Here is a 72089-nt window from a genome sequence, read left to right as displayed (position 1 = left end):
TAATTCGTGGAATGCAATGACAATAAAGGTATTCTATTCTATTCTATTCTATTCTATTCTATTCTATTCTATTCTATTCTATTCTATTCTATTCTATTCTATTCTATTCTAATTGGATATATTATTTGTAGTGAAAAAGCTGTTAAGAAGAAGAGGAAAGATGCACCAATATTCTGTTTGTGTGTCTCTCTTTCTCTTTATCCTTTGAAAAGTAGAGAATGTGGCATTCAAATGAAGGAACAAACATGTGTCTACATGCTTTACAGTATTGATGCCCTCTAAATCAGGTCATAGATCAAAGTTAAATCAAAATAAATTGGGAGACCTTGTAATTTACATAAAATAAGTGCTGTAGAAGTTATACAACAAACAAAAACAACCTTCCGTCTCCCAGTTACTGCTGTTTGCATAAAACATCCAGGTAGGGGAGGGAGAAAGGTTGGATTTCCTTTGTGCTCCAATCACCATTAGTCCTTCAAATCAAAAATAAATCAGACCATCAGATCACCACCAGGCTTAGCATCTCTGGGTATGGAAATGTACTGAAGGGGGTGGACGAAGAAAATCATTTTGGGGTGGGGGGGGGGGAAGCTGCACATTTTTAGGAACTATAAGATAGAACAATACTAGATCTAAGTAATACTATCATGGATTATTGGGAATCTTTGAAATTCTATATACAAGATGTGTATAAGTCAAGAGAAACTCAGATATAAGATCTGGATTGGGAGTTATTAAGTTCACATTTGTCAGAAGGATGGCTAAGAGAATGTCAAAAAGGTACTCAAGAGCATGCAGTTGAAAGAGACTTTTTCTAGAAACACCTTGCTTTGCCAAACTTAACTCCCACATATGTTATCTTAATTAAAATTCTACAATCCTACAATCTTTTTTGAAAAAAAAATGTAATTTGGAAGGGAAGGGAAGAGATATTTCCAATGTTCCTTGCCAGATTCCCACAATGAAACTCAATGGGGGAAGTTGGCAAGAAGTTGGAAGTTTTTCTCCTGCTGCTTTTTTGCCCACCCTTGGTCACTCTGTTTCTCTGCAAGGAATTGTCTTTGAAACCCTCAATTGGATTTAGTAGATACAGATCTGTATATGCATGTAAACTACTGCTGACCCCAAAGGCATTGAAGATTGTCAGATGTTCTGCTTCTTTGATGTAATAAATGATTGTGACAATCAATATTGCTAAAGAAGAAGTAGAAAAAAAGTTAACATATACTAATATAAATGTATTCCTGCATTTCAGAAGTAGATATTGTAGATATATACACTACATGGAATACCTTTTGTCACTTGGGGAAGCCTATGAAGACTATTTGTGTTGGCTGGAGTCAGTTTTCAAGCAGCAGACTTCAAAGGCCCTATTCTTCTTTCTCGTGGTTCTTTAATCCAGACTTGCATTGGGTGGGCCCTCAAATAGAGGACACCTTCACACAGAGCTGTTTCTTAAAATAGGACTAGTGGATCCAGAGTCAAACTAGGCCATGATGCACACAAAATAATGTCATTCAGAAAACATCATTATTAAATAACAGATTCTATCCTTAACCTATAAACATTACCATTTGAAGAAAACACAAACTTAGTTAAAAACATCAAAATATTTTAATGAAATATTAGAATTATGTTTAATCCTTAGATTAAATTATGTTTAATAATTAGGATTCTTTACAAAAATGGAGATATCATTTTACTAACATGCAGTACAGGAATCCACTAATTCTGTATTTTAACAATGCTATAATTTTAGAGTAAAAATAGGTCTCTACCAGAATTAATTGGTTAAAGCCTGTAGCAGGCAATGGAGCTTGCTTTGTGATAAATAGACACTAAAGCTAAACCTTGGCAATCTCTTATATTATTTAAGGAAGCAATGATCAAAGGGAAGAGGATACAAAGAACTTGCAGCCTCGTATATTCTGCACTGATGCAGAGATATTGTCATCCATGGTGAATACAATTACTACCAAGGAATGCTGGACAGATGCTGTTGAAGCTGACATTTATAAATCTCCACTGAAGGTTAGAAACAGAGGAGTAAGAAGCCAAACAACAGCCAGGCTCCTGTGACTATTTATGGGGATATATAATTATATCACTTTTTTCTTCTCTAGCTTACTGATTCTTTCCACTATGCTTTATACTTGATGTAACCACTGAACATGAAGTCAATTCCCCTATAATTACACTGCCATTTTACAACATTAGGTGATGATTTTTGATGCAGTGTGTTCACTCTCCTGTTGTACAGAAAATACTCTATCTGTTCAGGGTATAATTTTCCAGTTTGTTTTTTCCTTTATGTGGGCAGAAAAAACCTCAGCTGCCCACCACTGTTACTGTGTTAATGGTTGTTTGGTGGTAATTTTTCCCCCTTTCCTTTTTACAGAACTGTATCTATGAGCTGGTAAGTAAGTAAGAACTCTGTATGATATTACTCAAGAGGTTCACATGGAGAAAAATATTATAAATGTAATTCCATTTCTTAGTATAGAGATGGAGAATTATCTTTGTCATTAAGGTGAATGGGGTTAAAACAAGCAATGGTGGAACCTGAACTAAAACATTCACTTTCTGAATGTGCCTTCTATGCATAACCCCTGGAACCAAATCAGAAAGATACCATGATCTTTCCACTGAGTCATTGAGTGATCAAGGAAACCAACAATGGATGCACTATCTCCATATAACAATTCCACAAGTCACTTATAAGTGTGACTAAGGGTGTATGGATATTAAATCTCAGCTTGAAACCCAACTGAAATGGATCTAAATAAACCATTTTCTCCACTGTCCTCATAATCTACCAGCCAATCTTCTTCTAAAAATAAAAGGTTAGACATAGGACAATACTTTTTAAAAACCATTAAGTCCAAAGATGACTTCTTGAGGAGGGGGTACATTTGGTCTCTCTCCTAACCTGGATGATGCCACAATATAGTATCAGTATAGTCTCAACTTCAGATAATCTCTCAGACTGTTTTTGTGATCAAGGAGAGACTGGGTCCAGTAATAGGTTTCTGAAAATACAGCACAGAAATACAACCCTATCCACTTTCTCAGCAATGGATCTAAGCAAGCTCATATACCACATAGCCTGATATTCCTCACAATGGTCTTGTAGATGATACTGGGGGCATTCCAGGGGTAGGATTCAGCCGGTTCAGGCCTGTTCAGGTGAACCAGATGTTAAATTTGCATCTGGTTCACCAAACTGGCAGTTGAAGTGACCGGCTGGTCCAGCCCAGCCCAGCTCACCCCTCTCAGGTGTCTCCACATGGCCCATTTTGGATGCAGGTAAGTCCAGGGTTTGCACAGAAGCTCTGGGAGGGCAAAAAATGGCCCGCCCAGAAGTTCCAGAAGTGTGAAAACGATTCTCTTTCTGGCTTTCAGAGGAAGCCTCCAGACTCTGAGGAAGGCAAAAAAGACCCTCCCAGTTCTGGGAGCCCCCCCCCACCATGCCCCCCCCCCCCAGCAACCGGGCAGAGAACTGGTTGTTGGGATTTTTGAATCCTACCCCTGGGTCATCCTAAACTTCACTGGCGGATGGTTATTGGTGAATGTAATAAGGGTCATGAAATGCCCATATTTCTCCATCCTTTCTGCTATGAAATAATTCCAAACCTGGGCTTGAGTTAATATGCTATGTGAAAAGAACTCAGTAGCAACTTCTCTAAGGATGCCAACTGCAGATTCCTGGCCTAATAGGAATGCTCTTTGATTTGCAATACTAAGTTACATTTTACACGGCATTGTTATTTTTTTTTTTATTTCAAGCATGTGTGTGTTTCTGTAGCAGCCCAATTCATGTGCTACCTTTTCAAGATGGGATACTAAGGTTTATGCACCACCTTACCTATGTAAGAAATCTCTGCACTTCCAACAATCATCAAATGAAGTTACTTTTGCTTTTTTTTTTTTACATATGGAACACATTTTTATCACCCAGCAGATGTGAGCAAGCTATTAAGGCAGGAAGTCTCACATCATCTTGAAACTCATTAGGCAAGCTTTGACAAGCCACAATTCTCTCATCTTTCAGCTCTCTCTGTCCTGCTGAACAATGCTGGCTTATTTATAATAATGAAATCTATGCATATTTGCCTATGAGCGAGACCAATTACAAATAGCAGGAATCTTGCATAAACAATCATATAACTGGACTCTTAGATTTCAGGCTCTTTGAAGCGAATGGAAAAAAGACTATAGAATTATAGAAGCAGTAGTAACCATACTATGTAGATCCGTACATTAGGAATGGGCACATTGTTTGCATTTTACTTGAATGAACTGTGATTTTTAACTGATAAAGGAGATAAATGATTCAGTAAGTAATCTGTGAATTCAAGATTCTGGCATCCTCAGGGAAAATTGGCTGCAGAACTAATTTTGGTCTAATTGAGCACTAATTCTTCTTCTTATAATAGACCCCAAAGTAAGAAATGTATCTGACTGATGTTCTCTGCATGTGATGTGTGTCTGCATTTGATAAGCATAAATTACATAGCCTACCATAAAATTATTTACTTTTATCAAATCCTACTTACCTCCCCAGGCAAGATAATTCTTACTTATTCTGCAAATCCAGAAACCTTTAAATGCAGCTTTTAGATTTATTTATGCTGAAATATTTTAATCACAATTAAAATCAAAAGCTAGGTTTTTCTGGGTGTAATTGGGTTGTGATGGATTATAACTGTTTATCTATTTTTAACTTCATTGAAATGCCTGTTAGTGGTCATTGATTCGGTTGAAGCATAAACTGGACATATTAAGGCCCCTTGGATAGAAATTAGAAGGTCAATTTCCCTTTACAGCTTTTAAATATATTAATTTGGGAGATGTAGACTACCAGAAGTATGATCTCATCAGAACTTATCATTTCTAAGATCTGTTGCATTCAGTGGAAGAATTGAGATATGTCCTTACAGGAATTTTACTGAAATAAATACATTTTTAAAAGGTTTAGCTTTGGCTCACCGTGTCACATACTGATAATCTTTGCTGAAGATTACCTTGAAATATTTAAGATAACTTAAATGTCATTGACATTTTCAGTAGAAGTAATGTGCAAAGCTGCACCTTCTTCCATTCCTAATTGAGACAAGATAATTCTCTACCATTGCCCTCGGGTATTGTGTGATTTTAAAAAATTTATTTACATTCAAAAATTCACCTACATGCAATCAAAGGTGTTCACAGAGAAAGCAAGGATGACAAAAATAATAGTGCCATTACAGATAGTTCTTGTTCAATGGCTAGCACCTTTCTGTTAAATGAAGTGATTGCTAAGTGAAATTGTGACTATGCTTATGCTCTGACTTCAGCTCTCCTTTTCTATATAGATCTGTGAAGATTGTAAATACAAAGCCTGGTCACAAAGTTACTTTTTCATCATTGTCATAACTTCAGTCACTAAACAAGGCAGCTGCTAAATGAGGACTACTTTCATTAACAAGCTGCAACTTGAGTCAAAAACTGAGATGCATGGACATAAATGTGAATCATAACATCACATTTTGTAATTTGGATGAATTTTTCCCCTTTATTATGGATCCCTACTTCTGCCATGAAGCAACTCTTATTTAACAAGTAATTTGAACAGTATCCATTTTTGTGAAAATGTGTTTATTATTGTCACTCGATTCTTTTATGAGCATTTGTTTTCTTTCTCTAAAACCTATAACTGAAAGAACACTGGGATCTATGATTTCAGAACAACAGCTTTCGAGATCTATATTCAATCTGTCTGATCTTCAGAATCCCAGCCATGGATACTATTCATGATCATGGTATCTTCTTGCCAGGTAAGTTTTGGATCCCATCATCCAGTTATGCTTGGGCATTGCATACATTATCTCATTAATATACTGTATGTAATACCTATTAATTCACATTACTGGCTTAAATTATAAGCAGATATAGGTACAACATTGAAATAATTCATCCATCTTCCATTCCATTTCTTTTTCTTTGTTTCACTCTATGCTTCTGGCTTTCTACAAATTCAGTTTTACTGCATACCACTATCCCAATGTTTATCTTTCTCTTCCCTACCCCCAAGATAAATCAAAGTTATATTTCATTTTAGTTTTATCAGTAAAAGTTTCTTCTCCTAAAATATGTTCTGAATTATCTATTTACTATTATCCTGGAATCTCAAGCTTCTAAAGTAAGCATTATTTGTTGCTTACTTTGATTCGATTTGCATGGCTGTCCATCTTAGAACATAGCTCTGAGTGGCTCACACCAATTCTATATTTTTTGATAAATGAGTTATTCTTTGAATATGAAGAATTCAGTCTCAAGCAAATCAATTCCCAGTTGAGTTAGGTAAATGATCAGCTAACTGCCATCTGACTGTAAAATCAGAATCTTAACATTATTCTCATATGATCAAAATTAGGAGAGTCTACTTAATGGTTTGGTTTTCAAGAACACTCACCAAGGATAACATAAACACAATCCATTCTTAAGAGCTGGTTTTGTATTAGGTAGTTTTTGACTTAATGGTTCACATGGTCATGGCCATTGTTTACAGTTCCCTAATACAGTACTTTAGCACAAAAATCAAATGCTAAATTACTCATGTGGAATCAGCTGTTCAATCTTAACACATTATTAAGAAGGAATCAATCCTTGGTTCCAAGTTCATAGGCCAGTAGTCTCATGGTGCAATCATCTGTATATTTGCTCAAAGAACTCTCCCATGAGTTTTAAGGAGATTTATTCCCAAACAAAATAGAATAGCAGTTTGATACTTTTTTTATAACTACTTGAGTTTTACTTCAAGAAAGCCTTATGAGACTTTATTTAAATATATCATATTTAAAGCAGAATGCCATTGCTTATCTTAAATGTGATGGTTTCTGTCATTTAGGATGTTTCTCTTAATGACGATTTCAAATTGTAGCAAAAGGAAAAGTGGATGTCAGATATACTCAGATTGACATGCTATTTCATGAGATGTAGAAAAATACAGTATTACCCCCGAAGCCCCAAGATAGGAAAGTAAAATTTAAGACTACCCAACTATTGTTACATCTATTTAGCATCTGGAAAAAGAAAAAAAAGTTGTTTTAACAGAAATTGTGTGCTTAAATGAATACCATAGCCAACCTTGGTTAAATTCCAAACCATGTTTTGTAGGAATTAAATAAAGGGTACCTGAATTGCTTAGTGAAGCCAGAAAAACTACCTTCAAGCTATACTTTCCCCCTAAAGATTAGTATTTTGATTTGAAATTAACTTCAAAATACAGGTGAATCACTTTGCAGATACTGCCTTCCACTGTATTTTTGCAGTTTTCTTTAAAAACATAACAGGGAAACATGAACAAGGAACGTGCACAATTGAAACTACTTAAGCAGTATTGATACATCGGATTTCAAAATTTGTACATGTTTGATTTAGAGAAAAAAACAAAGTGAGTGGGGGGGGGGAGTAAGGCATTACTAGATGTTACATATTAGCTGCATTGTTTCCTAACCAAAAGTTGGACACATTTTCCTCTATTGAAGTCATTAATGTTGATGCTTTAAACATGGGTTTAATAGATGATTAAAGGACATTTCCTTTATAATATTGGAAAAATTCAGATTAGCATGCCTGGTATTATGAATCTTATGCAAAATAGGCATTAAAGTTTCTATCTTTGGATAATTGATTATCAATTGAGCTATGCAAACATTCTCTAGCCACAAATCATAATGGGGCACTTTTATATCGGTATGAATTGGAGGTTATAATTGCACTCTGCAAACTGCATAAACCAGCATATCTTTTCCAAAATTGAAAACTTGAGCACAATGGTTGGAATGCTGAGACAATTTCACAGTGAAACAATTATGCAATGTACTGTGTGATAGAAATTATAAAATGATAGCAATTATTCTATATTACAAACTTGCAAATTCTGTAGTGCCTTGTAATTGATTATATATTTATAATCAATTACAAGACACTATATATATAATCAATTACAAGACACTACAGAATTTGCAAGCGTTGTAATATAGAAAAATTGCTATCATATATATGTGCGCGCGCACTTGCACACAAGCATATGTACAATTTATACAAAAATATATAGGTTATATGGGTGCCCATTTCAAAATCCTTCCCATCCCTCCTCTTCCTCTTAACTCCTCCTTTTCCTCCTTTAAAAAAAAAATCTTTGGTTGGGAATCTGTTCTTTTGTCATCCTTAACAAACTCTTTTATTTCATCCCACATTATGACTTCATTCATATTCAGATACTGTCAGATTTTTGCTATAATAACGCAATCCTTTTGATTTCTGTGTATTCTGTATACTGTGTACACCTGGAAACACCCATGTATATAAAGGGTCATTTTGTTTGTTTGAAGACAAGCAATGAAGAAGTTGATGTTATTGTCTTGTATCAGTTTGTTTTCCTAAGGCTTACATTTCAACTTCATTTTCATCCTTACTATAGCCAATTTTCTTATTCTAAGCCCCAAACCACATGTAACAGAATTTATTTGCCTATTTTGTCAGTTTCAATTTTTTCATAAAACTTATCAACGTCCTCTTCTATATCAGAGTTGGAGCATAAACTTGGATTGTTGTCATATTAAATGATTGTCTATGAAGCTTGATAGGCATTGATTTAGGTATTGATTCCATTGTACCTATTGTTCTGTTCTTGCTGTACCTTCCAAAGTATGAAGCAACTTTGTTCCTTCTTCATCTCTGTCTTCTTTATAGCTTGCTGCAAACAAGATAAGAAACACAACATCAGAAAGTGAAAATGGCAGGAGAGAGGTAGGAAGGAATGAGTTATCCTCGCTCACGTTTAGCTTTATTCCATTTCATGCTTTTCTTCAAGTCATCCATCATGAGGCCCCAACAGATGGATTTGAAAGAGTATTGTTTTTAATATGCCTGCTTTAAGTAATGAGGGAATACTGACACTGGAGAAAATATACTCTTCTGATTTAAATTTCCCCTTCATTATCTAAGGATCCTTTGCTTTGGCTTCTTATGTAAAAAAAATCAAGATCATAAGAAGAGCCAGGTTAAACTACTCCATTGACTCACATAGTCAGCATTCTAAATCACACAGTGGCTGGATAGATATACTTGGAAAACCCATGACTTTGGACTTACAAACTCAATACTGATTTCCATTCTCAGATTCCAACCTACCACTTTTAATTCAGGACTTAGTACACAACCATCAATAAATATCCATTAGTAGATTGAACCTCCATAAACTTACAGCTTTTAAAAAACTTTGGTTACCATTATCACATCGGCTAGCAGCAAATTTCACCATCTTTGCTTTGTTTGACATGTTTGTAAGAGTACATTGAGACATATGATTTGGGGTGTGGTCTAACGTAATCCACATCTCAATATACATATTTTATTTTTTTTAAAGCAAACTTTATTGATTATACAGCTAAAATAACAAACAAACACATACACAACATAAAGAAAAAAAAAGGAAAAGAAAAAGAAAACGGATAAAAATGAACAATTCCATTATCAACAGTCTGTGGTTCCTTATTTGTTATCATTATTGGTGTCATATTTACAAATAAGTCTTATTGCGAATGTGTAATTACTACCACTATTACAATTTAACAATATTTACTAAAATATTTTCTATTTTTGTTCTATGCAATCATACCAACATTGCCAGATTTTATAATATTCTGATGATTCTTTATCCTTAAGTGCTAGGGTTAATTTATCCATCTCTGCACAGGCTGTTATTTTCTGAATGATCATTTCCTCTGTTGGAATGTCAGCTTGTTTCCCACACTGTGCAAAGGCTAATCTGACTGCAGTAAGAATGTGCAATATTATATATTTAGCTTTTTTAGAAAGTTGTCTATTAAATATCCCTAATAGGAAGAATTCTGGTTTTAATTCAATTTTCTCCATTGTTATTTCCTCTAACCATTTTTTTTTTATCCTATGCCAGTATCTTTGGGTTTCAGTGCAAGACCACCACATATGAAAGAATGTTCCGTGTTTCTTTTTACATTTCCAGCAATTCGGATTCATGTTAGGAGACATCTTTGCTATTCTCGAAGGGGAGAGGTACCATCTATAAAACATTTTATAGGCACTTTCTTTATATGTTGCTGATTTTGTGATTTTATTATTCCTGATCCAAACCTTTTCCCATTCTGATAATGTGATGCTACGTCCTATATTTCTACTCCAAGCTATCATGTTGCCTTTGACTATTTTCTCTTCTAATTCTATCTCTAATAGATAATTATAGAATTTGGGTATATTTTTTTATCTGGACCCAGTAAGATTTTATCTAGTTGTTGTAGCTTACCATAAATTCCGAAATTTTTCTTATCCTGACTGTATCTATTTTGAATTTGCAGGTAAGCCCACTGGTCTACTCGTAGCCCTTGTTCTTGGAGATCCTGCCAAGATTTTAAACTTCCTTGCACATCCAGAAGGTCTTTCTATTTTATCATCTTGTTAAGATCCAATTTTGGGGGATGTATCATGACCTCCATCGTTGAGATCCAAATTGGAATTTTTAGATAATGTTTTTTTTTTTTATTATTCCAATTAGCCAATAAAGAGTCTCTAATTATATGTCTGTGGAAATAATTCTGTTTGGTTTTTCCGGTGTCCCATAAAAATCCATGCCACCCCCTCTGTAAGTCGTGGCCTTCTAGGAATAGGATTCTTTTATTCAACAAGTTTACCCACTCTTTCAACCAGAGTAAGGAGGCTGCGCTATAGTATAGTTCCCAATTTGGGAGTGCCATACCTCCCTGCCCTGCTCTTCATATCTTGCATTGCCTTTAGATTTATCTTCTGTTTTTTGCCTCACCAAATAAATTTGGTGGTTATCCTATTAAGTTCCACAAAATAATTTTTATGTATTTTTATTGGTATTGTTTGGAATAAGTAGATAAATTTAGGAAGAATGTTCATTTTAATAGTAGCAATCCTCCCTAATAGGGAGATTTGCAATTTAACCCATTGCTCTAAGTCTTTTTTGACTTGTTGTAATAATTTAGTATAATTATTTTCCATTAGGGTTTTGCAATGAGGTGTCAGCCAAATTCCTAAGTATTTAATTTTTTTTACCACTTGTAGTCCCATTATCCTTTCCAGTTTAATTTCTGTTTTTCTGTTAGATTTTTAGTTATTAATTTCATTTTTCCCCTATTAATTTTAAGTCCTGCAACTTTCCCAAATTGATCTAACTCTTTCAGTAGTTCTTGGCCTGTTTCAATTGGTTCCTCTATAAAAAAAAACCATATCATCCGCAAATGACTGCAGTTTATATTCTTCTTTCTTAATTTTTAGCCCCTTTATTCCTGGGTTCTGTCTAATTCATGTAAGCAGTGTTTCCAAAGATAATATGAAGAGCAGGGGAGATAATGGACACCCCTGCCTAACTCCTTTCTCTATTTTTATTGAGCATGTATACTCTCCGTTAATTATAATATTCTCCTTTTGTGAGTTGTAAATTGTAGTCACGATGTTTTTGAATTTAGTGCCTAAATTCATATTGTAAATTTGTTGAATTAGAAATTGCCAATTTAGGTTGTCAAAGGCCTTCTGTGTATCCAAGAATACAAGGGCTATTTGTTTTTCCGGATGGGCTTTGTAGTATTCCAAGACATTTAACACTATTTTAAAATTGTTCCTAATTTGTCTATTGGGAAGAAATCCGTTTTGATCTTTATGTATATATTCATTCAGTATTTTTTAAATCTATTTGCTATAATTGTAGTAAATATTTTATAATCAGTATTTAACAGAGAGATTGGTCTATAATTTTGTATGAGTCGTGAATCTGAGTCTTCTTTCGAGATCAATGAGATCAGTGTCTCCTTCCATGAATCTGGCATTCTAGCTGCAAGTAGAACCTCATTATATACTTCCACCATGAGAGGTCCTATTTGTTCTCCTATTTTCTTATATAGTTTCTCTGGAATCCCATCAGGTCCTGGGGTTTTATTGTTCTTTTGATTTTCTATTGGTATTTTTAGCCCAGGCCACATAATATCTCTAATTAACATTTCCTTCATCTCCTCCCCAATTATTTTATCTTTTGTTGCACCCAAATAGTTTCTTATCATATCCTCATTTGCCTCCTTCTTTTTATTAGAGGTCTTCAAAAAATTTACATGCAATTTTTTTTTCTGTTTTATTCCTTGTTGGGCATCTCCATTTTCATCTATTAATTGGTAAATCAATCTTTTCTGTCTCTGTTTTTTAAGTTTATAGGACAACCATCTTCCTGGTTTATTGGCCTGTTCAAAGTATATTTGTCTAGCTATATTCAACTTTGAAACCATTCCTTCCTGCTCAATTAAATTTAATTTGTGTTTAGTTATTATCATCTGGTTTTGCAATTTACAACCTTTTGGGGTGTTTTGTAGCTGGATTTCTAATTCTTTAATTCTTTGTTTTAATTTTTTTTGTTGGGCATATTTTTCTTTATTTCTCCTAGCAATGTATGATATCGTTGTGCCTCTTATTGTCTTCATTGTGTCCCAAATATTCTGTTTCGTAGTTGCCTCATTATTATTTTCTTTTAAGAAGTCGTCTAATTCCTCCTTAAGTTTATTCATAAATTCTTTCTCTTTAGTTAGCTGTGTATTTAGTTTCCACACTATCTGAATCGGATTATGATCTGCCCATTCGTTAGGTAAAATTTCAATCTCTTTTAACTCATTTGCTAGCTCACCATTCATCCACACCATATCAATTCGTGTCCATGACTGATGTGGATTGGAATAAAATGTAAATTGCTTTTTCTCTGGATTTAATTTCTTCCACATATCTATCAAATTTAGTTCAATCATCATTTCCTCATATGCTTTTGGTAATTCTCTCTTTTTCCTCTTCCCCCCCCCCCCCACTACTATGATCTTTCTGATGGTCCACAATGGCATTGAAGTCCCCCAAGATACAGATATTCCTTTTCTCTAGTTCCACTATTTTTCCTGTAGTTGTTTAAAAAACTCTTTTTGGTTGTTGTTAGGAGCATAAATGACTACTAGTAGAATTGGGATTGATTTAATCCAAATTTGTAACACCAGAATTCTTCCATTGGGATCTCTCCAAATTAGCTCTGCTTTCATATCCTCTTTCATGTATACTGCTATCCCTTTCTTTTTCCCGAGGTCTTCTGGTGACGTATACAAATTCCCTAGCTTGGGGCATTTTAGATATTTTTCATCTTCCTTCCTTTATATGAGTTTCTTGTAAGTATATTATATCTGCATTTTGTTTAATTAGTTTGGTTAGTATTCTTTCCCTTTTCATCCTAGAGTTCAAGCCGTTTATATTAATTGATAATATCTTCTTTTCCTCATCCATTATCTAATTAATTCTTACTCTTTGTCTTGTACTTACTCCTGTCTCTCTTTGTAGCTGATTATGTGTCTTTGGTTCTTCTCTCTTTTGTTGTTGTTGTATGTTTTTTGAGTCCCTAAAATTCCTATCTCTATTCTTTTGATAGTCTTGGTCATCTTGCGAATTGGATTCTAGTTCATCTTTACTACTCAATTCTTCGGGGCCTACCAATCGTTCATAGAATTCTTGGGCTTTTTCCACAGAATCTACTCTACTCTTCCCATGAAATTAACATCCCCTCTGGGATTAGCAATCTAAATATAATGCCTTTTCAGTTTAATTGGTTCACCAAGAATTTATAGTCTTGCCTTTGCTCTCTCACTCTTCTTAGGATTTGTTAGGATATGTAATTGTTTCTTCTCTAGATATTTTATATATAACATTCCGAATAGTATTTCAAACATTTACAAATCTAACTGAAGTTATATTAACCTTGCTATACAAGAGTTGATTATTTAATCTATGGTATTCACAATTAATCACAGTTAATTATTTAATCTAATACAATCAATGTCTATAGTCAAATATCAATACTTAAATAATTAATTAATTATCACCTCCTTTTTTTCTATGTATTAAACTCAAATATGAACTTCAATATTTACTAATATATCAATTAAATCATATATGAATCATGTTTACCACATTCGAAAAACAGTTGAGTTGATGTCCGGAAATAATTAATACAATCAGCAGGAGTTAAGGGCATAAAGTGTCTTGATATAGCTGTTCAATTCCTTGTCTCTAAATCAGAGAGTTCCTTCACCAAACACACCAGAAGCACAATCTTGCTGAGTAATGTCTCTGGTTTTACAGTCTCACCACACTCTCCACTATATCTGTTCCTCCTTTCATTTAAAAGTCTTGCAGGTCACTCTCTAAATTTCACATAGTCTTTTCATTTAATAGATCTGCTCCACTTATTACAGCTCCAAGCCAATAATCCAAAAAGAGTCCAGTAAGTTATTAGGTATCATTCAAGGAATGTTTAAAGTTATGATAAAATGGTTTATTTCCTCACTTCGGATCTCCCCCGGTCTCAGATTCGTCCTTCCAATCTTCCCAAAATCCACAAATCAAGTCTCTCACACTTCCCGAAAATTAAGCTTGTTGTTCTTTTTTTCCCCCAGTTATTGTCAGTCACTGAAATCTCTTCAATTTTCTTATCTTCTCTATCTGATCACTCGCGTCCTTACCCTCTTCCGTCTCATGAGCCATTTCGCTTTCACCACCACTTGTATCTACTTTGGCTGCTGCTTTCGAGCTTCACTCCGACTAATTTTCTCCAATACTCCACGCTCAATCAAGATCACAAATTCTTTCACTCACACTCCTCATTCACCACAGTCTGTCACTCATGTCACCTCTTGTATGTAATGATCCGGACTTCAGGACTACCATTACTAGAGGTCTCTTGATGTTGGTCTCTACAGGGTCTCTCTGCATCGCGATGAGAATCGTCTTCTCCGCACCACAACTCAAGTCTTCCCACACTGGCACGTCTTTCTACAGGATACGTGCACCCCTAAGGGTCACTCCAACAGCAAGAAAAGGTAACATAAAACTCAGAGCGAGCTTCAGCACCTCCATTCATCCATACCTCATCACCAGAAGTCTCAATATACATATTTTAAAATAAATTTATTGCAGTGTGAAGAAATAATTCTGTGTTTTTTTTTCCTTTGTCAAATATTTTTTCTTTATACAGACAAGTCTGTTTAGTATGTATACTTTTTTATTAATTTTAGTATAGTCTTCAAATGCTTATGCCTGTTTTTTAAGTTGTGAGCTGCCTCCATAAAGCTGCTGTGGAAAGTAAAAGGGAAAGCTTTTTTTCTCTCCTCGCTCTCCTTCCCTACGGAGACAGCAGATGGAAATCAGAAATACCCGCTTTGGCAGCAGAAGGTACTAACTTTGAAAATTAAAGCCAAGGGGACATTAGATTTCTAAACACTGACATTTAAAAATTAAAATCTTTTTGCTTTAAGTGGGAAGGAAGAGAGGTAAATGATTTATACCAACGTTTGTTGAAGGAGATTGCTTGGAGTTTTATAAGATCAGAGATTAAATTGCAATAAAACTTCCAAAAAATACCTTGGAATTGTGTAATTGAATTCTATCCCAGGAAGAGAAAGTAGAAGAAAGTGCTAAATGAAACAGACTGTGCTGATTGTGCTGACTTTGATTGCTTGATGACTTTGGGACTTTTGTGAACTATCTTTTGAAAGACTAAGAAAACATTTGGATTGTTTAAAAATTTTTTCACAATGGTATCTGTTGAAGAACTGAAAATGCAATTTGAAAAGTTAAGAGAAGAGGAAGAAGAAGGCAAGGGTTCCTTTGGATCTATTCTTCGCTTCTTAGAAATGGCGATTTCTACTTATCAGGAAATGCAACAAGAAAAAGGCTGGGATGATGAAGAAGAAACCATCTTTAATGGACATATGATTTTAAATGAGAAAGAAAAGGGTAAAAAGGAAAAGAAAACAGAGAATTTAAGTTCTAAAAAAACAACCAAGAAAGGGAAAAATAAGGTGAAAAATCGATATAATGTCAGAAAGCAACAGAAAAGAGGAATACAACAGAGAGGGGAGACTAAAAGGCTGGAGATTGAGAGAGGGGGGTGTAAAAAGGCTAGATTTGACAAGGAAGGAAGGGAAAAAGTGAAGGGAAGTTATAAAGGCTTAAAACAAGATGCTAATAAACAGGTTTTTTTCAGAGATAAAGGGTAAAATATAATCTAAAAAGAGATTCTGCAAAAGTACATAAGATTGTATTGTAGTATTTGTATTTGAAATAGAGTTAGAAAATTGGAATAACATATGTGTTAATAGAATATTGTAGGGAATGTGTAAAATGTCTAAGATTTAATTAATAGAGTTTAATTAATTAATTTGTTATGGAACATTATTTTTAATATACTATAAGCTCATTATGTTTTATATTTTAAAATGATATATAGAATGTACTAAGCAGAATCAGAATAGAAACTATGTATTATTTTAAGTGTTAAATTTGGGGGAAAGATAGAAAGGTGTCATACTTCAACCAGTGATTACAGGAAAAAGTTTGTGTTAAAGAGAAAAGATAAATAGATAATTGAAAAAGAATGGACAAAAGATACAAGTATAATGATTTAAATTGAGATTAAATAAATAAAATAGAATTAAGAGAGTGAAAAGAGGGGAGAAGACATATGGAAAATATAGAATGTTAAATAAGATATGAAATAGTATATAAGGTGAGCATGAATTTGATTTATGTCTGTACAAAAAGTTATAACCCGGGGTTAAGTCGCTTTCTAAAAAGAAGTTTTATGTTTTTATGTTATGTACTTTGTTTGTTTATGTTTGTTTATCGAGGATTAATGATGTTGGATAAGAACATATGAAACAGTAATAATATGAAATATAGTAATATGAAATACATGAAAGTATAAGTTTAATGAATAAAATTGAACAGAAATAAAGGAAGAAACAGTGAGAAGTTGGAAAAGAGTAATAAGATATGAAGTTGAATATATAAGATGCATATTAAATTGTGTGTGGAAACGCGATAATTTAGAATTATGTTGTACTTAAATAAGATGTTTTATTTGTTTTGTTAAGCAGTTTTTAGAAAAGATGTTCTATGTTCTTATGTTTTATGTTTTGTTTGTCTGTGTATTGTCTTTGAAAATTAATAAAATTTGTTAAAAAAAAGTTGTGAGCTGCCTTTATTCTTTTTTAAAATGGATTTAGGCATGCTAGGGCATTCTGGTTTGTTCATGGGTTCAATACAGTTTGGTTGAGTTTATATTTAGTTTTCTAATAATTTATCTTTTGAAGCAAGATGAAACACAATATTTATAAATGTTTCTCATGTTAAAGAGGAGCTTTGAAACCATTAATCACGATCTATTTCCTTTTTTAATTAATATTATTATTTTTATATCCAAAGATAAAATACAAAACAAAGAAAAAGGAAAACAAACCATGGCCTATGGTTTATAGCTGACATTTCCATTTTCTTGTTTCCATGTTCAAGAAACATGAGATATAAGTCTAATTAAATGGAGTTATAATTCTTTACATACTCACTAGGGAGGAAGCCCATTGTACACATTTCCCTTTGAAGAAACATATATAGGGTTTCAGTGAAGATAACCAATGCAATATTCATTATGGCCACATTTCTTTCCCATTTATTATGTAACAATGACGTGTGTGTTCTAGATGTGAATACTAAAACTGATTGATTGAAGAACCGGGTATATGCACATAGAAAAATATGCCAACTCCTTTATCATATCACACATTAAATAACATTCATGCCAGAAAAGAAAAGCATATGTGTTTCATTCTCTCTAATGCATATTATGATTGCAAGATTGATGAAAAATGTGTCAACTGATGTTTTGTATTGTCCAACAGCTGTCAGGAATCTTCAGAATCTCCAATAGTTTTGTGAAAGTTGCCCATTTATAATATTTAAATTAAATTTAGATTTTTCCTTGTTTGCTTTTCTTAAGTCGAGTTGAATAAATCAAGGTTGCCTTGGTGCCTTCCAGGTATTTTCAAGTATGATACCTACAATTACTTGTAATTGTTATTGTTGAAGGGGTCTGATAAAAAATGAAGTCCAGAATACTAGGAGAGCAACAGATTGCTTACTCTTCCTCTAAATATAATCACATAGTAACTCATTTTGTGTGATGAAACATGAAGGAGGCTGATTAAATGCATGCTTGGTTGATAAATCCAGCCAATTCTTATTACCCTAACTTTGCTAAATATTAACTAACTTTGCATGGCTGAGGGAAACAGAACAGAACAACAACTGCTGTTGTGTCTAAACACCACATGAAGAAAAGGTAATATCCATCCTCCTGGATAAATTGAATGGCAATGCTTTGTTTTCTTTATCTGGGCACTGTGCATATGTAGCAGCTGTGACAAGAAAGATTATTTTTTATTTGAAAAATTAAGACACAGCTTGTTTCACCGAGGCTCTGTCAATATCCAGAGATGCGATCTTTTGATGTGCCCCGTGTGATTCACCATATATTTTCAGACATTGGTACTGTCATTATTCACAGTATAAACCTCAAGTTCACTTTTGAAGTCTCAACCAAATTCCTCTTAGGACTTGGGCAAGAGGACCTTTCCGCTCTTAAGTCCTTTCAAACTTCCTACACCATTTCTACAAAACCTACCAACTTAGGCCTTCTTTTTTTGCCATTTCCACCCCCTCTTCCCTCCTCTCCATCAGCTGGGCAGTCACATCTCTTCTACCAAGCTGAAAAGCTACAAATATAACACCAGCAGCCTCTGCTGGTAGAATAGTTGTTTGTCCCACACTAGTTAATAAGGACTGTTGCAAGGAAGAACCAAATATGGATGAAAGCAGTATTCAAATCTTTGGTTATAACTATGTTTATTAGATGGATGGCATACTGTTGTTCCCCAAACTCATGTTGAAATCCCTATGGAAGATGTCTGTGTTTTGGAATACCTTTAAAATATTTTCCAAAATTATTAGTTTGGAATTAATTGCAAATTTTAATTCCTATCTTATTATTTTCCTGAAAGGAAGCTTGGGAGAATATCAACTCTGCCCCAAAGGAGGACTAGATAATAATATAAAAAGCCTTGGATCCATACATATACTACACCAATACATTACAAATGTTGTGTCCTTGGGAAGAACATGATGCACATAAAGGCCAAGACCAGCTAAAAAAAATGGCAGCTTTGATTTCACATGCTTATGTATATAATAGTAATTGCAGACAAAAGTCATGCTCAGTGTCCTACTTCATTTGCTTATTCAACTTAAAATCAATCTTGGAGCTTCTGCCTTCCCCAGTGTGTCTAAGTGTTGCACTTCTTTGTATGTAGGGTGTTTATATGTCTGCTAAAACCACATTGTAAACAAGAGCACGTTTTAGACAAGGAAAACTGAATTAATAACTACAGAGTAAAAATATTTGCTATAAAATAAAGTATCCCATTATAAAACCAACGGATTCTGATCTATGCATTTCAAACTTCCTTCTTGTCACATTGAAATCATTCTTTCTGAAAGGAATTGCAAAGGAAAAGAAAACCAGACCTCATGGAGTTTCAGAAATATTTAAAATTAAGTATGTCAGGCACAGGTTTGCTTTTTGCATTTGTTCACTGTACATAAACAAAAGTTGTTCAAGTTGGATGACCATATGCATTTCTTACACACACACACACACACACACACACACACACACACACACACACACACACACACACACAATTTTATCTCCTCCAAATCCTGCTAAAATATGCATGGATGTATGATGATACTGATTTATCTCAAAGCATAGAATCTACCCTAGCTAGGATCTGTAGCATAGGTGGTATTCAGCAGGTTCTGACCAGTTCTGGAGAATTGGTAGCAGAAATGTTGAGTAGTTAAGAGAACTGGCAAATACCACCATTGACTGGCCCCATCCCATCTATTCTCTGCCTCCCGAGTCCCAGCTGATCGGCTGGGTCTATTTTGTTGCCCTGCACAGGACGGAGCTGGGAAGCAGGTTAGTGGGGTGGGGAGGGAATGGGGATTTTGCAGAATCCTTCCCCTGCCATACCCACCAAACCACATCCACAGAGCTGGTAGCAAAAAAATTTGAATCCACCACTGATCTATAGTATTCCTCAATTTCTAGCTGATTTTCTATCTTTGAAATGGTGAGAGGGCAAAAAAAAAAAAAAGAATGCTCTTTATTCTCACTAAATTCCCCTTGCCTATGACAAGGCAAGACATTCCCCATATCTTCATTAATGTCTTTATTCATTCATTTAATACTATGGAAAATGGATTTAAAAGTCAAACAGTAGAGTTTTCTTGCCACCCAATGAATTTAAATAGTTCTTTTAAAATAATCTGAACCATATTTCAATAATATATTTCATTTTATATCACAAGAGTCTCAAGTTGAGATATAAGCAATATTTTTTTTAATTGATGCTGGCTTGACCAAGAAAGATAAGGCATTCTGTGACTGGGCTACCAGAGCTGAGAAGGCTATATTGTAATAGAATAGAATAGAATAGAATAGAATAGAATAGAATAGAATAGAATAGAATAGAATGGAATGGAATGGAATGGAATGGAATGGAATGGAATGGAATGGAATGGAACGGAACGGGACGGGACGGGACGGGACGGGACGGGACGGAACGGAACGGAACGGAACAGAACAGAATAGAATAGAATAGAATAGAATAGAACAGAATAGAATAGAATAGAATAGAATAGAATAGAATTCTTTATTGGCCAAGTGTGGTTAGACATAATACTTTATATAATGTTTATCTTGAAACCTACAGTGTTGCATATATTCTTCAATATGCTAAAGCTATGATAAAAGGAAGACACCTGATTTTGCACAAATACAATTGTCAGCAACTGATAGGTCTTTGGCAGCTTCTTTTCCCAAAGCACAATTTTACAGAATTTTCTTGTATCATGAGTGATTAGGGTGAAAGAATAATACCACAACAATTCCAGCAAGTGAACCAATTTTGAATTTAGAACCAATGCCCTTTATCTCAGTGCACAATAGGTGACTCTGAAAGATTTTCTTACGGCCTCATGGTACACTCATGTTCAAAATATGCAAATGAAAGTAGATAAATAGGTACCACTATGGTGGAAAAGTAACAGCACTCTATGACATCTGGTGGCATATGACCACAGAAATGTCTTCAGGCAGTGCTGGCCCAATGGTCTTGTTGAAATGGAGATGAGCACTGCCCCCTACAGTTGGCAATGACTAGTGGAGTAAAATCCACAGGGGACTCTATGGTACACCACAGAGGTGGTTATTCTCTTTCCCAATAGTCAAAGTGTCTGCAACTGGTTGTTTACATAACAGTCACATTACCACTCTGAGAACCAATTTTTACAACCCCTGTCACTGCTACTAAGCCCAGGGACTCAGAAAGAACAAGTGCAGAACAGGCGGCATTTCTTTTGTTTTGTTTTGTTTATATATTATATATTATTTGTTCAATCTACTGTATTGAAATCACAATAACAGACGGGCAAACAATAGATCTAAAATCTTTGCTATTTCCCATTTGTAACATTAGCCTAAATGATGCATAATAGAACAACTGAGTTACCTCAAATCTGCTAACTTAAATAATGTGTATGAAATCTGGGACTCAGTACTTCAATGGAAGATCTAAAGACCAGTTGTCTTCACAAAGTTGTGGCTACTACAGTGCTGCCACAGTCAGCACAGTGACATGGCTGTGGTTTCTGACACTCCCTCCCAGCTTCCCACAAAGTCAATGGGGAAGCTGGCAAGAAGTCAGAAGTCGCTTCAGCACTGACAGGATGAGCCAATGATCATGGGTTGTTTACTATAATATAAATGAGTGATAAGTATATTGTGTCAAAATATTATGAATAGCTTAAACTTCATTTTCTTTTTACGGTTGCTACCACTGCCTTGTACAAGTACACACTGAGTATATTTATTTATTTAGTTTAATTTGTCAAGCATGTATGAGAAAATAAGTATAAGTATGAACATAACATATAACATATAAGCATAAACTGATATAAGTATATACATAATACATGAGTACAAATAAATGGGAACAGTAGGACAGGGACCGTAGGCACGCTAGTGCGCTTATGTATGCCCCCTTACAGACCTTTTAGGAATGGTGTGAGGTCAATGATAAACAGTTTAAGGTTAAAGTTTTGAGGGTTTGAGGACATAACAACAGTCATGTAGTGAGTTCCAGGCATTAATCACTCTGTTGCTGAAGTCGCATTTTCTGCAATAAACTTTGGAGCAGTTTACTTTGAGTTTGTATCTATTGTTTGCCCGTGTGTTATTGTGGTTGAAGCTGAAGTAGTCATTGACAGGTAGGACATTGTAGCAGACAATTTTCTGTACTACGCTTAAGTCCAACCATAGGCAGTGTAGTTCTAAGTTGTCTGGGTCCAAAATTTCAAGCCTGGTGGCATAAGGTATTCTATTGCAAGCTGTGGAGTGAGATATAACCAATCATAGCAAAGTGTTTGATTGATCCATGGCCCCACCTGCATGTAGAAACACACAGAGCCTGACTTTGCATGAGTGAATTCATTTCTCATGGCAGGTCATGAATTTAAGGGAGCATCATTGAAGAATATCACGTTATTGGTTGAATAGTTTGATAGGGCTTTTTTCATCAGACCAGAGAACTTTTTGGAATGTTCTGTCTCAAGCAATAAAATAAAATAGTTTGGCCCATCTTGACTTATAATAATGCTTTATCCACAGCCAGCTTCTATTAGGCAGCCCTCTGTGTTGCTCCAATATATTTTCACTGGAGTCAGTCAGGGTTAGTGTTACTTTGACATTATAGGTGAGTCTTTGTAATAAATTCCAGAGGCTATTTCTGAAACATGATTTTGCAATCTGCCTTTATTTCATTCCCTTCATTCTGCTTCAAAGATCAAAGAACTTGCAAGGAACAATGAGATGCTTTGGTCTGTCTAGGGCAAGAAATGTCAAGCGCCTTGCCCAAGTTGTTGTGATGGTGAAGATGATTCACCTTGCATTACCTGGTTGACAGCTGACCTTGCACCAATCAATAGGCTCTCCTGACTATCTTGTGGCTTTCCCCAACACAGAAATGTAACTGTGCCACAGCAACCTTAATAACTGAACTAACTCCCCAAATGCTGAACCCTTCAATGCTGATTACATCAGCCACTAAGTAAGCATCTAATAATACCTATGAAGAAACATCTACCGAGAAAAGGCCAAGAAATGTTATCATATGGAAGATATTAGAACCTCTAAAAAGAAATGGTCTATCAGTCTGGACACCAAGGGACATTTATATAGATATAATTAATTTACAACGTAAATTACTTTAGAAATGAGTTTCTGCACATGCCAATGGGTTGGATGATTTAACTCCCATGTATCTGTTTATGTTTTTAATTATTTTCCATGCAGGCAGGAAAATGGACATTCTTGGCACATAACAGATTTCTGCCTTTAATAAAATGCTACCATCTAGATTTCATCAGCCAGACTGTAATATATTCTTAATATATGGACTAATTCAGGTGCATAGTTAGAATTGCTATAGCTGTCAAGTTATTACTGAAATTACTCTATAGGGTTTTTGCCTTTCCAAAAATTATGAGGCAACCCCCATTCCCCCACCCTATGTTTACTACTGCAGATGTACTCAAGGTAATTAATGTTCCATATTGAGTGTTCATCTATATTATATGCATTTATCTAATCCACAGATATAAGTGGGGCCATTTCTAAAAGTGTGCTATGAATTCAAAAAATGAATTTAATTTATTTGCTTGTTTGTTTGTTTGATTTCTATGACCCCCCCCCCCCCCTTATCTCACTCATACAGCGACACTTAGCAGCATACAATATAATAAAAGTTAAACAGTACAATGAACAATTAAAACAGAATAAAACATTAAAATTAAAAACTAAGATGATGAGTAGCCTGGGGGGAAACAGTCATCCCCTAGGCCAGGATCAGGGTCTCAGGCCAAGTGGCAGAGCCATATTTTTTAGATTCTATTGAAGGCCAGGAATGTGGGGTGAATCTCACTTCTGTAGGCTTTTCTCCTGGACCCCGCCAGCCAAACTTTTTGGCTGAAATGATTTGAAGTAGGCCCCTTCCACTGAAACTAGTGGAGTGGGATAGTGAAGTAAGATCAGTGGTGGGATTCAACTTTTTTTACTACCAGTTCTGTGGGCGTGGCTTGGTAGGTGTGGTGTGGCTTCATGGGTGTGGCTTGGTGGGCATGGCAGGGGAAGGTTACTGCAAAATCCCATTCCCTCCCCATCCCACTAACCTGCTTTCCAGCTCCGTTCTCCTGTGCAGGGCAACAAAAGAAGACCCAGCCGATCAGCTGGGATTCGGCAGGCAGAGAATAGATGGGGGGCAGGGCCAGTCAAAGGTGCTATTTGCCGGTTCTCTGAACTACTCAAAATTTCCGCTACCGGTTCTCCAGAACTGATCAGAACCTGCTGAATACCACCTCTGAGTAAGAGAGTTCCTTAGATACCTTGAACCCATGCCATGAACATCTGAACCTACAATTTTATTATCCGTAATCATTGCCATGCTACATGAAACATTCTCTTTTAATTGTTGGGACAATAGTGGTCAGTTGTGTGCATATTTTATCAGTCATATTTATTTTTTCCCTGTAAACTAGGGTCTCTAATCTAAAAGCTATCTTTTAATTCATCCTATTATTACTCACATCCGAACAATGTGGAAGAACATATAGTATATTGACATCTGCATTGAATATCTCCATTCTCTTATCTCATACCTTTGTTTCAGTAGTGGGATTCACATTTTTTTACTACCAGTTCTGTGGGCATGGCTTAGTGGGCATGGCAGAGGAAGGATACTGTAAAATCTCCAGTCAGAGGTAGTATTTGCTGGTTCTCCAAACTACTCAAAATTTCCACTATTGGTTCTCCAGAACTGGTCAGAATCTGTTGAATACCACATCTGCTTAGTTTGTTTGTTTACTATTTCTTATTTCCTTTCTGGGCTTTTGCTGAGTTTTGCTTAATTTAAAAAGACATAGTGTGATAGGTATGTATGAATGAATGCAAACATCTCATTTCCCTCTCTGGAATCAAGAGAACTCACCCGTCCTTTCTTGACACTTCTGGAAGGTCACTGTATATCACTGATCACCCCAATCACTTTTTTGTCACCCCAACATAAAAAAGATATTGAGATTTTGGAAAGAGTTCAGGAAAGAGTTCAGAGAAGTGCAACAAAAATGATTAGGGGCATAGAAGTTATAATATACAAAGAACTATTGTAGAAACTGTATATACCTAGTCTAGTGAAAAGAAGGACTAAAGTGAGATGATAACAGTCTTCTATTACTTGAAGTGCTGCCACAAGGAAGAAGGGAAGGCAAGTTATTTACCAAAGCACCTGAAGGCAAGACAAGAAACAATGGATGGAAAATAATCAAAGACAGAAGCAATCTAGAACTAAAGAGAAAATTCCTAATAGTGAGAACAATCAATCACTGGATTGATGAATTGTCTTCAGAAGTTGTGGCTGTCCCATCACTGGAGCTTTTAAGAAGGGACTGGACATCCATTTGTCAGAAATAGTATAGCTCTCCTATGTGAGCAAGGGGTGGACTAGATAACTTCCAAGGTCTCTTCCAACTCTGTAAACGGTGCTCTGCTCATGCTCACTTGTGATCAAACTGCTCCATGAAGGAAACTTAACTGAAAAAATCATAACTGAAAAATCATAACTGAGGATAGAAAAAAACCCCATCTCCTAAACTAATTTGGATGCTTATCAAAAAAAAGAAGGGGAAAATCTATTTGTCTCAGGCCTGACTAGAAGCAGCTGTTTTTTGCAACCAGGCAATGTGGAAAGCAGAATTGTAGAACTTTATGAGTATAGTAAAAGATTCATAGGAAAGCCTTATTGTGTTCCATGTTATTTTAAATCCTGTTTGTATGTGTGTCTGTTTGAATGGAGGAATGGCAGGAACAGGGAAATGTTTAATCCTTTTCCCATTCTTTTGAGAGTTCTGTTCAAAATGCAGGCACTTCCTTTACTATCTAAATACAACTCTGGAACCCCACATGGACAAAAGGCTTTGCATGAAGAGAAGAATTAATGGAACTTTCAGAAACATAATCTCTTGTTTCTCATTTAAATTAAAAGAAAAGAAAAAGAAACCTAATCCAGAGTATCATTTCACACATTTGCATGTAATTATAGTTTGCTCCTAATTTTCCAGCTGATGCAGAAAGCAGCATACAAATCTGCTTTCACTATAAGGTTTTGTTCAGCAGTTTAGGGCAAGGAGGGGGAAGGGGTGTGGGGGGGGAGATTGTATAAATGTTATGAAGCAAAATAAAATGAATTACCTTGGGCACAGATATCAGCTTGGGAAGCTTCGGGCTACAGGGACTCAGTTTAGATGCCAAGGCCTGGATTAATTTGTAATTAAGTAGCTTATATAGTACCTGTATTGATGCTTGAGTGGGAGGCAGGCAGGGAGAAGCAAAATAAGAGAAAACCTGAATATTTCAAGCTGGTTTGTAAGAAATCCAGCATCTTCTGCCTTTTCTTCCAAGGTGACTACGCAGTATAAATTGCCACCCTAAATTGTTGTGAAGGGCTTGATAATGAAATTGAAACTATGCAACTCAAAACTGATTTATATTGCCAGAGCCTGTTAATCAAAATTAATGCCATGGAAAGTAACGTTTACAGAAAAATAGTGCTGGGAAGGTGCATTGCCCCATTTTCCTTATTAACTGTCACTGTTTTTTTTTTGCTTTTAGGACAGGTGTTAAAAAATGCAGACACAGAATTATTATCCATATTTTGTTATAATCATATCTTTGTGAGCATACATTTATAAAGCTCCTAGCTTGGCTCAATAAATTCATTTTAAAGACCTAACCCCACTACTGCACCTTCAAACTAATGCAAAGACTAGTTAGAGATTTATAAGGAAATCTCATCACAATGCTTACACAATAGCCAGGAGGACATTGGGGGAGAGGAGCACATTTTCAGATAAATTTTGAAAATGTGAAATATTATCCATATCTTTATTTGAGTGGGTGAAAGAGGGAAAGCTTTAGTGAAAGAAAAATACATTTTCCTTTTAAAACAATACCCATAAAATAGTGTATTGCTGTAAGACTTCCAGCAAAGGGACAAGAGCAACAGAGCATAGAGTAATAGAATTGGAAGAGAATTTGGAGGTTTTCTAGTCCAACACCCTGATTTAACAGGAGACCTTAAACCACTTCAGGCAAATGGTTGTCAAGTCTCTTTTTTAAAGACTCCCAATGTTGGAGCATCCACAACATCTGACGGCAAGCTATTCCATTCATTGATTGCTCTCACCATTAGGAAATTTCTCCTTAGTTCTAGGTTGCAATACAAATGGGTAGGACGCCACCCCCACCCCCAACCTAATTGAACAAATCCTTTGTGTGCTTTGTATTTTTGTAAGAGAGATGATGTCAGAGTCCAAAAGGTAGAGCTTATGACTCAAAAGTTGGGCTCTGGCTTCTGTATGCATTCAGAAAATTCCTGAAGACTTTTGAAGAAATTTGGAAGGGCAGAGAGGGAGTGGGAGAGAGAGAGGGGGGAGGGAGGGAGGGAGAGAGGAGGGAGGAGAGAGAGAGAGAGAGAGAGAGAGAGAGAGAGAGAGAGAGAGAGAGAGAGAGAGAACCTAAAGAATTTTTTAGGTATCTCTATTTGTAAGTAAAGATATAATACACACACATACACGTAAGGAATCAGCTATATTAGGCATCTGCCACTGTGAATATTCAGTTTATGATGATTCACAAATTTATGTGTTCTTCTTGCTCTTTATTGAGCTTGCTGGTTTATCTGCTCATTCTGGATAATTAGTATCATGAGACTAACACTAACCGTTAGTGTTGTGGCAGATAATGCTTGGCTAGGTAAGCAATTGGTGTGAATTGCACATAAATATTGTAATATTTGAATATAAATATTAAAATATTAACAGTTCATTCTCATCAACAAGTCCTGTTAAAACATAGTTCTCTGCATGTTTTTTTTTTTTTTTGTCAGAAGCAAATGTCCACTATGCTAACCAGTTTACCTTCCGTACCAAATCTATTTGACCACCCTTTTCTCCAAGTAAGAACCATACAGACTGCAACTCAAAGAGTTGTTCTGAAATATACTATATGGATATGTATTGTATTTCAGTACACTTGGGCATCTTCATTTCAGTAAAACCTATGAGATGTTTCTCCCTTGTTCCATGCTTATTGAATTCAGAAGCTAAAAAAATCTCTGGGACATCTGCTTGAAACTAAAGTGTTTTGCCCTTTCAGTCCTGTGTAATCTCTGTGATTTTGATTTTGATAGACTTGTATAAGACTTGCTGCTAATATCTAATCTGTTTCCACATGGAGAAAGGTGTTCACCAAATTGAAGGGACTATATAATGGATTCCTTCATTATGTTTTCTATCTTTTTATGTGCTTAGAATAATTAGTTGCTATACTAAAATAATAGTAGTTTTTGCCTGCATGATCACAGTCCAAGTGGATATTTTCCCCCACAATGCAGTTTGATAAGAAATGTTAGTATTTTAATGGAACAGCTATTATTTTAAATATTGTAAGTGGTCCAAGCACCACCAATATTTTGCTATTTTTTACTATTATTTATTATTTGAGGTCTACATGATGGACATGACCCAATCACACAAAACGTTAAAGATCCATGGTTACAGGGTTTTATTGGACCAGGAAAATTGGCTCAGAAATTGAGTCAGCAGAAGGTTAGGGAAAGCAAGACATTGGATCTCTTAGGAGCAAACAGATGTAAATGAATGAACTATTACAATAAATTTGGAAAGTGTAGCAAAGTGTTTGGGAAAAACTAAGAAAAACTGGCTGAAAAGTTAGAGAACAGAAGATGGATTTTAGCAACAGTAACAACATAGCAGAAAATCTCAGCATATGTGTGAATGTAGGGAGTTATACAATAGTATTTCAAAATAAAGTACAGTGTTGAAGAAAATTATTACATTCTGCTCTACCCAGAATATGGAATAGTTTGGAGTAGGGTGCAGCATGGGATATAAATAGCAGAATAACCCAGACAAAGCATGCATCAAGTTGCTTCAATCAGCCAGATCTCTCTCTGAACAAGCTTCTAGATCTTGCGTCATAGAAGAACATTGTCCACATTGTTTATCATGGGAGAAGTTTAATGTCTTGGTCAAGATTGCTTGGAAAATTTTTCATTTCAACTCACCTGTCCCCCATCCTTTTTTTAAAAACACTTCCTTGTGTCATCATTATTGCTGCTGCATTAAAATTCTTTGTAATTTTATTTTATGTTGCAATGCAGACTAAATAAGAAGTGATAACCATAATGGAAGATGAAGGGATCTTAAAAGACTTTTGTAGCAAGTTTAAAACTACAGTATGCAATTTAGATTACAGGAAAAGCTGCAGGTCATATGAAGGGAGCCTGAAGTGATGTTCCTTCCTATGTCACAGTTTTACCTGTTTTCAGAACACAGGGTGGAAAAAAGAGATAAATATTCAAAAAATATTCTGCTTGAATATAACATAGAAATGTTCATCTAGTAGCCACCTTGGTCATAGCTTCATTCTCTGAACACTATATTTCATTTTGAATTTGATGGTTGGCATCAGCAATCGTAGCCAATGTCAGAAAAAACTTGAACATGATATATAGGCAGCATCCCATCATTTGTTTGCTTGTTAAATGTATTTGTTGCCTATCTTGCCATGGGACTACTCCAGGTGTCTTACAATAATAAAAGGGAAGAAAATGAAAGAAGTGTAAACAGAACAGAAGTAAAATAATAGAACCATAAAATAAACAATGAAAAGGGAACACAACAAGAATACATCAATATGATTTTTTTAAAAAAAAAGAAGGATGGGTGGAGAGCAGAGCACAAGGGAGCGGGGAAGTGGACAGAACCATCAATCTAGCAGTCACCTCCAGTGTGGAACTGCCCCATTTGGTCCTCATGCCAACTGCCAGAGTCAGGTGTTCAGAAATCACCTCTGAGAAGGAAAGACTGAGAGCAATATAATGGCTATCATGCATATTTAGAGAATCCATATTATCAACATTTTAGCCATTGTGCTAAACTGCAGGATGAAGGCCTCTTCCACATGTTTCCAACCTATACAGTCCTGAGTTTTCTTTTGCAAATTGGGCTCACAATGTTTGCTGTTGTTGTTGATCCATCTTGTTTTAGGTCTCTTTTGTGGGCGCTTTTTATCAAGTGGGAGCCATTCTATGACTGCTTTGGTCCATCTGCCATCAGTTATTCTTGCTATATGACCAACCCAGCCCATTTCCATTTCAATTATTTTACTCTTTTCATGATATCCTACATTTTCATTTGTTTTCTAATCCATGTGCAGGTCTTTCTATCTTGTCTTGTAATGCCAAGCATGTATCTTCCCATGGCTGTTTGCTTCACTCGTAGCTTTTGTATCGATTGTGAGCTTAGCGTCCATGTTCCACTGACATATGTTAGAGCAGTGGTGGCTAACCTTTTTCAGCTTCCGTGCCGAAAATTGCACATGTGCTCGTGTGCCAGCACCCAGAAGGCAATGCGTGCTAGTTGCCTTCACGCCCCCTGCACATATGCATATGACTCCCCTCATGCATGCCATGCATCTCTGCCCATGCACGTGAGACTCCCACGTGCACTGTGCATCTCTGCGTATGTGCACGTGTCTCCCATGCACACCCACCCCCGCACATTCACACCAGATACAATCAGCTGTTGGGCATCAGCGCACACACGCATGCACAGTAGGGCTCTTCCAGGCAGCCTCTCGTGTGCCAGCAGAAGTGGTTCTGCGTGCCACTTCTGGCATGCGTGCCATAGGTTCACCATCACGCTGTTAGAGTAATATCACACACTAATTGAAAACTTTTCTCTTCAAGCATAGAGGGAGTCTATCTTGAAAATTATGCTTAGTTTCTGAATATAAATGTAGATACATTTATAAATTACTGTCTCCAATACATTTTCATTACTTCCATTACTGATGGTTCAATACATAAGACAAAGAGATGGGATGGAATGGGATGGAATGGGATAGCAAAATAAAAAGTCTCTCCAGTCCTGGAATATTCTGTTTAGTATAATAATCCAGGTCCCTTAAAATATTTGTATATTTTAGAAGGGATTAGATGGAAAATAAGTTGCTTATCTCTCCCATGGCTGGCTCTTAATACTGTGTGGTCACTGCAAATTCCAAAGATATATTTGCTCTTCAAACTGTGTTGGAGTATAACCTCCATTATCCCTCAAAAATGGATGATGGAGATTTGGATTTCATCAACATCTTAAAAACCCCATATTGCTAATTCCAGTTACAGTGGATGATGAATTTGGATGAAGTTGGGGAAGGAAAAATGATAGTGGAGAGTGATTTCTGAAACACCTTGGTCAAGGCAAAATTCAGTTAGTGAGTAGTAAAAGCTAATATGTAATTATTGTCACAGCATATAACACACTGGAAAAATCTTCTACTTAAAATGTTCATAATAACTGTGCTCTTCTGTTTTCTTCTGAAAGTCTTCAAAACTTTAATAATAAAACATTGTGGAACTAATATAGGCAAAGCAATCCAATTTCAAAACATTTTTTTTTTAAATTCCTCAATAGGTCCTTTGGGATTTGCCTATCCTAGATCTTTAGCTTCATCCTGTTTTGCTAGCTAAGCTTGCTTATAATGTTAAAAGCTTATACGACCTTGCAAGCATAATAAATTATTCAACAGAATAATGTGAGAATAGAGCAAGATCAAAATGCACATATTTGTCAATTGTTTCTCAAGTGGAGACCTTCACTGAAGAATGCTTAAAAACAAAAGCCTTCTTCATATCTCCTTCCAAAACCTGTACATAGTGCAAAATTTCCCTAAGAACAACCTTACCTATCTTGGCTCTTTAAACAAACAATCAAAGTGCTTTTTATTTTTGGAATCCGTAATACATGTGGCTACCGGATGCTCATTTAGTGATAATGAAACATATGGGAAAACAGAAACATTTTACATTCAGAGTGGCGTCTTGTTCAGCATCATGTCATGAGTGTGCCTTATTGTAAAACTCATATGGTCATTTTAACCTTGCTGTTATTGTTTTGTTATATAAATTATTCAGCTGGCAATGTCATGTAGTTTAAACTTTCTATCAGCAAATAAAAAGAAGATGGGAAAAATAACATCTTCTAAAAGTTTTCAAATGTCAAGCAAATGTTACACTCCTTTTCAAAAGTTTCATGGGAAGAAAATTGTCAAAATATCTGTATATGGCCACTGCAAAGAAGGCCCAACAGCGCCTGCACTTTCTGAGGTTGCTGAAAAAGAGTGGTTTGGGTGAGAAGTTGCTGGTTACTTTTTATAGGTCTACCATCGAGAGCATTTTGGCATACTGTATAACGGTATGATATGCTGGATGCACTGCAGTGGATAAGAAGACGCTCCAGAGAGTTATAAACACAGCACAAAAAATCATTGGTTGCTCTCTTTCTTCTTTGGAAGAGATTGCGAAGACCAGACTCCTCTCTAGAACACTTAAAATCTCCACAGACTGTTTTCATCCTGGACATTCATATTTCGATCTGTTACCATCAGGGAGGCGTTATAGGTGTCTTAAAATGAGGACTAATAGATTGAGAAAGAGTTTCTTTTCCAAGGCAGTAATTGTCTTGAATCAAACAGTGCATTTGTGATTTAGTTCTATTATTATTATTATTATTATTATTATTATTATTATTATTATTATTATTATTATTATTATTATTATCATCATTATCATTATCATTATCATTATCATTATTATTTTTAAATACTCTGCAGTGTGATTGTGATGTGGTGTTTGGGGCACTGTGCTGGAGTAGCTTTCAAATTTCATTGTATTCGTAGAATGCAATGACAATAAAAGTATTCTATTCTATTCTATTCTATTCTATTCTATTCTATTCTATTCTATTCTATTCTATTCTATACCAAAATTACAGCTAGTCCTCAACTTATAGCAGTGTGTTTAATGACTGTTCAAAGTTACAATGGCACTGAAAAAAGGGACTTGTGACCATTTTTCACATTTACAACCATTGCAACATCCCTGTGGCCACATGATAAAAAGTTGAACACTTGGCCACTGATTCATATTTATGACAGTTGCGGTGTCCAGGATTCATGTGATAAAATGTTGCGATCTTTGACAAGCAAAGTCAATGGGGAAGCCAGATTCACTTAATAACCATGCTACTAACTCAACAGCTGCAGTGATTCACTTAACAATTGTGGCAAGAAAGGTTGTAAAATGGGGCAAAATTCACTTAACAACTCTCTTGCTTAGCAACAGAAATTTGGGGATCAATTGTGATCACAAGTCAAGAAGTACCTGCATTTGTTTTGGAGTGAATTGGTGACAAAATCTACAGGAGACTAAATACTGTTCAAGCGGGAAATGAACATAAATTCAGTGACATTCACACTTCAGCATCTCATGTTCTACTGATCCCCAGGGGACAGTGGGAGGGGGGAGATAAAAAGTTAAAGATTTACTTAGCGTCCCCTCTTTGCCACTCTTTGTCTAAGAGTGTCTAAGACTTGCTGATCTCAAGTTATTTTCTCCTGTCTTGGTTCCCAGGCACATATGCACAAGACACAAACTGTGACTCTTATTATAGTATGATGCTATTAAGGTGCTACCCTATGCTTTGCACAGTGGTGGGTTCAGCCGGTTCAGGCCGGTTCAGGCAAACCAGATGTTAACTTTACATCCAGTTCAGTGAACGAGTAGTTTTGATGACCAGCTGGCCCTGCCCACCCAACCCTCCCAGGATTCCCTTAGAGGCCCATCTGCCTCCCAGGTAAATGTAGGGAGGCCTCTTGGAAGCAAGAACAGCACACCTTGACACCCCATTTTGGTTGCCAGGAGGCTCCAGGGAGGCTTTCTAGGCCCAAAACGGGGCAGGGAGGGTATGGTGCCACCCCCCACATCCTGTTTTGGTTGCCAGGAGGCTCCAGGGAGGCCTTCAATGGAGAAAGTAAGCCTTCAAGGGAGAAAAAAAGGAAGGAAGGAAGAAAGGAAGAAAGAAAGAGAATGAAAAGAAGAAAGAAAGAGAAAGAAAGAGGGAGGGAAGGAAGGAAGGAAGGAAGGAAGGAAGGAAGGAAGGAAGGAAGGAAGGAAGGAAGGAAGGAAGGAAGGAAGGAAAAAGAAAGAAAGAAAGAAAGAAAGAAAGAAAGAAAGAAAGAAAGAAAGAAAGAAAGAAAGAAAGAAAGAAAGAAAGAAAGAAAGAAAGAAAGAAAGAGGAAGGGAAGGGAGAAAGAGGGAAGGAAAGGAAAACAAAATGAGATATGGAGGGAGGGAGAGAGGGAGGGAGGGAGGGAGAGAGGGAAGGAGGGAGAGAGGGAGGGCAGAAGAAAAAAAGGAAAGGAAAGAAGGACTACAATCCCTGGCACTAGATGCAGCTTCAGAGGATGCTTTGAAAAGCACAGCAATCAAGGGCTGGAAGGGACCTCAGAGATTATCTAGTCCAGGGTCACCAACCTTTTGGACCTCAAGGACCACCAAACTCATAATTTTAAATCCCGGGGACCACTAATATGAAATTTGACTGACAGTGGCTTGTTGACATTGGTGGGAAAGAGAGAGAGAGATCTGATCTAACCTCTCTCTCTCCCTCCCTTCCTCTCACTCTCCTCTCTCTTTCACTCACCCACCCACCCACACACACACACACACACAAACACACAGAGGCAGGGTGGGATTCAAATTTCTTAACTGGTTCTGTGGGTGTGGCCTAATTTGTGGATGTGGCTTGGTGGTCATGTGACTGACTGGGCATGTCTTGTACATAAATATTATAAATATTTATATAAGTATTGATTTTTTTATTTAAAAAAGCAACTTTTACCCAAAATCAGGCAAAGCAGGCAGACAGATTGAGTTGCTCACAGAATCACAGATTCATTTAGAGATCTGTGTTTCTGCCATCGGCTACCTGAGTCTGCACTGCTTCAGTCCTAAGGAAGGTTCAGTTCTAATTAAAAGCAGAGCCGAAGATCTAAAGATTAGCTAGAAAGCAAGAAATCCAACAATTTCCTGCTTTCTAGCTAATCTAAATCTCTGGCACAGCAGAACAGCTGATGGTCGGGGGAAAAAAAGAAAAAATGGCAACTTAGCAGGCAAGTTTGCTAGGTAAGGAGTGAGTGGTGTGGAGGGTTCCTCAGGCCATGTGGGTGGAGCAGCCTTCTGTTCCTGTGCAGCCTGGATTAATTGCTTTGGGGACTACTCTGAGCAGTGGTGGTATTCAGCTGGTTTGCACTGGATCAGGTGAGCCAATAGCAAGAATTTGGCATGGGTCGCTGAACTGGTAGTAAGTTCTGGCTCGCCATGCCCCTCACCCAGTCTCCCTCCCACCCGATGCTCGCTCACCCTGCCCGCCTGCCTGACATTTGCCTAAGGTATTTCTTTTCCCCCCTCCCAACAATCAGCTGTAGATAAGATCAGCTGTGCTGTGATTTCCCTTGCTGAGGCCCAGGAAGGCAAAAAATGGAGGGAGGAGCTCAGCCCCCCCCCACTACATTTTTTGCCTTCCAGAGCCCCAGAGGAGCCTTAGAGGAGCAAACCCCCAGAGGCTTCTCTGAGCCTAGGAAGCTTCAAAATGGAGCTTGGAGGGTGCTGGGTGCCCCTCCCATGCTCTGTTCCTTTTCTTCCAGAGCCCCAGAGAAGCTTTAGGGGAGCAAAACGACCCCCAGAGGCTCCTCTGTGGCTAGGAAGCTTCCAAAATGGAGCTTGGAGGGGTGCTGGGTGCCCCTCCCATGCTCTGTTCCTTTTCTTCCAGAGCCCCAGAGAAGCTTTAGGGGAGCAAAAACGACCCCCCTCAGAGGCTCCTCTGTGGCTAGGAAGCTCCAAAAAATGGGTGGGGGCTGCAAAAAAAGCCACGCCCGCCCAGTCACATGGCCATGCCCACCAAGCCATGCCCACAGAAACGGTAGTAAAAGTTTTTGAATCCCACCACTGACTCTGAGGCTGCCATTTCTCTGTGGACCACCAAAATTTTCTTGTGGACCATCAGTCCACCAAGCAATGCCCACCCAGTCACATGACCCCCAAGCCATGTCCACCAAGCCACACCCAAAGAACCGGTTGTTAAGAAAATTGAATCCCACCCCTGGTTTTGTACCTATGCTACAATATGTTTCACAGAAATAAAGATCTTTATCCAATCTGTTTCACTAACCTTTGAGTAAAGATAAGATTCCCATTCTCAGTAATGCTCACAAGCACTCATAGAGATTCCTTCAACTGCCAATAATATATGTGTATATATGGGAATGGGGAATCTTGAAGCAGGACAGATTTAAAAAATACATATTTTTCAGCTGTTTAAAAAATAATTACCAAAAATGGACCTTTGTCCTGATTTAGTACAGGTATTAAAGTTCTAATTTCAGATTTGAGGTTAGCATTTCCTATTCTGATGTCATGGAAATCAATGAGCACATTATACACAAACACCTGTATACTTTAGTCTTGTTAAAACACTTTGTAAAGAGTTTGATGCAAGCTGGCCTTGGGTATAATCCATTAGTGGATTTTCCAAAGTTTATATGTTCTTGCCCATCTTCTTGGAGAAGGAGAAGAAAAATACACTATTTGTTTCCAATATGATTTTCTCTGTATAACAAATTGTGGCATGCACTAAATATTAGAGAAGCTTTAAAATGATCACCTTGGCTTTGAAGTAATGACTCATAATTTCAGTAATATATGTCAAAAACCAAACAACCAAGCAAAGCAAAAAGCCATTTCACCTGTTTAAAATGTGTGGATAGGGATTAGATTTATTTGTTGCGTTTTGTAATCAGAGGCTCTTGCTTGGAATCTTGGATGGTTTAATTGCTAAACTATTCCTATTCTATATGTACTTCAAATAGAAAAGTAGAAAACTGAAACTGATAAAGAATAGGGAGAGAGAGAGAGAGACAGAGACACACACAGAGAGAGACAGAGACAGAGAGAGAGAGACAGACAGAGAAAGAGAGTCATATATGGTTTTCTTCCTCTAAAGCTCAGCATTAAGAGAACCTAAACCAAATGGTAAAGACTGCAACGATGACACCATTAAAGCCAACCTCTTTAACACATTCTTTGGCTCAGTATTTGTAAACAGCAATGGATCATGCCCAGTATTTCCTAGTTGAACCACAGACAACTACAATGATCTAATACATATCGATTTTACAGAAGGCAATGTTGAAAAAGCACTATGCAATCTAAAACCATCTTTATCTATTGGACTGGATGGAATATGTGCCTACTTCTTAAAAAAGCTATCCACTGCCATAGCCAAACCTCTAAGCATAATCTTTGAAAAATCTTTCAGGACCAGCTTCTTGCCAAATCTATGGTTACTAGCCACAGTCATTCCCATCTTCAAAAAGGGAGACCCCAGCCTAGTTGAAAATTACAGACCAATCTCCTTACGCTGCATCACCTGTAAAGTCATGGAATCAATTATTAACCAATCCATTATCCTCCACTTAGAGACAAACAACTTACTCTCTAACAAACAGTTTGGTTTCAGAAGGAAACTGTCCTGTAACCTGCAATTCTTGCAATGTAAAAACATATGGACTACACAACTTGATCAGGGCAAAGCAATTGACGCAATTTACATAAACTTCTGTAAAGCCTTTGATTCAGTGGCACACGACAAACTACTCCTAAAACTAAGGTCTTATGGTATCTCTGAACAGCTGCATAACTGGATAGAAGCATTCCTGTCAAACAGGCAACAAATGGTCAAAATTGGGAGCATCCTATCCAATTCTGTACCTGTCAACAGTGGTGCCCCCCAAGGCAGTGTTCTAGGACCAACTCTCTTCATACGCTATATTAATGACTTCTGTGGTTATATTAAGAGCAACTGCGTTCTTTTCACTGACAATGTAAAGCTATTCAACACCACTGACAATGCTGCTACCCTTCAAAAAGACCTTGACTGTGTGTCAGAATGGTCAAACAAATGGCAACTTCAAATCTCAACAAATAAATGCTCTATCTTACATATTGGCAAAAAAAAAAATCAAAAAATAAAACACAAGCTGAATAGTCAAGACATTGTTGATGACAAAAACTTTGTCAAGGACCTTGGAGTACTTATCTCAAATGATCTAAGTGCTAGAGCCCACTGTAACTACATAGCCAAAAAGGCATTAAGAGGTGTTAACCTAATCTTATGTAGCTTTTTCTCTGGTAATATCACTCAACTAACTAGAGCATATAAAACATTTGCTAGACCAATACTTGAATACAGCTCATCAGTCTGGAACCCGCATTACATATCTGATATTAATACAATTGAAAAAGTCCAGAAATATTTTACAAGAAGAATCCTCCACTCCTCTACTCATAGCAGAATACCTTATGCCACCAGACTTGAAATTTTAGACCTAAACATCCGAGAACTACGCCACCTTTGGTTCGATCTAAGTATAGTATATAAAATTATATATTGCAATGTCCTACCTATCAATGAATACTTCAGCTTCAACCATAACAATACAAGAGCACTAAATAGATACAAACTAAAGATAAACCGTACCAAACTTGATTGCAGGAAATATGACTTCAGCAACAGAGTAGTCAATGTCTGGAATACTCTACCTGACACTGTGGTTTCTTCCCCAAACCCCAAAAACTTTAACCTTAGACTGTCTACTATTGACTTCACTCCTTTCCTAAGAGGTCTGTAGGGGGCGTGCATAAGCACACCAAAACGTGCCTACCGTCTCTGTCCTATTGTTTCTTTTTTTCTAATTCATATCCATTTCATATATTTATAACCATGTTTATACTTATACCTGTTATCTAATAATTGTTTGACAAAATAAATAAATAAATAAAATCCTGCTGTGTTTATTGCTCCCCTTATCATTTCTATTATTTCAGTACTCGATTTTTTTAAAAAAATGTTTTTTTTTCTAGTTAAGATATAAAGTTTGTGTCTCTTTTACTTCCCAAAGTAGCATTAACTTTCCCATCTCAGTTTGGGACATACAGTTAGGGTTTTCTTTTTACATTCATTTCTCTTCTCACAATAATACAATAATGTGGTAAAAATCAATCCAAGTCCATGAACACACCAAGATGTATGACTATGGCAGAGGTGGTATTCAGCAGGTTCTGACCAGTTCTGGAGAACCGGTAGCAGAAATTTTGAGTAGTTTGGAGAACCAGCAAATACCACCTCTGACTGGAGATTTTACAGTATCCTTCCCCTGCCATGCCCACCAAGCCACGCCCACAGAACCGATAGTAAAAAAATATTAATCCCATCACTGGACTATACCATATACTATGAGTAAAACTAAAGCACACAGAAAGCAATTAACTCAAGAAAGTGATTAAAAGATAGTATCTAGTTACATATTATGGATCTGGAACTAATACTTAAAATATACTTTCTAGAGCATTCTGAGACTGAGAGTAGATTTATAAAAAATTAGATAGCTTCAAAATTTACAAGGAGAGCAGCTGGTATACTATCAGTTATCAAAAATAGTGAGCCAAAACACTGATTACAGGCCAAACAATACACCAACAATATATGACAAAGAATTTGCTTGTACATATTCTAAAAACGTTTATTCTTTCCATAGACAAATAAATCAACCCCTGCAGAACATGAGGTAAAAAATAAAATGAATTTCTTTTATTTCCCTTTTGTATAGGAGTTTCCTGTGAAAGGTTCATAAATAAGCCCATGAGTTAAACCAAACATAGTTCTGATGCAGAAAAAATCACAAAGAAGCATGTACTTCATGATACATATGCCCAATATATATATACACTGTTCATAATAAATATTGAGGCTACAAAATATACTTATTGATTTTTTCCCATACTATCTGTGATTGAGTCCCTCTAATCTCCACTAATCTGTTCACTGTCTAATGAAACCACACCCAATGACAATATCCTTTCTAGGATAGGGGTTTGTTGTCCCGAAGCCAACTGGGCAATATGACCCAGACTGAGTAATTGATGGAAGAATACAAGAAGAATAGAAGAATGCCATTTATGGCCAAGTGTGATTAGACACATAAGGAATTTGTCTCCCTTGCAGAAGTTATCATGTACATGCAAAGCAACAGAACAGTAATCATTATCATCATCATCCCAATAAGATGAGGAGTAAAGGAGATAGTAAGAAAGATACACACCATTTGTTACACATGAGTAAGGAATGGGTGACCACCCAATTCAGGAAAGGATATGGAATGCAAAATGAATTGGAACAGGATGTTGTGCTGTATGGCCATGTTGATTAGTAATAGAGTTCCTAGTGCCAATTACTGTTATAAACCAAGAACTACTTGTACATTAAATGTATGCCATCTGTTCCTTGAGCAAGAGCTATAACTCCAGGAGAAATGTCAAATTACACATCAGCAAATTTTATGGTTTTGCATATGTGGACTAGCCACTATGATTTGAATAACTTGCCTCATAACTAATCAAGCAATAATTTGGGGGTTAGTTTATAAGGATAGCAAAGAAGGCTCAAGGAAACATTTCAGCAAAAAGTAAGCTTCTTCGATGCTGAAATCTTTGCTGCAGTATATAGAGCTGCTGGAAACTATATGAATTATGTCACATAATTTACATTTGCCCCTCATTATATTTAACACTGGATTTTCAGACAAATGCTTGCTGGAAAATATCTAAAGAGGTTTTCCTAAAACTACAGGATAGCATATTCTATCTTTCTTCTCTGCTTGTGAAATTCTTTTAAGTGAACATCATATAAAAGCACTTGTGAATGACAGACTTGACATGTTATTGACAAGCACTCAGGAATGGAAGATTTAATTTAATCACCAAGAAGACCATAACTTCAGATTCACTTAAATATGACAGATGTATGACATCAATGACCTCCTATTGATTTTTTGAGTTGGTTATTTTTTTTCCAACTGTGAGTTGGAGTTGTTTTCATAATTTTACCTAGGCTAACATTCCTGAAGCTGTAACTTAGCAGTGCACTTCATTAAAGAATGCTACATGATTATTTCACAGATGAAGATAGCATAATACTGAAATTATTTTACTTTCCAGCATTGTATATTGATCTTTTCTTAAAGTAATTGACTTATTCCATTATCAGCATGTTGTTTTACCTTTTGGCACCCATGTCTGGACAGTTGTTGTGATGAGTGTAGAAACATTTAGCAGTGGGAATCTCTTCCTTGGAAATCAGAATCTAATTTTCTTTTTTTTTCTGTTTAAAAGGTCTGACCATTCATCCCACCATAGCACAACAAACATGAGCTATGAAAAGGATAAAATGTTATACATAAAAAAAAATCTTGGAAACAACCAACAGACTCTTACAACCAAATCACATCACCATAACACACAAGCCAAATAAAGTATCTTATATAAGCCAAAAGATGCAGTAGCCCCAGAAAAAAAAAGTGAAGGATATATAGTGAAGAACTATAACAGTCACTATATAGGACAGACAGGCAGAAGACTACCAGAGCACATGAACACTAATCAGCAGTCAGAAGACACAATGAAAACTTCTTAATCTCACAACATATGGACAGACTCAACCATAGTTTCAATTAAAAAAAACTTTAAATATTCTGACCAAGCTAAACCAAGTCTAGGGATTTCCTTAAAGCTTGGCATTCAGATAAATCAACCATAAAGAGAAATAAACGTAGACATACTGTAGATATAATAGACATAGAAATAAACCAAATTTCATATCACTCAAAAGAAATAATAAGAAAGCTAAGAAGGAAATAAGAATACCAGAATACATCTTCTTCAGTTACCAACAACTACATAGATAAGGGATTAACACCATGCAAACAATCAAGCAGAAAACAATGACCTAATCAAAGAACTACCAGAGACAAAAACCACAACCCTACCAATATTGTTAGCATTGGAGATGTTACTTACTGATATAATGAAATGTCTGCAAGCTGACAGTCATTACAAAGCATCAATGATTCCACAGTTCAAGCCTGAACAACAAATATTCTCTCCTATTAGGATAGTCAGTTTTCTGTTTTCTATGCAGAAGAGTCTGTTTTCTAAATAGTATTATTTGTGTCATTTGTAGTTCCATGCTTAAATTCAGATTCTGCTAAAATGTTTTTTATTTTATAGGTTCATTAAAGATTCTCAAAAATTAACTTTCCGATTCATCTGTGGTAGCATTGAGAAGCACAATAAATATGTTGAATTGGACATATAGTACTATAGTTCCATTGTATCAAGTTAGCTTTGCCTCAACATTGGGTTTTTTTTTTAAATCTTTCTGGCATGAATCTTGACACCTAACATGGAAGTGTCTATTTCAGTGACAGCATACATTTATAGTTATTCACACTTTAGATTACTGGGAATTGTGCCTTTCATTATATCTCCTTCTTGTTATTCCTCTATTGCACTTTCTTGAAAATGTGTCTTCTAAATAGCTCCACTCCCTGTTTCTAGTAAAGCAAAAGACTGTAGCTCTACTACACATCCTGACTACATTTTTTCCTATACTCATTATTCAAGCATTGCCTACATCAGTATAAACTTACCCATTCTATGAAAACATTTTCACATATAACCAATGACATAAAATGCTTGATGACTTCATTCGGTTTCTATTTTTAAGTAAATCCACCATTCTCAAATTAATATATGGGCTAAAAGAAAAACTGTATTTTAAGTTTCAGAATTTCTTAAATTTTGTGGTAAGGTCCTCACCTGGAAAACCTATCAACAACAGCAACAGGGCATGAAATTGGAGGCTAGATCTTCTCTTCAGAAGTACCTATGACTAAATTAAGAGTACTCCAAATTATTTCTGATCCTGAGGTATTTGGGGGCAAATTCCCCTTTAGATGGATATATATACCCGAACAAAGCTGAATACCATACATATAAATACCCGCAAAAAGTTAAGAAAACACACACACACACACACACACACACACACACACAAAATCACAGAGAAAAATCAAGTTTGGTGTTGTGGTTAAGACAGCAGGTTAGAAATCTCTTGGAAGAAGCATCAATACAATTTGATGTTCTTTACCAATTAATCTGTCAGTGGCAGTCAAGAGATATTTTAGAAGTGGTATTAATCTGGTCCCCTCTGGTGGTAGATTGCTGATGCAGTCACTTTATTTCACTCATAAGGAAAACCTTTAGGGACTGAGTACAGGTGAGCAGGAATATCTCAGTCAACTGCACTTGGAAAGGATGAAGGCAAATCCTTTGGAACTTATTTACAATTCACCGATTTTTATGACATTTAATTTGCTTTTTCTACCCATCATATTCTATTATCTTTTCTGTAATTTTCATGTTTTTTTGGTGAACCTTTAAAGCCGCTACACAGACAATGTGAATTGTCACAACTGCAGTTTTCTTGGAAAGGTTTTGGAGGTGGTTTGTCATTCCTTTCTTCCAGGAAATGAGACTGAACGTCTGGTTCAAAGTCACTTAGCTGGCTTCATGCCACGATGGAAGTAGAACTCATGGTCTCCTGGTTTCTAGCCTGCTGCCTTAACCACCGCACCAAATTTGACCTCTTCTCTCTCCCCCTTAAAACCTGGAGGTATTTCTTGTAAAAAGAGTGCATTCCTTACAGAAAGAAAGCTGACAACCCTACTCCTGGAAGTAAGGCCAACTTTCTCTCAGTAGCCCTTACTCCATCTCTAGTTCTGTGTTCTTTCCTGTAATTCAACTCTCACTTTTCATAAATGTGATAAATGGATGGAAAATAAACTGTTTATTACAGCTCTCGTTGCAACCTAGTTTCAAATCCTGGAAAACCATATATGTTTTATGATGCCTTATGTGAGCTATTAAGAAAGAAAAGAGTATGGGAGGTTTTTGGGAGGGAAAACTCAGCAAATATAGTTCTCATTGTTCCCAGTATTCCTGATGCTATAATAAACATGCAAGTGTTGCAGTTTATTTCTGGGCATTGCCTACATTTCTTCGTACTATCATCTTGGGATACTGCTGCATTTTAAGACTAGTCTAGAAAATCAGTTAATTGATTTGCCAATGGTAGGTCATAAAACTGGACTCTGCCCCAGGTACCAATTTCCTGTGATCAACTGTACATCACTCATATTCCCAGTGACTTTCCAAAGCACATCTTATAAACCTTTGAAAGGCTTATTGTGCCCAAATCCCACCGATTTTATTTACACTTTATTTATAACATTTACAGATTTAACTGCACACTGGCTAAGGCTCATGCAGCCCTGGATCAGGGGCACAATCAGGAAACATGAAAATGCAGCCAGCCTGGGGCTGGAAAGTATCAGTTTGAACTCAAAGCAGTCACACATTCATTTCGAGTTAAAAGAAGCATTTTTGATCATCTGCATGTGAATATGTTAGCATAGGGATAATTCTGGCAGCCTTGCATGCATGGAAATAGGAATGTAGCATAGGTTTTCAGAATAAGGCTTTTCTAAGAACATCACTATCTTAGTTGTCTTTTCTTCCTTTTATCCCCTTCCCAGCAAGTGCACCCTTGTCTACCCAAGCTGAATTTCAAAGACCAGTTGCACAACTCAAGCTTGGGCTGTCCGACTTTCAAGTGTCATGTCTCAGTTCTCCACCCAATTCCCGATCCAATCAGATCTAAAGACCAAGTTTGAAGCTTTCAAACAAGGGGTTATTGAACTGGCTGCCCAAGTTGATATGGCAGCACTTAAATATGTTAAGTCTTTGAAGTGGCTGGCTCAACAGCAATCTTCTTCCCAATTAGAAAAAAAAAATCTAACAACTTACTTGCTTCAATATCTCCTCATCTTCTCAAGCTCATTTCAAACAAGTGGATTCCATGGTGACACATGGGAGGTTTCATGGAGTTCCATTGGGAGAAAGACTATATATTTATGAACCAGCAACTACTGAAGGCATTCTTTTTTACTACAAACTGTATTCTGCAGAAAGGGAGGGTTATTTAGATTCTTATTTAAAAGTATATATATATATATATATATATATATATATATATATATATATATATATATATATATATATATATATATATATATATATATATATATATATATATATATATATATGGGAAACATTCTTTTTACAGGGAATGAACCTGCATATCGCTAGTAAGACTGCACTCGTTATTTCAAAGGCCATTTTGAAGTGGACAGAATTTTTAGAGCAGATTGGGATTAATTGCAGAGGTAATGATCTACTATAAACATGTCATAGTGTTTTCTTTGTATACTTTTCTATCAGTTTTATATATTTGGTATGGTAAATGACTTAATCAATAAAGTTTCTATTCTACTCACAAACATATGGAGAAGAAAACTTCAGAAAAGTTTAAGGAAGATCCCTCTCTCTCCCCCCATCTACCCCTGGTTACAATATTCTGACCCTCATTGACCCACCTTAGAGGGGAGTGGGAATCCCAGTGGTGGGATTCAATTTTTTTTACTACCGGTTCTGTGGGAGTGGCTTGATGGGTGTGGCAGGGGAAGGATACTGTAAAATCTCCAGTCAGAGGTGGTGTTTGCCAGTTCTCTGAGCTACTCAAAATTTCCACTACTGGTTCTCTAGAACTGGTCAGAACCTGCTAAATACCACCTCTGGTTCCCCCCCTTCTTTTTAAAGAGATAGCTATCTGCTTCTGCCAGAGAAAAGATATGTTAAAAATTATCTTTAAAAATGTTCCTGATGTAACAGGAGCAGTTTCCCATTGCACAGATCATCTGCCATTCCTTTATCCACTAAGTCATTTCCTTGGAGGTAGCAGCAGACAGAGACAGCCATGTTGTGCAAATGCAGCCAGCAAGATATGAAATTTGGTTTCATTAGTCCAGATGGTGTAGGCACAACAAACTGTCCCACACAGCTAGAGCTGCATAATATATTCATTAAATTGTATGTAGTGGATACCGGTGCATTTTTTTCCAGGGAAAAAAAGGGAAGGTGCATTTTCATTAATAATTTAGAAAATAGGATCACCCTGTATGGTTGTATGTCCCAGTTTTGATAGTGGTGTAGATCTGATTCACCCTTGGGAGCTACATTTGAAATCCTGGCTGCTTGCAAAGTTACACCTGTCGCATCTCATCTAATCACAATGTTCATGTACTGGGAACTCTTCTTATGCCATTTCTTACACAATTGCTTTCTAGTGTGATTCAAAATGTACAGTAAATTAGTCATGCCGAGACATGCATATAAAAATACCTTTATTAGAATACTACCAACCAAGGGCCAAAGACAACGTCCTTGCTGATTCTTTCTCTCTACCCTCCTCCTCCTCCTCCTCCCTGAAGTAAATGTACTTTAGTTTGTATTGTGTGGCTGGATGCTGTGTGTTTATTTTCTTTGTCCTTTCTGATTTTGTAGGCATTGATTTCCTCCCCCCACCTCTCAGCTTCCTCTTGCAGAGTGTCAGCCTTGAAAACGGAACATTTCCTGCCTTGTTTTGTAAGAGCATTATCAGGTATGTCAACAGCGGCATTCATGAAGCTTGGAAAGCTTGGCTGATTAAAAGACTGAAGCTCCTTTTCCAGCAAAGTCAAAGCCTATCTTTTCTATTCTCCCTGGATCAAAATTCATTGCCTTCTCCCATTGTTTACTTTGCAGGAAAAATATTACATCTGTAATTATACATACATATATATATATATACATACATACATACATACATACACACACACACACACACACACACACACACATACACACACACACACACACATAAGTTGTACACACTTGCAGGAACACATACACAAACACAAAGTGTCAGTCATTTCAGTCCTCTTCATCCATCCTTTTCCTTTTGTAGTGCAACATCCGAAACATGACATGAATTTTATGAACTGCAAATGTACATCCATCTTGCATGTCCATCAAATCAAAAATGTGAAAACAATTGCATCAAAATGTTTCAAGGTCCAGGCTCTTTAAGAGACTACCATCTTGATATGGTGGTTACAATGGTCCTTCCTTAGATTGGAAAGTAGAAAAGCATATCGATAAAGCAAGTTTAAGAGAATGAATAGGGAGAATGGGTTGCAGAATTTTGTTTATGGTAATGGGAATGATAAGAAAAAGATATGCATCATTTCTGGATCAATTACAAGGGGAAAGAGTCAAAAAAAGGTTATTGTCTGCTAGCTTGAATGCAATGAAAATTGGCTTGGCTTCTTTTGCATTAAACAATAAATAAAACCAGCAAAACACAGAACTACATAAAAATCAAATTCTTAACATCATACTCCCAATGTTGTTTTCAGTTAAATACTTTTTTTGCTCTTCTTCTAAATAATAATAATTGGAAGCCAATCTGACATGGGGCAGGCTGTTCTATTATAATTATACTGACTTCTCAGTAGATTGGCACCTGGAGCTTTCCTCCAAGCTTGATGGTGTAGGTGGGCCTGTCTATGTAGCATAGACAATTATGAAGATAAGAAGTGCTGTCAGCCCTTCAAGAAAGTCAGACTTGGAAAACTAAATTCATGTAGGCCAATAATATTTTTATTATAAGGTTGTGGTAACAGAATCTTGAAAGTCTGAATGAGTTTCCTTTTTCTTCATGGAAGATTGGTTTTGCTGAGATATTGTCTTGGGTTACAGATTCAGGTTACTTTTATCTGATCATAGTTTTCATTGCAGTTCCTCAAGGTTCTTTCTTTTGCCAATCATATGTAATTAGAAGGCATTATAGGTTAAGAACTATCACTGTTCATTATTACATGGTGATAATCTATGTCTCTATTCTTCCCTCCCAGAAGTGTCCCCAAAAACTCAATTTCAAATTTTGAATGCAATAGTTCTATCATAATATCTATCCCATCAGTGAAGGCTGCCATGTGTAGCAGGATGCTTCTGCAAGTGTAGTTTTTACTCACAGAGAAACTTACATGAGCAGCTGTGTTATTCTTTTCTTCTAGCTTTACAAGAATGTAAAGTAGGAAATGAGAGAATGAATGAAAGAGAACAAGTGAAACGGTAGTTTGTATCACCAAACTAACTAAATCTGCAGTATAAAAACCAGTGAGCAATTCATAAACCTTTCCTTTATGTATATCACCACATATGTAAACGTTTAGCAGTGGCTAAAATCTCATGGGTTCACCATATATCCATGAAATTTTGGTTTTTTTTCTTTCTCTATGTGTGTCATGTATGAAGGCAAATATACATGTATACAGTTGCTTAGTTTGCTGGTACTACAGTGGGTTTACCATTTTTAGATGTGCTTGTCAACAGATAGGAGGATGGAAGCTAAAAAAACCAGTTTATTGCAAGGCCATAAACACCCCACACATTCTAATTATCCACTTTTACACAAAAAGAGTTGCATCAGAACACTGTATGGCATGGTGAGAACCCATTGCAGCACCCAGCAAACTAAACAAGTGGAGAACAGGCACCTACCTACATGACCATCTCAGGCACAATAGGCCATATATCCAAAAACATTTCAGAAGCAGTAGAATGCAGCTCCTGAGATGTTCAAGTGGGTATTGGACACCACCCAGAGGCTACCATACAAAGACAAATTATGCATTGTAAGGAACACTTGGAGGTGGGAGATACTTCCAGTAATCTACTAGATTACCTGCATGGATTGCCTCTGTGACTATGTAGGACTATTTAGGACAGAAGTTAACCACCATTCTGCAGGAACGCTAGCAACTGGTCAGGTGAGGAGACCTGAACTCATTGGTAGCTTCACATTGCAATGAATAAGGACATACATTAAATGTTGCAGCTACTAAGATTGTTGGACGAGCAGGCACAAAAATAGCCAGGGAAGTGATTGAAGTCTGGGAAATGGGCTCCTTGTAGGAGTGCTGATTTACCACTAGCCTAGCAAGTACTTAAGAGATGATGCTTGGCAGCAAAAGGAAACAACAACTAATGACTTAATAACTTACCATCAACAGTCCAATCAACAACTAAAAAGTCACAAGCAACCAAGTACCATATAAATACTATACACAGAATGCCCCAAAGCACACACTCTGCTAGATAGAAGATCCCTGAGGATAGACATGAGCATGAGTCCAATAGATAGACTGAGCATGAGTCCAAAATCTCAGAAGATTAAACTTCTGATCCTGGTGACTGACCCAAATTGGATTCATATTCTCTCTGTCTCTGTCTGTCTCTTACAACAGACTGCTTCTGTATCCTTTTAGACTACCAGTGGAATCTAGTAGTGCATTAATTCCAATTAGAGATCCGGTTGTTGGAAATAAATAATTTCCTGTTGCTGCAGATTTTTGCTATAGGAGGTTGCCATGGGATAGTCTTCTGTTTTCAGAATCAGGAAGTGGTTCTAGCATCTAATGGAACATGGGTATTTTTTCTTATGCTGGAAGAGTTTTTTTGACTTACTTGGTACTATTTAGAGAGAGAGAGAGGACCAACTTATTGAACAATCTCTCTAGTCACTGTTTATACTTGAAACAAAGTTCAAGTGTGTTGAGAAAATTGAAAGTAGTTTAAGCAAATCTCAGAAAATGTGTGATTTTAAAAAATGTTCTCAGTTTAGTTAACTGCAGCAGGAACATGTTAGTTCTACATATGCTAAATGAAGCATGCTGTTAATGTGTTAGTATAAATATGGCACATAAAAATAACACCAACATCAATAGCAAGCTGTTAGACAGCTACTTAATTAAAAATAAAATATAAAATGGCTACAGAGAAAATTAACAATATTGATCCTTCATAGTCAGGTTTACCATAGCTATCTCTATTCAAAATTATTGAGACTGGGATGGTCCGACCAGTTTTTAATTTTGTATCTTAAAAAATGTAGGTTTTGCATTCTCTTCAACAAAAGTCCCATCACCTGAGATGGCTTCACATATGTAAGAATTTTATTTGATTTCCAAATAATTAATGCCTTAGTAAACACAATGTCCCTATTTTGAATTCATGAGCTTGGAATTTTCTGAGTCCTCTCAAGAAACCATTGCTTTAGTGTGGGAAAGTCAACAGCTCCAATGGTACTTAGAATGGTGCTGATAGGTCTAGTGTCCCTCCTACTTATTTATATAATTATTTGCTGCCCATCTCATATCCAATGAATCTGGAAAGCTTATTGACAAAGCTGAAAAGGAAATAAGCACAATAATGACAGTTGATAGTTGGAGTGCATAGCAAAGCTCTGAAGGGAAGCTTCCATCCCTAAAAGAAGAAAGTCCATAACCAAATCTGAATAAGGTAATAAAAACTACTTCCATATGTGTAAACTACTTCTGTATGTGGACATGCCAAAATCATTTCAGTTAGTCTTGATGCTTGAAGGTGGTACTCTTTCCAGTCAGAAGGCAATCCTCATTTTTCTGAGGAAAAATATAGAAATCAATCAGCAGATCTGGAGATAATGACTTGACCAGATCAAAGTTATAAGGTAGTCTGCTCAATGAAGATGCCAAGATTAAAAAAATAATTTCCTCATTTTACAAAAACATATAAAATTGGAAATGAAATCAGAGAAGCATGAAACAAAACAGACATGAATAACGTCAAACTGGGATTTTTAAGAATAAATGAATTTTCAATGAACTGGATAGGGCTACTTTAACCTTGGATTATTATATGAGTTCATAAGAAGAAATGGAATGTCAATATTATTCAAAAGAACATTCCAAAGTAATATTTTGGATGTAATCCAATAAATAGCAAGTTCATCTCTGTTAGAGTTATTGGATATCCAGAGAACATCAATGGTACACAGCATACATCTGTCGCAACAGTGAAAGATTTTGAAAAATTATTTGACAGAGATGTTCAATTCAATATTATTTATATTATTAAATAATACTAATGGATGATTGGAAAGAAAATGTTGAAGAAATTGAGAAAGTTGTTATGACTAGAAATTTGGATTAGGTAAACAGCAAATGGTTTTTCCAGTTTCAATGTATGGCTATGAAAGTTGGACCATAAGGAAGGCTGAGTGCCAAAGAATTGAGGCCTTTGAAGTATGGTGCTGGAGAAGACTCCTGTAAGTCCTTGGACTGCAAGGCGATCAAACTGGTCAGTCCTAGAGGAGATCAACCCTAACTGCTCTTTAGAAGACCAGATCCTGAAGATGAAACTCAAATACTTTGGCCACTTAATAAGAAAGGAGGACTCACTGGAGAAGAGCCTAATGCTGGGAATGATTGAAAGCAAAAGAAGAAGGGGATGACAGAGAGGGACAACAGAGAATATGCTGGATGGATGGAGTCACCGAAGCAGTTAGCATGAGCTTAAATGGGCTCTGGGGGATAGTAGAGGACAGGAAGGCCTGGAAGAACATTGTCCATGGGGTCGTGATGGGTCAGACACGACTTTATGACTAACAACAACAACAACAAAACAGCATAATTAATATGGGATAACATTGAACCTGCTTTAAGCAGTATTAATGCAGATTCTTGTCATGGATTTTGCTGGGTGAATCCCATCTAAATTCAAAAGTTTTCTAATAGAAACAGAAGATAGAGAATGGCAATCTGGTCAGCAAGGTCACTTCTAGATGCAAACCACAGAACATATTTTTCTATTTATGTGTATCTATGCTGCCCAGAATTGTTTAAGGCAACCATACAAATATTTTTAAATAAATAAATTTGTGCTGTCAAACATATGGACAAAACATTAAAAGTTAAAAACCCATCATGAACCAATAAGATCCCTGGAGGTCAAAACATAAGATTAATAAAAGGAAGAGACTCAGTCCATCTAACTTATGTAAAAGAGAATCCAGGAAACTAAAAGAAGAGAGAAGAAATATAGCAAAACTGGAGCAGAAAATCATACTCCCAAAATTTTAAAAGCAAAGATCTAGGTGGTTTTCAGAACAAGCTATATAATCAAATTTAAAAGGAAGATGAAAGGTTTTGGCAACAAAAAAAATATGACTGACTTTGAACAACTTTGAACACCCAACTTTGAACATCAAGCAAGAAAGATAAGGAAAGTTATCTCACTAAAATGCCAATAACTTGTCAAATATTAGAAAAAGGAGAGATTTTCTTAAAAGAAATCTAGAGGAATGACAGGAAAAATTACCCAAGAGTAATTATAGAAAAGATCTAATAGAGGGAAAATATTGAAAGACTATCCTGAAACCCTTTGCAAATACATAAGATTAATACAAGGAATTATAGAATGGTAAACATTTGAAGAGAAAGATTATGCTCGGGAATCTATTTCACTCAAAAAGAGAAGTATGACAGGCAGTAAACCAGCTGTCAAATACCCAGGCACAGTTGTGTTACCTACTGAACTATTTAAAACTGCAGTAGAAAAACAAATATATTGATATATTGATGGAATAAGAGTGCACAGTCTAGAAATTGAATAAAATAAAACAATGGGGAGCCAATACAAGAAGGATATTTACCATCACTTAGTTGGCTGTGGGGTAGCACTGTGGCTCAAAGGTTTAGACCCTGGGCTTGTTAGCTGGAAAATTGGCAGCCCATATTTTGAGACCCAAATGCCAGGTGATGAAGTGAGCTCCCATCCTTATCCCAGCTCCTGCCAACCTAGCAGTTTGAAAACATGCAAGTGTCAGTAGATAAATAGGTACCACTTTGTTGGGAAGTTAACAGCATTGTGTGACATCACGCTGGCCACATGACTGTGGAAATCTATTCAGCAGTGCTGGCTCAATGGCCTTGAAACGGAGATGAGCACCACCCCTATAGTTGGCAATGACTTGCAGAGTAAAATCTGCCGGGACTCATTTATCTTTCTTTGGCTATAACAATGCCTTTCATCATGTAGATGATGCCAGACTGTTGATTTAAACCAAATGCAAGCCAGTAAACCTGATAGCTCCTCTAAGGCAGGCCTGTCAAACTGGTGGCCCACAAGCTACATGCATCACATGCAGGCCATGGCCACCCCAGCTCCGCAAAGGCAAAAACATTGTGATATGTCATGAATTGTCACGTGACATGATCGAGTTTGACACCCATGCTCTGAAGAATTGTAAAATGAATTTCCTGTAATAACTGAATCTGGAGATTCTGAATCAAAGGATTCAGAATAGGGAACAATATCACATGAGAATGCACATTTTACCCTTATTTATGTTGTACACTTTACAGTGAATGTTGAATTTATATTTACTAACAAAGAAATAAAGGGAGACAAGTATAGATCTATTTCAAGCTATTTAGCTCTTATCAGCTAGCCATACCCTTCTGGGATTCAAACCAGGCTACTTGCATATTAAGTAGATGTATTAACCTCTAAGCCTCAGGCTCACCTTGCTTTGTTGGCTATACCAGAGGACAGATTAAGTGTTTTTTTATGGTGAGACTGGTCTATCAGGGCAACCTGGACTATTTAAATATGAGACGTAGCACACTGCTTCCGCTTTATAAAAACACTTTACAGTGTTATTAAAAACAACATTTTAGACTGAATGCATTATGCATTATTAGAAAATTTGTCAGAATCAAAAGACAAGGTTGAAATACTAACAATCTAAAATATTTGGAAATATGTCTGGTCAATGGATAAGTTGAAAGGTAGATGGATAATACTGTATATTTATCATTTGTACCTGGCAGTGGGAGGAGAGGGTGGAAGTAAAGGAATACAAATGTTGACAAATACTGTATATCATCACATCGTTAGGCCAATTATGCAATTTACATACTTCCATCCAGCATTCAAGACATGTTTACATAATCACACAATTTGCATCATAATTCCAGGAGCCATATCACCATTTTTTTTAAAAAAAAAAATGTTTGCCTTTAATTAAATAGAATAGAAAAAGGGAAAAGCAAACAACAAACTGGAAGGAAAACCAAAACAAAATGCCATTGTTTTTACATATAGTAGTTTGTTAAGGATGTCTTTGTGGGTACATGTGCATGCCTTTTTTTTACATTTTCTAACATTTTTTTTAACCCCTACTGACTTCCTGGACTTGTACCTGCAGTTTTCTTGGCACTCTGTTTCTCAAATAGTTTGCCATTTCCTTCTTCTTCCTAGGGCTAAGAGTGAATGACCAGCTCAGTGTCACCAAGCTGACTTTGTACATAAAGCAGGATTAGAACTTATCGCTCCCAGTTTCTAGTAAGATGCCTTTAACCACTATACCATCTGGCTCTTAGCCTGGGATTAACGAGGTTTCTGGAATTACTGTTATAAAAATTGCATGTTGTTTCTGGGGACCTCAAGTTTCTGGACTCAGGACATCAAACATTTGTCCATGTAATGTCAAGAAGTCTATATAGAATATTTTCCATTTTCCATTGGATTCACATACACTGACACATGACCCTGATATAATTAGTGTTTTACTTTATTATTTATCAATACTTTATTTACTGTGTTATTTTATTTATCAATTAGTGTTTTACTTTATTATCACATTTGCATACTTCCACTGTCAGTACTGTACACTCTGGGCAGTGTAGAACAAAAAAGTAAATAACAACAAAAATAAATATATAACAAAATACAGGTAGTCCTTGACTTATAACAGTTCATTTAGTGACTGTTCAAAGGTACAACGGCACTGAAAAGAAGAGATATGGACCTTTTTCACAGTTACAACTTTTGCAGCATTCCCATGATCATCTGATCAGATGCTTGTCAACTGGTTCATATTTATGATTATTGTTATATCCCAAGGTTGTGTTTTGCGACCTTCTGGCAAGCAAAGTCAACGGGGAAGCCAGATTCACATCACAACCAAGTTACTAACTTATCAACCACAGTGATTAACTGATGCAAGAAAGGTCATAAAATGGGACAAAACTCACTTAACAAATGTCTCCCTTAACAACAGAAATTTTGGACTCAGTTGTGATCATAACTCGAGGATTACCTATCATGCAGTACTATACAATAATTATTTTAACTGAGAATGATTACTCATGATACCTCAAGGTCAAAGGCATCCTGGAAAATGATGCCTTGATAAATGTTAAGAGTGAATGGGCGAAATATATCTCTGATGATAAGCATGTTTCAACATGTGGCCACCACCACTGAAAAAGTCCTGCCATATGGCTTACACCCCATTTATCTTTCAAGGGTGTAGAACTTCCCATGCTGTTCGCCCTTCCCATGCTGTTCAGATCAGACAGGCAGAGTCAAATTTGGCAGGATGGCTCTTGATAGATCCTGCTAGTATAATTTATACAGCTTTGAAAATAATAATGCAAACTTTTCAGAAGTCTTCTGGAAACCATTGCAGCAACGTTCACATTAGTGTTATTCTACAATAGTGGATTTAGGCTTCCAGAAGTTTGGATAGGCCATCCTGTAGTAGCTTCAGCTTCCAATTTGTCTCCAAAAGCAGGATCATGTTATGATGAAATTCTTAAAAGACCTTCAAAACAAAGCCACAAAGTGAGCAGCAAAAAACAGCGATTACAGAGGCTCAACCTTAATTACACTGGATAAAATTGAACAAACAGCTACTTTGGTAAGGTTTCAAGATTCTGATATATTATCTACTGACAAAAGATCTTTCTAGAAATCCAAGTGGTTCTTACTTCCTGAACTTGCAAGGCTTGAGATGCAGATAATGAATTTACAAATTAAATTAGAACAGAGAAAACAAAATGAAAAAGAAAAATAATAGAAAAATCTAAACATGCAAGAAAAGAAAATAGAAGAAATTTAAAAAGGTATAAAGAAGTAGCTTCTGATACATGATTACTTTTTAATACCTGTCTAATACAGTTATAAATACAATTACATTTTAATATATTTCTAATTTACATCATAACTCTCCTCTGCCTATTTATACAGTTTAATTATCACAACATAAATCATAAGTTTATTTTTTAAAAAATTTAGTCAAAAATACCATAATGGGTTTCCAGTCCCCAGTTAATGAACATATTGTTTTTCTCTAATTGGAGAAGTCAATTTATGTACCTCAAAAGATCTGCCAGTTTCACTGAGCATTCCTCCATAGTGGAATCTTTCCATCTTTGTACATATAGCAATCTTGCCACATTAATCTTATACTGAAATAATCTTCCATAGTTTTTTTTTTTCTAATTGTTTACCCATCTATACTAAAAGGAAAAGGTCTGGTTTGAATTTAAAATTTAAAATCCTATATATCAATATACATAATATACATTTATGAATCCATTTTTTTAACTTTTCTACATGTTCAAACATGATAAAATGTCCCTTCATGCTGTTAATATTTCTAACATACATTTGAAATTCCTTTACACGGTATAGATAATTTCTAACGGGGCCAACAATACATCCATTTATTTTTTAAAAAAATTAAGATCATAACACAATGTAATTTCAACCTTTTTAACCACATCTTTTCCCACTGATCCATCTGTATACTTGGACCAAACTAAGCTAATTGAAATCCTTAGCCCAACTCCTATATTGAAGCTTCAAACACTGCAAAATACTTTTGGCTGAGGTGTATCTGTATGAATGGGTGCACACACATGCTCGTGTATATCGTGTGTGTGTGTGTGTGTGTGTGTGTGTGTGTGTGTGTGTGTGCTTTTCCTGAGGGGGGAGCTGAGTCAGAACTCACCACTGGTGAGATTTCTTTCATGTACATTTCCACAGTCAATAAGAATTCTAGAATCATGGCAGTCAACAAAAACAACCAGATGGGAGATGGCAAAAGATGCTTCAACCTGATCCTTTAGGTTTTACAGATCCAGTTGAACAGAACTTTTAGCTGGGGGTCTCTGTCTCCCTTTATCTTATCGGACAGCTCCCCCAGGTCATTTAACTAGCCAATGCTTAAGTTCTGCCCCATTACTTTAAAAAATGTTGAGGGGGAGGAGATATTTTAGTTTTCTGTCAACATTAACTTTCCTTCTCTGGCACTCCTTAGGGATGAGCTTTACATCCCAGCTAGGAATCTAGTATTCAGGTAGCCAATTGTTTAGGCTTTTAACAATTGTATCACACTGATTCTTAATATTGGTGGACTTTTTTTTCCTCCATTCACATTGTGATTCTCTGTCATATTACCAAAATGATGGACAGCAAGACTAAAGAACAACAGGAGATGTGCAGAAGACAACTAGCTCTTTCATCCCAATAGGGTGGGGAAAAAAGCCACAGAACAATTGAGAGCATCTTCCTTTTGAACAAGAAAAGAATTGATTAGAAAGAAAGCAAACACTGAAAAAGAATTGCAGTCATAGTGGGAGGGAATTTAGAAAAAAAATGCGACTAGTCAAACTGAAGAAACAAAGAAATCTACAGCTAGACACCTGTGGGATTTGAGAGAATATAAGCAGCAGGAGAAGAGAAAAGGCAAATGGAGAGAAGGGAAAAGACAAAAACTTGAAAAAAGAATATTAAAAGGAATTTAAAAAAAAACAATTAAAGGTGTCAGAATATTAGATAGTAAGGGTCACAATCTAATAACCTCTAAAAAGTTAGATTGAACTGCTGTATAGGGCTAGGCATTTTTTTACAGTAAGATACTAACTAAGAGCTTTAAGCGCTCCAGAAAATATGAGGCATTAAAGATAGATGGAAGAAAATATAACTTTGCATATATTTAAGCTACTGCTCTGGAGTTTAAATGAACATGATCAAAAGATTTAAACTGAGGACAGGACCTTTCTCCTCTCCCGTCAAAGTCAGCAATTCATTAAAAGAGAAAGAATAGAGTGAATTAATAGGGGAAATTTTTATTTTATTTTATATAGCAATGGATTCACACCACAGCTCCCTTAGAGCTTACTGTGTAATGTTATTACTACCTGACTGCACTATGTATTATATTTCACATATAATTCCAGAATTTCTATTTTAACCAAAGATAGCAAAAGGCTAGCAAAACAGGTCTTGATGACAATTCAAGAAAATTATTTTCCTGAACTATGTCTTTCAACCTAATGGTGGAACAACAATATTCTAAAGTCTCAACCAGGGCAATAGCAATTCCAATTGAAGGGCACCAGTTTAGAGAAGAATATTCCACTAGAGGTTTTAATGGGCAAGACACAATCATTTATATTTGGTTGAATGGGCTTTACTTAATACCAGAGGTGGTATGCAGCAGGTTCTGACCAGTTCTGGAGAACCGATAGCAGAAATTTTGAGTAGTTCAGAGAACCGGCAGTAACTTTCCCTCAGGAGTGAGGTAGGAATGGAGATTTTGCAATATCCTTCTCCTGGAGTGGGGAGGGAATGGAGATTTTGCAGTACCCTTCCCCTGCCATGCCCACCAAGCCACAGAACCGGTAGTAAAAATTTTTGGATCCCACTACTGCTTAATATGCACAAACATAGGCGTATACAGACAGAGACTTATACCCACACATGTACACATCTTCTTTTGTTTCACAACACGTATATAAATGACATACATATGTACATACTTGTGTTCAAGGCAATAATAAATCTGGGTGCTTTTGCTGGCAGGAATACTTTTTGTCAGTTAGATGATTCTATTTCATTTTCTTTGTAATTATTTATTAAATTATAACATTATGTTAAGCATCATTAGTACTTGTTGTATACGCAAAACTTATTGGCAGGGCTCCGTTGGGATATATTAGACACTTGCATCCCCTTTGATTAAAATACATGAGCTTTAGCTTCATTTTATTTTTAACTGCCTATTTGACCAGCAAAATAACACTTCTTTTGGTAATAGTAGACTCAGATTAGAAATATGATGATACAGTTGATATTGTTAGCCATAAATGAGTTTAATACAAAAGGCAAAATATAAATAAATAATTGAAATTTTAGATTAGTCATTTAAGATTTTGTACTATTTTTAATGGGAAGTCATAGAGAAATGTTTTATTATTAAATACAGAGACTCCCTATCCTATCCAATGCCCTGTTGATATGCTGGATCAATTTCCATAATTTCAAAGACTATATTAACTGGCAAATAAATGGCAAACCTTTTGACATTTCTTTTCTCTTTCATTCTGAGTCCACCAAAAGCAAATCTACTTCAAATATTCAAATGCATATATACGCCAGTCAATCTGTCTCGTGACATTTGTCATTCATTCTACAAATTTCCACTATGTGACTTCATTTCCCAATTTTATATTTTGGTTGGAAAGAATCCAAGCATTCAAACATTTTAATTAAAAACAATTCCCTACAGTTAAATGAATCAGCAGATTTGTGCACCTCCTTAATTTTAGCCTAAATGTTGCAACAGATGCTGATCTTCCAGTCTCGATAGGGAGTAGATTCTACAATTGGGAAAGCATAATTACAGCAAGCACCAGCTCCTGCTGTCTCAAAGTTATACTTAGGGCACGCTAAATAGTCTGCCAGTTTTAGTGTTCAGTGGATGGCTGGGGCCTTTGGTGATAAAAGATCAGTGAAGAGTGCCTTATGACACTATGCAGAATCCTAACAGCATTGTAAAATTCATAATCCAAGCAGACATATGCCATATTCATACACTGAAGAACAATTAAAGCCAAGGCAATAAGAAGAGTAAGCAAGTATAACACAGCTAATGTGAGGTAGACATATGATTGCTCTTCCAAAATGCTTCTAGGAAGGATACATCATTATCTTTGTTCTTCTTTTTTATTTTTTTTCTATCTCTTTCATTCTTTTTTCATAATTGAGGATGAATTAAAGAATTATAGAGGATAACATTATTTTTTTTTTTAAAAAAAAGACAACAAACATGATTGGCTTTCTTCTTTAGCCACTTAAAATAAATGTATTGATGGTTTTTTCTTTGGTATTCAGAAAAGATTCAGAACAGAATAATAACATTTGACAATCATTGTAGTAGCTGAGAAAGTTTGTCAAGTTGCCACTAAATGGGAATAATAATAACTTTGTAATACTACCTCTTGGCCCTTGAAGCTTTGAGACACATTTAGCATTGGAGTGCAAGATAAGGACTTTCAGATTCTCAGATGGTTAATTTTTAGCTCCTGGGGAGGAAGAAGAAGATGAGCAAAAAACATGTATTCTGTAATATCAACTCCCCTTGCAGTTTGAAGCATATAACTCAATCACACCCTCCCACCAGCACCCCCCAAAAAGAGGATTTTTTTTTTGATGAGTTGGAAAAAATGGACAATCTGTGGTTTCAAAATTAGTTTGATTAAAAATACCCAAAAAGAAAAGTAATTTCCTTCTAATTTGAGGTAGTTATGTGCAAGATCAAATATGAATATATGGACTAATGAAAGCATGTTGATAAAGGGACAAGTTCTTGATCATCAATCCTCCATAGAATGCTACCAGAGAAGAAGCACCAATACAAATTGGGTGGAATATGTGGCTCAGAGAGCTTAAGGTTGATCAAAAATGAAAGGCCTCCTGACAAAATCCAGTTAGCTTCAGTTGCAAAAATGATCAAACATAGTTTCTAAAAGCAATCAATCAGACACTGGGAAAAAAGCAGAAATCTGTAAATAAGAAAAAGAGGGGGGGAACCTGCAGTTCTTTTAGTGGATCATGGTCCCTGACCACAGTGCCTCAAAATAATGAACATCTAAATGAGTCCCAATGAAATTTTAGGATTCAGTTCACTCAGTGAGGATTTAATAGGGCTGTGCTAAGCTTTGAAAGTGAGCTTCACTTCAAGGAAGGTTCACATGATGTGTCTCTTCAAAGTGGTGGAATACCCCCTCCCTTTAAATGCAGAACAATTTGGTTGCTTCACCTCGTATCATTTTGAGGTATTGGAGTACAACTTCAGAAGCTAAAACAGAAGCCTTTCCAGCTCGTCCAATCTCTCCTAACTATTGGAAGGAATACAACAGATAGTTGTAAACAGTATATCAATGCAGGCTTTCACAGCGAGCATCACTTCAATGATGATGAGTTTCTGGGCTAATAGGCATGTTCTAATTATTTGGTCACTGACATTTATGTAGTCCACCACCAAACCTAACTATCTTAAACAAAGAAGTTTGACAAAACCTTGATTCCAGCTTTATGCTACAGCAGAATAAAACTTTCCTTAATTAAGTAACACCCTATAGAATATAAAGACCTCTTAGGAAAGGGGTGAGGTCAATAGTAGACAGTCTAAGGTTAAAGTTTTTGGGGTTTGGGGAAGAGACCACAGAGTCAGGTAGAGTATTCCAGACATTAGCAACAGAGTGGTTAATGTCTGGAATACTCTACCTGACTCTGTGGTCTCTTCCCCAAACCCCAAAAACTTTAACCTTAGACTGTCTACTATTGACCTCACCCCTTTCCTAAGAGGTCTGTAGGGGGCATGCATAAGCGCACCAACATGCCTACCGTCCCTGTCCCATTGTTTCTTTTTTTTTTATTCGTATCCATTTCATATATTCATAACCATGCTTATACTTATACCTGTTATCTAATACTTGCTTGACAAATAAATAAAATAAATATACCGAATTTTCTAGCTCCCTACAGAATATAAAGCAACCTCACCTGAAAATAATAAGCAGCAATATTTGATGGCAAAACTACTCATTAAAAAAATCCTTTGGAATGTCTTCAAATTACACCAAGGGTATCAAACTCGATTTCATTGAGGTCCGCATCAGGTTTGTGTTTGACCTCAATGGGCTAGCTAAATATCACTCATCTCAGAGGCACCTATGGTGGCCCAAGCACTCTGCCAGTACAAACTGAGTTCTTTTTTCACTGGCAGAGTTGCAGGAAGCTGTCGTAGCTGAAAACACAGCTCGGGAGGGCCGCTTGCAGTCCTCCCGAGTTCCATTTTTGCTGGCAGAGGCACCACAGGCCGATCCTTTGCTGTTTCCAGGGAGGCCACATGGGCCAGATCCAAGCACCCTGTGGGCCGGATCCAGACCCCAGGCCTTGAGTTTGACACCCCTGAATTGCACCAACTACAACTACACTATACTCAACCAAAATGGCTGGTTGTGGATCCAAGTATAGTAAAATAAATAAACTGAGTTAACATAATGCTAACCCAAGTTTTTTTTTTTAATATAAATTTTATTTGGGTTTTCACAAAAACATAATACAAATAAAACATCTTTTTCTTGAGAATAGCATGATCCTGGGTTATCACTTCTTCATACAGACACAAACTCAATTTCATATTCATCTTTGTGTTCTATTCCATATCTTATTGCTGTTTTAATATTTGCTCCATAATTTCCCCCCTCCCTTGGTTTTCTCAACTTTATTTTTAATTATCTATCTAAATTCAATTTTATATATTTTTCTAAGTTTCAATATCTTTCCAATCATTATATTTATACTTTTGTCTGTCCTGTTTCAATTTCATATTAACTTTTCTCATTGAACAAATTTTCCCTTGTAGTTACTAATTGGAGTATGACATCTTTATATCTTTTAATTTTATCCATACAACTCTTATTTAAACTTCAATTTATGCCTTTAAAATTATAACATTCAATATGGTACATAACTTCCAATCGAATTCTGCTTGGTACATTCTTAAAATACACACTATGTTTTTAAAATATATATATATATATATATATATATATATATATATATATATATATATATATATATATATATATATATATATATATTGTTGACAATAGTAAATAGAACACTCATTCCATTCCAATTCAATTCTATCATTAATATTAGTTAGAATCTTAACACCTTTAACATTTCTTTTCAATTGAATATCATACTTCCTTGTGAACACTTATAAACTTCCCAAACTTCCTTTTTCCAAATCAATAATAATAATTAAAATGTTTCCATTCTTTCCAAATTTCATTCTCTCATTCATTTTATTTCATTTATTTTTTAACAAACATTCCACTGCATTACAATAAGTATTTTATCCATCATTTTAAGCATACATTGTTTCATATTTTCTTAAATTATTTCTATTTCTAATATAACAATACTATCTTATGTACCTTTGCAGAATCCCTTTTTCGATTAAATTTTCACCCATTATCTCTAAATAGGCTTATACTTTCAATCCTTATACCTTTTCCATGTTTCTCTTTTTCTTGTTTCTGTCTTTTATAACTTCTTTTCCTTTCCTTCTTCCCCCTCTTCTTCTCCCTCCCCTTTTTGCCCCTTGTCTCTCTACTTCTAATTCTCTCTTCTGTGATCCTCTCTTCTGTTGTTTCCTAATATTGTAATTATTTTTCAAACTATTCTCTTTTTTTGGTTGTTTTTTCAAATCTTAAACTTTTCACTCTTTTTCTCCCCTTTCCTTTTTTCCCCCACATAAAATTACTTGATCATTAAAGATGACTTCTTCTTTGTCCCAACCTTTTTGTTCAACAAACATTTCTTATTGTTTCTCATAGTTCCAGATCTCCATTTCTAAAAATTGAAATACGAAGCCAAAAGAACCTCTTCCTTCTTGTGCATCTTCTTTCTGTTTTCAAGTTCCATTTTCAGTTCTTCTAAAAGTGATGCCATTTTAAACACTTTTAAACAACCACCCGATTGATTTTAGTCATTTAAATCCAATAGCCAAAAATCCAAAAATCACCATGTAATCCAAATAATCCAAAGCTGTTTCTTCTTGCTTCTTTTTTCCACTTAGTCTTCCTGGGGTTCTATTATTTTGTTACAAAGTTTCAGTTAAAATGTATCTTTTAGGAATCTTGTTAAAGTTTCACTGTAGGTTCCTTTTAGTTCCAGGCAGTCTCCTCCATTTTTCCAGATCCCGCCCTTTTATGCTTTTTCTCTCCTTTCCTGCTTTTAAAGGTTTTTGAGTATCCAAAAGTCTTTGTTATCCCTTTGACATTTTATTTTCAGCTTAAATGCCTATTGATGTTAAAGTGGATTTTTGTCAATTTCTTGCTTAAATCACTTAGCTGTCAGTATAAGGAAGGGAAGGGGGAAAAAAGCCAAATCCTTTCCCTTCCCTCTCCCCTTCGCTGCTTCAAAGTCTTCTTTGGGAAAAATGTTATTTTTTTATAGTTCAAATTCCAGGGTACCTTACGTTGTTGCTTTTTCAGTTTAACCCAGTCAACCAAAACTTTCTCTTCTTATCTTCCTCCTGCACATTCTTTTCCGGTCAAGTTCTTCTTTGAGGTGGCCATTTCTGACCACCGCTGCAACCGCCTTCTGGAAAGGGAGTAATGGCCAGCTGAGGAGGAGATATGTGGCTCTCCTCAACCCTGCTGGCATTCTCCCTGCTCTTTACCACTATGGGGTGGCTTAGTCCTGAATCCAGCCGCCTCGGGGCGCTGCGGCGGCGAGCATGGATTGAAACTGTGCACGATCATGGATTTCAGTCTGTCGCTGAAGAAACTCAAACTGGAAGCTCCTAATCCAAGTTTTTTTAAAAAAAATAATTCATTGAATAAATCATATTAAGGTGAAATCTAAGGCATAGTAATTAGTTTGCATGTAATTCCAAAAGCAAACAAATCTCATTATACCTTAATAATCCAAACTAGTATAATTATAACATGCTTGTAATAAATGCTCCATAGTGTACAGATCAAAGTGGGGATGAAGCTTTAATGATGAGAACCTATTCCACTGCATCCTGTAAGAGAAACTTTTATAGCATATATTTCCACTTTGAGTATTGGTGTTATACTTGGATCAGACAACAGTGCTTTTTATTATGACTTCATACATATTTGAATGTCACATGCGTAAAATATTTTTTCATGAAATTATATTGAACTTAACATTTTTAAAACAATGTTTTACAAGATTTTAGCAGATGACTAAAAACAAAATAAAACTCCCAAAGTGTCAGACTTTAGAAAAATGTAAGTCTCATACATAAGAACTATTGTACTGGGCGCATTTGGAAGTCAGAAAATATAAACACTAATAATTTGGATTTTTAATAATTACATTTTCATTTCTAAGACCAACAAAGTTAGTATTGTCTTTAGCAGTACTGATGTTTTTCCAAATCACTCCTGGAGAAGAATAGAATATATGAGATTTCCCAACAAATCAACTTTTTTTCATAAATTACAATCATGTCTAAAAGAAAATCTTCACTATCTAACCATATTGGTACATCTGTTCTTCCATTAGAAGCAAAATCATTGTTATATAAGAGTATTTTACCAAAAAGTTATCTTCTTCAGAAATTCTCTATTTTTAACATTATGCTTTTGTTTACAGGAATGATCTTTAAAGTAAGAATTGAGATTCATTCATTTGTAATAAAAGGGGGAGGGGGGGGGGGGGGGGGGGGGGGGGGGGGGGGGAAAAAAAAGAAAGAAGAGAAAGAAAGAAAAAAAGGAAGGTTTGGCCGTTGGGGGTTTTGCTACAAGTTAAGCTGGAAAGCAATATCATTAAAAGTCAAAGTAAGAAAATAAGAATAGAAACAAAAGGATCACCAACATTATATAGCACAAAGAGTTATCTAATCTATTTCAATTTAAATGAAATTTTAAAAAAATCTTTTCTTGCTTTTCCTTGTAGTAGATGTCAAATTAATTTTTTTTATTTTTTTACTGCTTTTTAAAATAGAAACAGTAAAAATATGCAAAAAATAAAAAACACAAAAATGCATACATAAAAATATAAGTGCTTTAAAAATAAATGAAAAAATACAACAGAAAAAAATGAGAATATAAGGCATGTCACTACAATAAACAGTTTCAATTCCTTATATAATTATCTAATATTAATAGTTTGTGTGCATATGTGTATGTGTGTGTCTACATTTTTGTATATATTCATTCTAATACATTTATATAATTATCATGCGTCTTTAACCTATGGTGTTTTGTATATACAATCCCATATTTCATTATATTTATCCATAGAAAGTTTACATCTGTAGACAATTCATTCATAAGTAGTAAGAAAAATCCAGTCTTCAATCCATTTACTAAACTGGGTCATTTATTTTTTATTGTAATGTTGCAATATCAGTCTTTTAGCTGTAGTAAAGGCACAAGGTATCAATTTACATTGCCCATTTGACAGGAATTTATTAGAATTTATTGGACTCTATTACACCTGTATAGAAAAGAATTTTCTACGACAGCTTTTTTTTTTAGAAATGTAAGGCAATGCTTTCTTAAAACATATGCTTTTACAAATCTTCCATATTTATTAAGTTTTGGGGGGAAATAGTGGCCTATATAAATGTGATCATGTGACAGAAATTATTTTTTTCAGAAGGTAATATTCTCCTCAATTACATGGCTACTATGTAGATGCTAAATTATTATCTATTAGCTATTTCCTCTTTCTAGGCAGTAAAACACTGTTTACTTGGCAGAAGTGAAAGACTTCAGAGGGTTGAGGAGAACTAATTGAGTATTAAATCTCTCTATATTTGAGAACATGTTAAAAATGAGTTTTTAGTAGAACTGACTCAAATATAACAGTTGTTTAGAAGCTATTGCATTTACCATAATTTATTTCAGTTTGTTCATTTTGGAAGAAGTGGTAAGATAAATATGAAAAAATTTGCTAATACACCAGTATTATTTAAAAGATACAGAAAAGTTCAGGAAATGTCTTTTCATTGTTTCAGATTGCTTGCTTGTTAGTCTGAAGGAAAGAAGAATAAGCATGAGAGAATGAGTCAGTACAACAGTGAAGAAAAGGAAGTTTGTTCAAATGGCTGTTTTGCATTATCTGCTGTGCATCTACTGGCTGTGCTCAAAAAGATGAAGCCTTAGGATTCTTCCTCTTGTTCATTTAAAATGTTTTACAATAACCCCTGAGCAAAAAGAAAATTGTATTGGTATAAGATTTGTCACCCTTATTAATCTGTGCAGAATTTATGGCTGCTTTATTTACTATTTTCTAAGGATATTAAAGAAAAGGATGGGTATATTATTTTTCTTTGTTTCCAATCACCACTCATCCCTAATAACAATAGCAATAGCACTGAAAGTTATATACCACTCCATGGTGCTTTACAACAATCTCTCTTTACAATGTCATCATGTTGCCCCTAACAATCTGGGTCTTCATTTTACTGACTTCAGAAGGATGGAAAGCTGAGTCAACCTTGAGCCCATCAGGATCAAACTCCAAATTGTGGGCAGAGTTAGCCTGCAATACTGCATTCTAACCACTGATATTAACCATGGTTAATATCACCACTAATCATTCCTAAATGTAGAAGGAAAAGGATAAAGTTTCCAGGGATGGCTCAATAGGCTGGTTCAGCCATTTGTCAACACTCTTTCCATCTTTTTTCAGATTAATAGATGATGAAGAGAGTTGTACATAGAAGTAGAAGGGCCTCTCCCACTGCCCTACATAACTCTCCTCCAGACTGATATATCCAGACTAAGTATAAGGAGAACAATCCTGTCCTAATTGTATTAGATAAGAATTGATGGGGATAATTTTTGGCAGGCTTTCAAGAATCTACTACATTGGCCTACTTGTTGAATATGTTGTGGTGAAATGCAAGAAATAAAAGGTTTGTTACTACAGCAGGGAATATTCACTGATTCATATATAATTTGTTTGTAACTTAAACAGCAAAAAACAAAAAGGCAATATGTTACATATAGCATAGTCTAGCCTATATAATGCCTTCTCCTATATTTGTTTCTAGTTCCAGGCTTCATAATTAAAAAGGAGAGTGACAAATTGGATCATGTTTAGAGAAGAACTACCAAGAGGGTGAAGGTCTGAAAACCAACACCATGACAGGCTGGTTGAAAAGATATGTCTACTTTTAGCTTTCAGAAAAGATGACTAATGGGACCTACAATAGCAATATTTCAAATATCTGAAGAGTTATCTCAGAGAAGAGGCAGTGAACTTAGTTTCTATTGTCCCAGAAGGCAGAACCAGAAATACCAGGTTAAATTACAAGAAAGCAACTTCAGGTCGGCTTCTGAGAAATTTCCTGACTGTATGAACTGTCACCCAATGAAACAGACTGTCACATGAAGAGTAAAGATTTCTTCTTCACTAAAGATCTCCAGAAACTGAATGGTTATCTATTAGAGATGTTCTAGTGGATTCTACATGAGAGATGGGAAGTAGGGAATTAGACTCTCTAAACTGAATAATCCTCTTTCAACTTTCATTTATGATTCTGTATGCTCTTCAAAAATACCTATATATTTTAGCTGTTTGGTACAATAAACGTTAAGTTCCTTTACAAATGCAATCCAATGTATAGCCAATGGAAACTAAAAGAAGGAAAAAATAGATGTAGGCAATGTAAGGAGCACAAAAGAGCCACACCATTCAGAAATCACAGGCTTGCTCAGAGTGACAGAAACTGTATAATGGAAAACTTCCTTTCTTAGATAAATTACACTTAGCGGATCTATTGTCAGTGAATATAAAATAAAATAGGGGAAGCAGAGTAGAAGGAACTAAAAGAAACTGTAAGAAAGCAGTATAATCCACACATATTTAAGACTTCCACCACAAGAAATTCACATAAGGAAATCACTGGGAAATAGCTCCTGAGAAGTATACTTGACAGGAAATGCTTCATGGGAAGCTAAATATCCAAAGCAAAATAATCCAGGGTTCTTGCAGTCTCTGTAAAATATGGTATTGAGAAATTGACTGATTAAGAGGCATCCCATGAGTTCTGTGACTATAGTAATGAAGCATACTGCCTTTTTTAGAATGCAGAATGCAGAATAAATGCAGAATAAAGATGGACATACATATTGGTGAATGTAGCCCACAGTTTTGAGACTTCAGGGCTAATCTAGAATAAGTGAAGAAATCTGTACTTGAAGCCCAATACAGAATGTCATAGAATAGAAAAACAGACATTGTCAGAACCAAGGTCTGGCTTAAACAGGCCAGATAGTTCTTTGTGTGTTAATTTTAAAAAGTTAGAACTTTTCCCGTGGGTTCTTTCACATTCAAAAACAGCTGCCATGCTTTTCTTTGTGCTACACACATTTTGGAGCTGGGAATGGAAAAATGTTCCTTTTTTCATTTTTAATGGCTTAAAATAATGGCTTTTGTTTTATTTTGTGTGACTTAGCATTTAGCAGTGTGGAATCTTCAAGCATTATTCTATCTTAATAGACTACGTTGTAAAGAAACTACAATATTTTGAATGATTTTGTTTCAAATAAGACATTAAATATTTTTTCTGTATAATTCAGTATTTTAATTATTAAGAACAATTTAACTGTCAGTTCTGTTCATGGAAAATATATTAAAAAATGAAATACCTTGTCTATATACTACTAACACTCTGTTGTTTGTAACTTTCATCATAGAGCACTAATTTTTGGATAAAAGTCAACCTCAATTGATACCTAAAATGCATCAATTTAAAGAATGTATTCAAAATCCTACTCTTGTAGAATTGAAATTTCAAGTATCATCAGACCAGTTGTATCTACAAACTTATGCCCACTGCAATGCCACCATAGTCAGCCATGAACACATGACCATAATTTATAATGCTCCGTATCAACTTCCCACAAACAAAGTCATTAGGGAAGTTGGCAGGAAATCGGAAGTTGCTTCTGTTCCCAGTGCTTTTTTTTTTTTTTTTTTTTTTTTTTTTTTTTTTTTTTTTTTTTTTTTTTTTTTTTTTTTTTTTTTTTTTTTTTTTTTTTTTTTTTTTTTTTTTTTTTTTTTTTTTTTTTAAGCCAACTTGAAACGGGAGTCTTAGGGGGGGGGGGGGGGGTTCTCTTTAAATATTAACAAAGAATGAGCCAACTAGTCATAGGTTATCTAATTAATTAATAAAGCCATTGAATATCCCTCAATAAATTATTCTAAAGCATATTTTAACAATGTTTGCTTAGCTTTGACTTCTAAAATGACTGAGCAAATGAGACAGAAGCTGTAATGTAAACAATTTCCTTTCTTTGCAAAACAAGTAATTCCATAAATTTACCATAAAGTTTTACCCAGTATCATTCCTATTTTACCTAGATTTCACGCTACTTTAAGACAGTACTTGTCATATACTTCTGGCTGCCTCAATGATAATTTTTTTCAGTAAGAGTCTGTAGGCTGTATTTCTTTCAACTCTTTATAGAAGTATAGTTATGGCTGTAGATCATTATGAAGAGACAACATAAAATAGACAAAGCCTCCAAAGATCAACCAACCTACTGCAAAACTGCTATATCGTTCAATTAATATTATTTTTATAGCCACCAAAAGGCAGACACAGTTTCTTTCATTACTCTCTTGTTAGCACATAGTTACTCCCACATAGTACCCAATTATTAAGAATCCCTATTCACATTTACATTGCTGTCCAAGTTAGAAAACAGAATAATTAGGAAGCTTCTGGAGTGATTAAATAAGAATGCAAGATAAAGCCTAGATTATGCAAACAATGACATGAGGACAATTTGCCATTCTCATTTTTGTTTCCCTCCCATCTACACTTGAGAACTAACACCTGATGATATGCAGAGTTCAAAAAGCATTTTACCAAAACTTCCTCATTTATTACTTATTATAACTATTTCAATTTATATGGCCACCCATCTCATCTATAAGTGATAGATATAAAGATAGTCCTCATTTAGTACTTGTTTATTATGATCATTTGTAATTATGACAATGATGAAAAATTAACTTTGCAACCAATGGTTTTATTTACAACTTTGACAGGTCTGTAAAGCAAAGGAAAGTTGAAGTATAATAACATCATAAAGACAGTTGTGGTTTCACTTTGTGACTATTCTGCTTAATAACTGAGTTGACTGTCCTAATTGTGATCACTAAATGAGGACTATCTGTATCACATATTTATCACCCTTAAGACAGGAACCAGTAGTTCTGTACAAAGTGAGGTCGAAACTCAAATTCTCCTGATCAGGACAGCTATTAAATAATCTGCCTCCTGAATTCTGAGTGCTCCACCACGGGAGATTTTCAAATTATAATTGGTCAGACATTTGTCAAGGATAGTATGAGAAATCCATTTCTTAGCAGGGCTTGAAGTCAAAGATCTCCAAAATCTCATCCATCTTTGTTATTCTGAATATCTATGAGTTTAGTTATTTTTTTCTTGTTATTTTGCCTATTCAGTACCATCAGCTGGATGTCTTCAGATGCTTTAGACACCTGAAGACTTTTTTTTTCATGTCCACCAAGCTGCTGTGTGTTATTTCAAAATGTATTTTAATCAAAGTTCATAATTTTTGGAATAACTTTTGGAAGCCTATAGCAATATACAATAGTATTAGGGCTTATGTTTTTTTTTAATCTGTTACATATTCATATCTGTTGTTTAGCGTGTGGGTAAATGTAAAATAAATTGAAAATATGGAAATGTGGGCTGTTGTTTTTGTTTGGGAAATATATAGCTAGAAACACACTTTAAAAGCAGCTCATTAACATTCTGATACTTTCCTTCAGAAGCACCTGGCATTTTAAAACTTTTAAACTATTTTTGTATTATTTGTAGGCAGTGTAAATCAACCTGAGAAACACATTATAGTTGCCAGGCATTAAATGTTTAGCTAAAAGGGATCATGTTTGTAATATGTACATACTAACCTGGAGTAGATCTCACTTGGTTAAAAATTGTTTAGTCCTGAGAATGCATGCATACAATTATCTATAAAACTTGCTGACCTATCAGGAAAGGTATACAATAGCTATATCTCTGTGAGTAAAAAGTCCATAAAACTTATATAGAAGTAAATTAAATGCACATGGCAAGACAAATGTATTTCTCATTCTTGAATATTCCCAAGTTGGTTACATAATTGTTTCATTAATTGAGTATCCAGGGCTAGTAATCAGTTCTCACTGTTTACTCAAAAGACCATTCTGTGTATGCCTATATTTGTATCTATACATGGATTTTTCTCTGTTTTAAAGTGAATATGGAAGGTCATGAGAGTTGCAATGCTTCACACAGATTCCAAGAAAAAGACATGGCAGATGTAGGTACCTTTTTAGGGTATTCAGAGGTATCCAAAGGGTGTGGGTTTAAGAAAAACATCAAAATGGCAGCTGTTACGATGTGATCAAAATTTGTCAGTTGTTTATGTGCTCTGAAAGTAGCTGGAGCTTCACACTGCCACAGTGGCCTTATGTTTAAAACCAAACCCTATAGTACAATTGCCTATGGAGATTCTCAGTCATACGGGTCATGATTGCCCCAAAGGTGCTTTTTCAAGAAGCAACTGGACTTTCTTTCTTTTTCCTTGAAGACATTTTGCTTCTCTCCAAGAAGCTTCCTCAGTTCTGACTGAATGGTGAAAAATGGAAGGG

This window comes from Notechis scutatus, chromosome 1, assembly GCF_049901735.1.
Source record: "Notechis scutatus isolate UNSWTSFEM ecotype Mainland chromosome 1, rNotScu1.2, whole genome shotgun sequence".
In the NCBI taxonomy this organism is placed as follows: Eukaryota; Metazoa; Chordata; class Lepidosauria; order Squamata; family Elapidae; genus Notechis; species Notechis scutatus.
This window is presented reverse-complemented; position numbering follows the sequence as displayed.